This window comes from Epinephelus fuscoguttatus, linkage group LG4 (assembly GCF_011397635.1).
Source record: "Epinephelus fuscoguttatus linkage group LG4, E.fuscoguttatus.final_Chr_v1".
Classification (NCBI taxonomy): Eukaryota; Metazoa; Chordata; class Actinopteri; order Perciformes; family Serranidae; genus Epinephelus; species Epinephelus fuscoguttatus.
Window position 1 is genome coordinate 42,385,118 of NC_064755.1, and position 72,089 is coordinate 42,457,206.

The 72,089-nt window shown below is 41.2% G+C and overlaps 1 protein-coding gene across 1 annotated transcript; it reads right to left on the reverse strand.

Moving 5' to 3' along the window:
- Nucleotides 1-9,238: 9,238 nt before the first annotated feature.
- Nucleotides 9,239-57,388, reverse strand: kitlga (kit ligand a). Its single transcript, XM_049573071.1, has 10 exons — nucleotides 56,953-57,388; nucleotides 25,955-26,065; nucleotides 24,077-24,133; nucleotides 23,105-23,257; nucleotides 22,303-22,483; nucleotides 18,513-18,557; nucleotides 14,932-15,029; nucleotides 14,614-14,723; nucleotides 12,356-12,420; nucleotides 9,239-12,248 (listed from the first exon to the last, which is right to left on the reverse strand). The coding sequence occupies exons 1-9, from the start codon at nucleotides 56,965-56,967 to the stop codon at nucleotides 12,390-12,392; spliced, it is 801 nt and encodes a 266-aa protein (XP_049429028.1). The 5' UTR covers nucleotides 56,968-57,388; the 3' UTR covers nucleotides 9,239-12,248; nucleotides 12,356-12,389.
- Nucleotides 57,389-72,089: the final 14,701 nt, after the last annotated feature.

The window sequence follows — 72,089 nt, forward strand, 5'->3', positions numbered from 1 at the left end:
ACATCAGCTGATCTCAAGCAGCTGATTGATGGAAGGGAGTCAGCTGATAGATCACATGATTCCTTTCTATGCAACCCAACCAATCTCATTCAGGGCGCCATATTTAAACTGCTCTGGCCTGCCTACTGTTGCTGCTTCCTCCACCCCAGCTCCTCCTTTTCATGTTGTGTCTGACTTATCAATGTCATTTGTGTTTTTCACTGATGCTGCTCTGTTCTGTTCCCGGGGGGGTCTTTGCTGCTGCTCTCTGCTGCGCATGGAAGGGCAGGCAGGTGTGATGTCTGGGCCTCAGGTTTTCTGTATAGGTCCTGAGAAAGGCAGAGAGGCCCCAATACAGAGCCACACTGCCAATTATAATATTGCAAATGGAAATAAAGTTTTCTTTGACTAAAACCAGAGATATTGGATAAAGCGAGATACCCCACTCAGCTCACTTCCTGATTCAGTGACGTCAGCGCCACGCCCCCACAGGAGACTTGCGGCAGCTCTGAATGTATTGTCGTCAGTGAGGAAAATGAACATGATCACAATTTATGGTCAATTCTTTCGCCCTGTAGTCACTAAAGTAAATATTGGGTTCGTTTTCCACAAGCCACACATCTCACCAACATTCTGACACTAAAGCTGCATTTTTCATCCGCACAGATCAAGAGAAAGTTAACTTTGTTTGAGCCCTGTCCGTCTCAGAAAACATTTTCTCGCGAGATCTTGTGATCTTGATAAACAGGCGGTAAAATCAGTTAGCTTACAAACAGTTATTTACCGCTAGTAATAAATAAAAATGTCCAAGCTTTGTGCAGCAATAGGCTGCAATAATAGGAAGAATGTATTTTCATAGACAGGACGAGTAACCGTTTTCTTAACACTGGACACTGGTTTATCCAATATCTCTGCTAAAACTACTGGTAACAGGTTTTCAGACCATGGTGTTACTGTGCTTGACTGGCCAGCCAACTCTCCTGACCTGAACCCCAGAGAGAATCTATGTGGTATTGTCATGAGGACTGGGGCGCCGAAAAGGGGGGGAAAAGGAGAAGGATTCTAGGGGCCCATGATTAAGAGGGGCCCAGAGAGGCCCTTAATAAAATTATAATACTGACAAAAAATAATATGACACTAAGTTATTAACTATCTTATAATCACAAATATATTTTATTTACAATGTACTGGTAACAATAACTTTGTTTTGGAAACATTAACACCCCCCCCCCCCCTATTTACATAAAATGGTTCAGTCCGACTGGATCAGTGCAGTGCTCCATAATTTGTCACAGACAGCGGGTAAGGAGGTGGAGAGGCAATATACCTCAAAAATTGGGTAGCCAAAAACGGAAAGAAAGGAAGGAAGCTAAGAGAGGAGAAAGAAGCAAAGGGTCGACAGTATGTCACCCAGTATTTCAAAAAGCAAGGTGGGTTTGTTAGTGGTTCATGTGGTGGAACGTTATGGAATATTAACTTTGTCCCTGGTCCATAAGCAGCTTATAGTCCAGGGACAAAGTTAATACTCAGAAGAAGGTGATTATTTTAGTTAGGGATGAGCAAGCAAACAACTTTTTTTTTTTTTTTTGCTGAGCGAAAACTAACTAATAACTGATAATAACTGACACCAGACTCAGAGCGCAGCGGACTGGTGGAAAATGTCACCATCAGCATATTATTTTACATCAATAAAATCTATTTTATCATTATTTTGAGTCACATTGTTGAAAGAATTTAGTCGTCTGTGTTCAAGCAGGATAACAGGTCTCCATTCACTGCATGTTGGGCTTTCTATTTACTTGTCGGAGATGGTGTTGCGTTCAAGGTCCCCCCAAAAAACGGGAGGAAAAAAAAAGGCCAAATATTCTATTTTTTTTTTCACAATTGAATCCCGTGCCATCGAACGAAGCTTCGAATGTTTTGGGTCAGCCCTATAACGTACACTCTACAGAGCCAGGTCCAGGATCCTCTTCAAGTTTGTCCGGGAGGAATGTGGAAGTGGAGGACGAGATTGTTCTTTTTTCACAAATGTGGGAATGATTGTCAAAAATACCATCAAAATGCATAGTTTTATGTAAAATAGCATCAAAAATTTTCAGTGGCCTCCCCGCCAGCTGTGTTTGGGGCCCAGTAAAAATTCTTTTCATGGGGCCCAAAATCCATGGCAGCGCCCCTGCACGAGGAAGACGAGAAACACCAGACACAACAATACAGATGAGCTGAAGGCTGCTATTAAAGCAACCTGAGCCTCCGTAACACCTCAGCAGTGCTGCAGGCTGATTGCCTCCATGACACGCTGCATCGATGCAGTAAATCGTGCAAATGGAGCCCCGACCAAGTATTGGGTGCATAGATATATTATGTCTGTATTATAAATCCTTTTTTGATTGGTCTTATGTAAGACTCTAATATATCAGATAATAGATTTTTGATTTCTATGAGCTGTAAGCCGTAATCATTAAGATTAAAACAAAAAAGCCCTGAAATATTTCACTAATGAATATAGAATATACTGTATGAAAGTTTCACTTTTGAATTAAATTATGAAATAAAACCCATGATATTCTGTTTCTTCGAGATGCATCTGTATTTTCACATCTTACTGGGTGATTAAATAAAGTTTGAATAAAGTCTAAATGGAGTCTGGTCTGTCAGCGGTGATTCTGGGCCCCGTTCTGTCTCTGACTAAACAAAAAGCATCTTACTCCTTAACATTAAAGTCCATCTCTGTCCGGATCCTTTTCATGATGTTGTCAGACAAATCCTAGAGACGTCCCTGCTGACCAGCAGAGCTGCTGAGACTGGATCTGCAATTTGGCGAAGATGAGTGAGGACAGCAAACATGGAAAGGTTGAAAACTGGCAGTTCCTTTTTTATATATACTGATAAATATTATTAACATTTGTTTATTACCCCTGCTCTGCTGTTACTTTGTAGAAGTGGCCTCCAGACAGAGCAGGGTGAATATCTTTGTACTAGAGTGATAACATTCTTCAAGTTTCCAGCCTCCACACAGGTGGCGTTGGTGTTGCATTCCGAACACGCTATAAGTTTCCTCATTACGGCCCTAAACGAGTTAATAATTGAGGGTTCAGTTATCAGAGACAAACTGATACAGAGCTGTTGACGAACATGAGGAAGGTGAGACCTGTTAGTGAGGATCACTTCTGAGAGCAGTTTGGTGAGTATGCTGTCAAAACATGACACAATGATAAACGACCTTTTATTACACACACACATGAGCTCTTTATGGGAGTTCTGTGTAAACTGGCTTCTGAGAGAACAGAGCTGTTGATGTCTTTAAGCGTTTCTAAGAACAGGGTTTAAAAACATTTCACTTTCAGCAGAGCAGCCTCACAGAGCCAGACGACAATTAACAAGCTCGTAAAATACTCAGAGATGGATCTGATGGGTTCAGACGGATTTATAAAGTTTAATTAAGCAAAACACTGAGCCGCAAACAGAAGACAGCTGACAGCTGTTTGACGGCTGTCAGAAGACGCAATTTCGGCTGACAGCACATTCAAGTAACTGATGACCAGTCCAAGTGAAAAATAAAAACATAATAACATAAATATAATATAAATAATAATATAAAAATAACAATGACAGAACTGCAGATGTAACTTCACTGTCGCAGATATAATCTGTTAGAATCTACAATCTGTTCAACTGCACACATCACAGCAGAGCTCTGCGGGTTGACCTCCATCTCTGGTGAACTCGGTAAGTGGCATTTGTTTTATCTCCACGGTAACGGATATAAAAGCAAGAGGGTCAAAGTTCAGGCCGTAATGTTATGAAACAGTGGTGTGTCCTTATTGGGTTTACTGCAATGTAACTGTACATACTTTTAAAGGAGCGGCTGCAGGACATATTAAACGTATGTGATTCAGAACGCTTCCTGAGAACTGGAGAGATGCCACCAAAAAAGGCTGCAAGAGGAAAAACTCGAGCAGCAGTAAAAATGACTTACTGTTAAAATATATGTGGTACATTCAGTAAAATGTATTTAAGTATTAAACATACTCAATTTAATAAATCAAAATAATTAAACAAATTAAAAGGAAAAGCAACAAGTTGTCGTATTTGAGAACCATGAAATATTTCTGCATGAAAAATAATCTAAACAGTCATCAGAATGGTTACCAGTTAATTTTCTAATCAATCGACTAATTGTTTCAGCTGCACTGTCTTTGGTTTGTGTGCAAAAATCTTTTTCTTTTTTCTTTTTTAATGCAACCAAAGTTATCAAATAATTGCAGTAAAAGGTACGAAAGTTCCCTCTAAAGTGTAGTGGAGTACAAGAATGAAGATACATGAGTTTAATATACTTCAGTGAAGTTAAAGTACAGTCAGTAGTTGAGTACTTGTACTTAGTTATGTTCCAGCACTGGTCAGCAGAGAGACGCTTAAAATAAAATGGTAAATGACTCACATAGCACTTTTCTAGTCCAATCACTCAAAGAGCTTTTACACTACGTCACATTCACACACTGGTGGCAATTTTGGGTTTCAGTATCTTGCCTGAGGATTCTTCAACATGCAGACTGGAGGAGCCGGGGATCGAACCACCGATCTTCCAATTAGTGGACGACCCGCTCTGAGTCAGGTGCTCCAGTACTTGGTATTAATGGACCAAGTATAGTTGTATTTCTTAATAATCTTGTCATTATAATTACTCTTAAATATAATAATCTGAATTAGGTGCTACAAATTTGATGTCATTTTTTCATGTTTCTCAAGTTTAAAACTTACTTTTTGGCAAAAGTGCGTTGAACCACTAATAAAATGTTCTTTTACCTCAGTGAAGAGCAGAAATAAGACAATGCTGGTGAATCCCAGATATCAATGGGCACTAATAAAGTAAGACAAATTGTGCATACAAACAAAAATAAGAGACAATTTGTTGGTGTACCTCTTGTTGCACGAGGCCCACTGATCATCAGAGAGCAGAACCTCTCAATGCTTCATTATTTGGTGACAGGAAATAAAAATGACTCATCAGCTGAATGTAATAGATGTTCCATAAAAGCAAAAACAGACTCAAGGCTGTACTACTCACTGCGATATCGGCCTTGTGAAGTCGCTGTGCACAAAACACTGAAGGCCAGACATTCATTTTATTAACACTTGCCCATGAAGGAACCAAAGCACTTTAGGTTTGAGGCAGCATATGTGATTTACAGGTTTGTAGGAGAGGACATTTTTTCTTTATTGTCAGCCTGTCACACGGCGCAGCACTCACAGCAGATTCTCTTTACAGCGGTCGAGTTGACAAAAAACCTTTAAAAACACATTTTTAAAGAGAACAAGCTTTTCTTTGACATGTTTTTCTGGAAGCTCTGACCTCTCATTACCTGATTTTAGACAAAGAAAATACCCCACCCAAAAAATCCCCACTTTGCATCTCTTTAAACATGTCATTTAAAAACCAACAGATGCGTTGGCTTTATCTCAAACACATGACAAAAATACTAAGCATGACTTTTCTTGTGAAATGGGGCCAACACTGGTTAAACTGGTTTTGCCTTTAAATTGTTACAAACATGCAGTTTGAAACTTGTAGATTTCTTTGCCGGGGGCCTGTGGGTAATTACAGTAAACATGCAAATCTGCAGCGAAGCAGCTAAGTTATTTTGCCCAGAGCAAATATTTAAAAAGTGAGTGTTCCCCTGACGGTGAGTCTCCGCTGATCGGCCCACTCTGAGGAAAAGACGCATGCAAGCACAAACCAAACGAGTCAGTAACAGTTGGATACGTGTACTTTATTCATATCTCATATATGTTTCTTTACATTTATACAAAAATACAGAAAACAGTAGAGTTTTCACCCAGAATACCAACCGGGCAATAATTACATTTGCTTTTTGGCACCCAGACTTATTTCCTGCCTAGAGCCATTAGATTCGCCCACTGAGGTGGGATGGGTTGGATCACTCGAGCCTGAAAGCACTGCTCAGGATGCAGCTCTGCTCGCTGTCAGACCCACACAGGGTCAGTATCTCAGGGCGGTCACTCTCTTGACTGATGCGTGAAGTTGCCCTGGACGTACAGACCGACTGTGGCTCTCACATAGACAGGAAAATGGGAGACCATGTTTTTTTTTCTTCTTTTTTTTTTTTTTTGTTCACAGCTTAGACCTGTTGCAGCTCATGATACTCAGACTACGTATAAAAAGCAACTTTTGACAGAGTATATCTTGTTTGTTAGTTTGGATGTGGCTAAACTAGCCTGTGTGAGAATACTGGGGACTGTACGAGATAGTCTTCATGTAGAAAAACCTAAAGATGATTGATGTCAAAGTCTCAGGTCTAGACTGTCAGAGATGATAATTCACTGCAGTGTTGTTCAAAAATGCATTTTTGAATAAAAATATTCAGCTAAAAGCTTTTAAATAACTTTACCACACCACTAATTTCAGATACTCAGCCCGTTTTTATTTGGAAGTCGTCAAATACTACCACCTTGTCAGTGATTTCAGCGTCAGCCAAAGCTGCCTTTCGTGTAGGGCTGCCACGATTAGTCGACTAATCGATGACTAATCGACTATTAAAATAATCAGTGACTATTTTAGTAGTCGACTAATCAGTTTGAGTCATAGAAAAGTACTATAAAGTACCCCAAAATACTCTTACTGCAGCTTCTTACGTTCAGATATTGGCAGCTTTACACACTCTCCCGTGACAGTGAACTAAAACCTTTGGTGTGAGTATGAAACAAGACATTAGATGACATAATTTTGGGATTTGGGTGAGACAGACCGACATTTTTCAACATTTTAACACATTTTTTGATGAAATGATTAGTCGACTAATCTAAGAAATAATCGACAGATTAGTCGACAATGAAAATAATGGTTAGTGGCAGCCCTACTTTCGTGGCTTTGTGATATGCTGTATGGCAGCGACGACTTGTAACGCAGCCAGACGTAACCGCTTGCGGTGTTACTATATTCCAGCTGTTGTCTGGATGGCACCTGTAGAGGCAGTATGATATGCGGACAGGTGGCGTCAGCTCGTAACGCAGCCCTACGGCACTGGTCCCAGTAGTATGATATGCAGCTGGATGGCATCAGCTTAAAACACTGCCAGTGACGATGTTATATAAGGAGCAGGAAAGTCCCCATGGGGCAGGTGGGAGGGGCGGTGGATGAGTTCAACAAACCTTGGACTTTCATCCAGGAGCCCGTTGTTTGCTTTATGTATGTAAAGCCAAACCAAGCCTTAACCTAACCACATGTTTTTGTTCCCTTAATGGAACCATGAGCGTTTTACATCCAGTGCTGGTTGAGGCGTCCCTGAACGTCACCAGTAGACGCAGGATGATACCTAGTGTGTAATACATACACGTGAAGGTCCACTGACAAAGCGGCAATATGTGACGACTTGTTTGAGACCAGTCAGATATTCCTGCTAACGCTGCTGCTGCGGCAGACGATATGGACACCAATGAGGTATATTGGTTCTAACACAGACTCTAAGGTGCCATAGACAAATGGCACAGATGATACGTTGCTAATTATTTTTGTCAAAAATGCATTTTTGAAAGACCAAAATGATCTGGCAGTTCAACATAAACAAGACCACACCAAAGAGTTCCAGCTAATGATGCTGAAAGGTACTGTTGCTCTGAACTATATGAACACCAATGTGGTATACTTTTTTTTTTTTCAAACACAGATTCAATTTTGCACAATATACTCCTCCTATAAGAAAAAATTCCCAACATATAAAATACACATGAAACAAGCAGAGTTCCCGGTCGAACTGTTTCCTAAAGGTTACAAAGGCTAACATGTAACGTGCGGACAGAAATGTCACAACCACTGCAGTTTATTTTCACATACTGAAGCACTGCTTTTCCAGAAAACTGTCCTCCGAATCATAACTAGGCACAGGTCAAGCCAACTAAACTGTCATGAGTTAATACAAAAACAAAAAACAGAGAGGGTCGGGGTCGTATCTGTTGGGTTATTATGGTGAGATTATTCTACTCTGCCCACTTTCTGCTACCACACAGAAACATAGACAGTCTGTTACACACACAGTCAATCACACTAATCAAACAAGGCACAGAACCAAGAATGGACATGGTACAATGTAAGACCACAGACATGATAGAAATACTCAGACTACATACAGAAACAGATGTTTGTGTCCTGCCACTTTGTCTCTGTCAGCTATCCGCAGCAGGGCGGCCTGATGGGAAAGGTCACAGCCAGCGTGCCCTGTTCACACTCCTACCTCTACACTGATTGTCTTTAATCATCGCCAACCTAACACCTAAATTAGGGCTGGGCAATATATCGTAGTGATGTCACATGAGACCAGATATCGTCTTAGATTTTGGATATCTTTTCCTGGTTTGAAAGGCTGCATGACAGTAACATGATGTAAGTTTCTAAAGTTTACAGACCGTTCAGTTACAGTATTTGCCGTTATCAGACAGGGCGTGTTTTTGCAGCTTGAGACGGCTTTTTGTGACTGTTTTTATGAGAATGAAGCTTTTTGTCGCTGCTTTTTTGTTGCCGAGTGTTTTTCGACTTTATGCGCCCTGTGTTATGCGTAAACAATCTGAATACCTCGAGCTCAAAAACAAAACAAAAAAATCACACCGGGAGTGGGAAACCATAGACGTATATCAACAACTAGATACTGGACACCAAATCGCCTGCTCGCCTGGTGCATTCACGAAAAAAGTTTCTAGTTTCTTTTTATTTCTGTGGTATGCAGCCCACTGAATATGCACAATAGCCCCGCCCAAAAGTTCCTGCTTGGCTCTTACAAATTTTTAAAACCCTTTTCTCGACCTGAGAAAAGTTTTACAAATATTAAACCACCATGGATCAAAAATTCACTCCATGAGAGTCCTAATTGACCTTGTCTGTGGGAAAATGCTTTTCTGGCCGTAGAGGATTTTTCACTGCAATACCACGAGTGGCCACTGGAAAAACTGGAAACAAGCCTGAGCTGCATTCCTGCCTTCGGCGGTTGCGTACGTTGTTAAGCTAACTTTAATTAATTTTCATTGATTCTTTATTAAGCAAGCCTCAAGACATAGGACAGAACAGACTGTAGCCTCTAACATTTGACCAACCATATTTAGATCCGACGACTGACAGCAGACTGTCAAAGCCGTGAACCAACCATCATCATCATGACGAAGCTCCTGGACCACCTGGTGGTACTCCCTGTAATTTCTTCTTTTTCTCAGGGTCTCATGTATCCAAACAGATTTCAGTTTCTCTCTGTCCAGTCCCCCCCCCCCCGCCTCTCAATTATTTAGTTTAATTCACAGCTAAACGGTGGATAAGCTAAAGCCGGCATCCACTGTTTTCCTACGGAGGGTAATGCACCAAAGTTTGTACATATCCCACGTAATGTTAAGCCAGTAATTTGTGCATAAGCATAACCCATGTATTTTGGAAGGCTGGGACCAATGAGCTGATGGGAGTAAAGGAGGAGGAAGTCCCGAGCAGTCCAGTTAGGAGACAGGTTGGGTTAGAAAATACAGGACTTTCTCCGAGGACACTGATGTTCAGAACCGAGTGTGAGTTATTTTAAGAATGTCCTCACTATGTTTTTCCTTAAACTAACAACAGTGACTTTACTTACCTAAACCTAACATCTGTAACTTTACATCAAGGACATAATGTCATTTGTGGGGTGCTAGTTCATAGGATATCAAACAAACCACTGTATGAGGACATGTTGGCTGCGGACAGGTGAGTCGGTGGTTGTCGAGCAACAATAAAAGAAACACAACAAGCTGCAAAAGCGCTTTGTCTGATTGAGGCCTTAGTCATGATATCCTCATTACTGATCAAAAATCTCATTGTGGAAATATTCTGTGACGGCACCGACAGTCTACTCTACAAAATGGCTGCATTATTGACATCAAGGTTTGTGGTCACAAATATGGTAACACCTGATTTTCTCGGTATTGCCCAGCCCTTTCTAGAATCCATCATGAACCTGCCGTACTTTGTGGGAGCCTCCCCTGTTTACTTTGCCTCTCTTCACACCCCTGATAAGATCTGCTATCACTGAGAGAAGGAGCAACCCCAGCTCCGAAACTTATCTGATGTGAGAATGCATAACAAGAGGCAGGGAGGGGCCCGCGGATTTAATATGTGAATGAGCCTGAGGGCTTCTGCAATTGCTGTTGCCAGATACATGTCAGTTTAACAATGTCATGTCAACTGATTGGGTTTGACTACCAGTTCAGTGATCTCCTGCCGTTCACATGGATCTATGTACACCCCAGAGAAACAACTCTAAACGTCAGCACGCTTCTTTGAAAAGAAAAAAAAAAAAACCTTTTAGAATTTACACCACTGTGACACAGTTCAGTATGTGAAGGAGATGACGGCGCACTTCCTCTGACAGTGTAATATGGTGCAACTTTAAGGCAAAATTGATATTTAGGTCTGCACGGCATTCCCATGTGGCGAGCTTTGAGGACTGTGACAATAACTAAGGTGCATGTCTGCAAATTTCATCAACAGTGGAGTAATCCTTCAGCATTTCATCATCAAATTTATGTCAAATTTATGGGTTTTATTATGCAAACACAACACTGATACTGGACAAAGGCAGAGTCAGTAAGAACAGATTAAACCATAAGCGTGAACAGTCCAAGCTAATGGGCTCGATTCATATTTAGTTGCTAAGTAAACAGGCAGAAATTGATTGCTCAAATTAAAATGTTAGATTATACAGCATTTGTATATCAACTTTATTTTCGTACAAACTGTGTTACTTGCTTTTTAAAAAAATTTAACGATATAGTTTCTCTTCCTTTTTTAGAGGAATGGCCGTCAAAAATCTCCCCTGTAACAGTTTTGCTTCACAAGCATAAAAGGTGAGATCAGTACAAAAAATAAAGGCATTGTCAAGCTAAAATTTACGATGGGAGGCCCATTTCACACGCGTCTAACACCGAGGGTGTGTTCGTAAGTCCAGTACACTAAAATGAGAGTGCTGTTGTTCAGAGTAACAGAGCATTCGGTTTCTATGTGAATTAACTAACGGTTAAATTAATCACATGCTCACTCCGCTCAGCGCTCTGCTGCTCCGAGAGTGTAGTGTTCTGAATATGCGAACGGTACTCTCCAACAGCGCTCCAAATTTCTGAGCAGTCCAGTTTGTGCCAGTGCGCCCTGGCACTCAGAGTCTTTCCGAACGCACCCCTAATTTCCAAATTTCAAATAAAATCCTGGATCCACAGGAGTCATCCCTGAAGCTCGTTAGCAGAATGTCATTGCAGATTTCAGTGGTCTAAATGAAAGTTAGTCAAAGCAGCATATTCTGTATATATCTATCTATCTATCTATCTATCTATCTATCTATACATATATATATATATATATATATATATATATATATATATATATGTTCTGTTCTCCATGTAATCCATTCACACAACCTAAATCACCCGACTCATAAACACCGACAACAACAACATCATACAAGGAATTGTAACTTGTTCAGGAGAGTGTGTTTTTGGGGTTTACGATGTGTTAGTATATACTGTAGACTGTTCTTTAAATGTGACCCATTAGTAGAGGTGCTCTTAAATGATTGCTTGAAACATTTCATCAACAGCAGCAGCTCAGTGCTGCTACCAATAAATAAATACATCACACACCCCCGCGGGTACACGCCTAAACCAGACACTGTGACTACACCTTGGCACTACAATGTTTAACATTATATTCTTTAGGAAAAACCCTGGACTAAGATCAAACTGCAGAGCTGTTGAAGATGTGGTTAACGTGAGGGTCACCGGAGGTAGTAATTCATGCCTCAGTTCATACAGGAGATACCAGTGTCAGTGTCACTCTCTGCTGTGCTGTCTGAAGATGAACTGGTGGGTCCAAAAAACGCAGGCAGACTGTAGCAATGTGCTGAGGGGGGGGGTGGGGGAGGGGAGGGGGGGGTCTCTCCCTGAAGAGTTCATGATGCAGCAGGTTCTGATGGAGCAAGAGAATCCAGTGGGGGTGTGGTACGGGGGGCTCTCTGCTAAAATGTCAGTCTTTTTCAAAAGCATGGGGTTAATGCAGTCTTACAAGAAAGGCAAGCTTATCCATACGGTAGCAGGCGTGGTTTATCCAGAGGAATGTTGGTCATGGCGATCGTGAATCTGCCGTCGTTTACGAGCGCAGTCAAAAACAGGCCTTTTACCTTTGAGATGTCGCTATGGAGTACAGCTTTGTGTTTGTTTTTCATCACCTTTGGACACCAAGAGGAGAAAAGAGTAGAGTCCTGTGAGAGAGGGTTTAGAGCGCAGTGTCAGGCAAGAGGTCAAACCAGACTTTGTTTTAGAGACTGTCATTTTGTTTTTGTTGCTCTAGTGACATTAAAAAACTCACCAATCACGCTGAAGAACATCGAAGGGTAGAGGCGTTACACTATTTCAATGACGTGCAACTTGTTTCTGTAATTGGACAGAAGGAGAATATTAGAGAGTGACCTTCACCTCACACTCTAAGAGGAGGAGGAGACTGGCTGATGTGTCGACGGCTCAGAAGCTGTCAGAAGCCTTTCTATGCTTTGCTTTTGAATTCATGTAAAATAAAAGTTCTCCTGGCAAGGACAGAATGAATGAATGAAAATTCAGTTATCAAATAAGTCTATAAAAACAGGCTAATTAACGTGAAATCTTAACAGTTATTTTTTTTGTTGCTTTGCTAGCCTCTGTTAAACCAAATGACAGGGAAGCTAAACAATGTGCTGCTGTGGATGGGACTGCAGTAAAATGTCCTTTAGCACCCTGAAAAGACACACCAATAAAACATAAAAAATTATTTATTTGTTTTTTTTAAAGATTATTTTTTGGGCTGTTTTGCCTTTAATGGACAGGACAGAGTGAAGATTGTGAAGTGGGGAGAGAGAGAGAGAGAGTGGGGGGATGCCATGCAGCAGAGGGTTGCAGGCCGGAGTCGAACTCGCGACCGCTGCAGAGAGGCATCACCTCCATACATGGAGCACCGGCACTATCCACTAAGTTTCCGACGCCCCATAAATGGAATATTTTTAGCGCCTTACCTTACACACTAACCAATTGAGGCCACGGTAGACCGGCAACTCCCGTGTTCTGCTACGTAAAATGTCAATGGACAGCCTCCCATCATTGAGGGCTGTCTGAAGGTAAAGCGGTAAAAATATTCTAAAAGTAACGGATATTTTTGCTCACATGTTTTCTACCCAGAAGTTGTTGTAAACAAACATAATGATTTGGTCTCTCTTCTTCTTAGAAAACAGATGTGCAGTGTTTGATTATCAGTGGTGGAGCCACGTTCAAAGCCACTGTAAAACATGACCACATTACAGTTTCATTACTACCACATGGGCCACAGAGCCCAAGAGGGCACCCGCCAACTAAAGCCCTGATCATTTATCATCTGCCAGGAGGAGACTGCTGAGAAGAACGCAACATTGTCATTCAGTACATGCACAGAAAACCACAAAGATGCCAGTAAAGAATAAGAGACAGCCTGCAGGGATAAAATGTTTGAGCAGCCTGGCTTCTGTCACTTTGTTGGAGAAATACCTGCTGTCACTGCCGCCAAGCAGCCTTTTATCTGCATTCAAGGGGGACAAATTACAGCAATCTACGGTAAGTTACCAATTTAACTTCAGCTAGTTTGCATGTTTTTATTTGTAGCTTATAAGGCTCACTTTTCTCTCGCAGTGTTGTCCGTTACTAATGATATAATTTTCATACAGTGTAGGTTAGCTTGTTTGACTACTCAGCAACTAACCATGCTGCTGACAAAGCCAACAGCTCGGGGACAGAAAGCATAATAATTGCCAATAAATACATGTGTGGTTTTACTGTAACTGCAACATGAAACTTTTTCTTTCTCTCTCCTGACGTTAGCTACACTGGAGCCCACGGAGGGGATTTTCTCTGACTCCATGTTGCCACATATTTGTAAAGCAGCCAGCTCTTTCCACTGTAACTGTATTTGCTTGGAAACCTTTCTGCCAAATGTCGCTGGGGAACTACGTTAATCGGAGAAAGAATGAATTATTGCATTGTTTTGTTGTTGTGTGTCTTTGGGTAAATGTACTCCTTCCTGCGTCGTGACAGACGATGCCCCTTAGCTGTTCAAAAATCACTGGAAACCATGGCGCCTTACTGTCTGATTCTGAAGCATCGGTGTCACAAAACCACGAAGAGGAAATACTCAAATATGTAAATAAATAAGATCAAATAATCTTTGTGGGACCAGTGAATTAAAGTGTAGCCTTTCCCAGTATCTGCAGCCACTTTGGTACCAAGCAACTCATCAGTTTGCGGTGTGAACAGGCAGCGAGTTATATAAAGGGAAATTGTTTGCTGCTGAAATGTTGCACTGAGCAGTTTACATTTTGACAGCTATTTTAAATTTAGTCTTAGTCTTGAGACAAAAATTCTTATTAGTTTTTAATCCGATTTTGTTCTTATTAGTTAGTCCCATTTTAACATATTAGTCAACAACAAAATCAAATCCAGTTAGGCTGATTTATGTAAGATGTTTTTTTTCATGGAAAAAAGCTTGTTGAAATATTTTTGTCACAGTTTTTGTCAATGAAATGAACACTGGCACCGACTGTTGAGTCAAAGAGAAAAAAAACAGCTCACTTTTCTGATATTTCAGCATCTAGTGGAGGTGCAGTCGCTTCTGTTCCTGTGAAGAGTCCACCTTCTCCAGGATTCTGTTGAAGATCCTCCTCGTTCCTCCGTGATCGGACCTGTTTCAGAGTGGGAAATAATTATTAATCCCACGGCTCTCAGTTCCAGCTGCACAGCATCTGAAGACAGTTGAAAGGCTTTTGCCGGCTGCCATAAATCCCACGGAACAAAGCGGCAATAAAATAGGCCAGCCACAAACAGTCCAATCTCCAGAGCGTCTCAGGACATGAATACGCTTATAGTGTTAGGGGTCAAAGGTCGGCTCACCTTCCACACAAGCAGGAATACGAGAGCTATGAGGGGGATGAACAGTAAGGAGAGAAGGCTTCGCTCCACCACCTCAGTCAGGGCGCTCTGTTCATATTCTGGGACAGAAACAGAGACACAAACTCTTTTAGTAACAAATCATAACATTTGCTCCATCTCTTACTCTTGATTTTAAAGGCTTTGACACAGAAATGTTGGTTTGGTGATTTACAGATTGTTTTAACCTAATTCTAGACTTGCTTTCATTGTTCATCTAACTTTTAATTTCTATTTTTCATTAATAAACTTATTCTCGGAGTTTAAAGTGTTTATCCGCGACAGTGGTGCAGGGCTGCTCCATTAAAGTCCAATCATTCAAATTTGTTTCACATCATCAGTCGGAGACCCTCAGTGACTGCGACTGCTTCAAGTCGAGCAGTCGCAGTCACTGAGCTGTGCAGTGTGCTTCTGGGGTCGCTTTGGTCCTTGGATTTATCTTTCACACTACTCTGTGGTACAGACAGCTGTGGATGCGACTTTGAAGTTTCCACTGTAAAGCTCCAAGATAACATTATCTTCTCTCTTCTGCTTAGAAGCGGTGAATCTACAGTTCACAGATACTTAATACGACACAGTCTCTGGTTTGTTTGTTATCTAGTGTTGGAAAAAAAAAGTTGCACATTTCAGATTGGGTGTTAGTGTCGTTAGCTTGTTGATTATATTGTGTGAAAACAACTGTCACACTGAACGTCCCACTGAGCCCGATTAAACTTTAAATCTTTACACAAAAACAAAACAAAACAAAACAAATATTCATACTAAACAGCCAAATCTGAATCGACTGATTCTGAGTGGGGTACAGCCCTACACTGGACATTAAAGACTATTATATACATTCATATTGCACCATGATTGGCTTCCATAATAGTTGTGATGTCACAAAATCATGCCGCTACATACACATGTAAAACTCAGATTTAACTGAAACACAGAAAACCATCAGCGGCCTTCTAAGTGTCAAACTATATCATTAAACGATCTGAGAGAAATAACAATGAGCAGAACATTTTTGAGTGAAGAGAAACTCAAGTTGGAACAGAAGACCATGTTCTCGTGTTCCACCCCTGCTGACAAATACATGACACCAGAAAAAAAACAAACCAATGAATGATATCTTTCATCAGTTATTTTCCATCTCATGAGCCAAAGTGCTCAGCTGAGCCAACAGGAAACTCACTTCAGTCTCTGAGCTGTCATTATTCAGTTTACAGTCTGAGGGAACTTTAAACATTTCATTAACATAATACTTCATCCACAAAATGATTATTTGTTCATCAATTAATCATCCTGTTACGCTGAATTTGTGAAGGAAACTTTATTTTATGTTTTACAGTGACCAAAGCAGAAAATGTGGTGAACAGTCTTGACAGGCACTGTGTAGAAACTGCATCAAAACATTTGTTTACAGACTTGCACACAACTCGTGCAGTTTAATCTATGTCTCATTTAATCAGTCGTACACTCAGTACGTCCCAAACACCTTCATTTTTGCTAAAAGCATAATACTTATAACATGTCTGCATACCAGTGGCACACCTGGGCAAGGTGTCACACCACTGTTGCAAAAAATGTCCCTCAGACAGCCCGTCGAACAGCGGTTCCTGCAAAAATACAAACTTCCTGCAGTTCGTTTTAGTTTCCCAGCGGCATTTGAGCCACTGATCTTGGGCGTCTGTGCTTTTCTAGAGACCAGCATGGTGTTTTAACCCAAAGCATGTTCTTTGCCTGACCATAACCACGTGAGTAACCACACCGTCACCACAGCACTTTTTGAGAAACGTAAAGTTTCAACGCATCTGCAAAATAGCATATAAATATAACTGATCTGTGGTTTGCAGAAATGTACGATACAAACTTTTTTTTTTTTTTTTTTTTTTTTTATTCCTGGGGCGTTGGTGCCTTAGTGGTTAGAGCAGGTGCCCCATGTACAAAGGCTCAGTCCTTGCTGCAGCAGCCGCAGGTTCGATTCTTGCCTGCAGCCCTTTGCTGCGTGTCATTCCCTCTCTCTCTCTCTCCCTTTCACACGACGCTGTCCTATCATCAAAATAACCCCAACAACATCTTTTTGTTTTCTGGCGAAAAGATAGAAATCAAATCGCCAGAAATAATGTTGGCACAGTACGTTTCTGTAAACTTCAGGTATGTTACAGCTGAACCCACATTCACCACAGTTGTTGACAAAAGGAATTTATCTGTGGTTTACACAAACCTAACTATGACTTTTTTTTTGTTTAGGTAATTGGGTGACTAATGCAGGGAGGGAGGATTTTCAGACAAACTGGGCTGCAGAGCACTGGGTGTGTTGAATGAATGGGCTTTTGTAGGGACGAGCGAGTACGCTATTATTTGTGTCTGCGTCTGTTCAACCCACAAAATTATGAATGTACCTGTATACGTGCTCTGAATAGGTGGAGTTAAAACCTAAAATGGGTGGGTTTTCAACCAAAATGGGTGGAGCCTAACTGGAAGTTGTTATTAAACCTGAAATTGATATGGCTTGATCAGAAGTTGCCATATTCATTTCATCACAAGAGTAACAGCTCTGCAGTTGAGGATTTTCCGTCATCACCACATATTGACTTCCCGGACTAACAGGTCTTCAGAATTTAGGACAGTCGCCCTGGCAAAGCACATGTGTTCAAACTCTGCTGGTGGATTCCATTGTGCAGAGTTCCAACACACGCGCTTGTCACTCCTCCGTGCATGAGACTGTTTATGCAAAAGTGTTTTAAACTGAAAGGTTTGAGCAAAAAAGCAGGTGTTAAGGAAGAACTGAGCATACAGCAAGATAAATGACTTTGTAAATGGATGTTTTCATAGAGTTTGTTTATTGCAGATCCCTGTTTGTTTTTGGTTTGATGGGCTGTTGGAGAAATTTTGTTCTGATGGGATATTTTTTGGACTTATGGGGCTTTAGAATTTTGGGCTGTTGGAACAATGGTATGACACCTTGCCCAGGTGCGCTACTCGTACGCTCAGTGTTATAAATAGTCAGGTTTTAGCATAAATGCATGCGTTGGGAAGTGCTGAGAGACTTGTCTAAATGAGACTTGGATTTTACTGCACGAGTTGTGGGAGAGTCAGTTTTTGGATTCTTCGTTCACCATGGAGGCGTGCAAGAAAAACATTTTTCTTCACAAAGTCTTTGTGACATGAGTAACTGATATGCAAATAATCATTCTGTGGGTGAGGTATTCCTTTAAGCGCTTACACAATATTACTGTGTAAGTTTCTCTACAAAAAATAATTAACTTTACATTCTTTTGAACATGTAGTTCACGGGAGGGTCTTTACGAGGTGGGTAGAGAAAAGCCAGACAAGATAAGACATGAGACATAAAACGTGATGTGGAATTTGCCCCGCAGTCCGTCATTAATCAAGTGACAGCAGCTCCAGGGAAATGGGCTGACTTGCTGTACAATGTGACAAAATACTGTAGCCGGCAAAAGCTGCCGCTCTGACACACCAGCTGGGCTGGTTTTGCAACCCCATCATTAACCTGACACTTGTTTTCTCAGAAATACTGAGAATTGCAAACTTACTTGGACTGCAACCTGTTGCACACTCCGAGCTGGACGGTTGTGATTCTGAGGAAAAAACAGAGAAGAAGATGAGTGGGTGAGCTTGGGGGTCACTGGAGGAGACGAGCACAAAATGAGGGGGAGTGAAAAAGGGGGAGAGGGTGGAGTGCTGGTGCCGTATGATGAAAACATGTCATTGTCAGGTGCTAAAAAGTCAACTCAACACTGTCTTTTTTTTTTTCACCCCCGCCCCACACATACACACACAAAGGACCTAATCCGACCACTCTGGCAGAGAAAAGCAAAGCGCTTGGGAAGATTGGAAGATTGCTCTGTAATCAACACGTACACAATCAGGTTTCGGCCCTTTTCTTCCTTTTCACATGCGCTACCTGGGGACACCTTCCCTCAGTCCTGTGACTCAGCCACGTCTCAATGGGCCGGCGAAGCACTGAGACCATTCTGAGTTTTTATCTTGCAAAGTTCTTGTGAAGAAATAATGGTTCCTGGATTAAAAGCTTCTCGACGCGGCCACCAGAGATCTGTCCTAAATAGAGCCTGTTCACAATAGTCCAAAGAGGGCGGCGGGGCTTTTACAAGCAGAAGTGAACTTGTGGCTGGAATGTTGCTGGTTTGAATCTGTAGGTTCAGAAAATGTGTGGGAAGTGTGACCTACATTATCAACTGTCGCTGATGTTGGTTTTTACAATAAAAGACTAAAAGAGTTGGTTAACCCAAATCAAAAACACATGTTCTCACTTATCACTGTCACTTTGGATTTATCTGTTGAGGTTTGGGGATATCCACATCTGACATGTGTCTCACCAGAAACAATGCTCTGGTTACTCTCAGACTGATGTAAACAAAGTTGTTGACACTACTTATTTATGAAGAAAGAAAAACTAAAAACCAAGCAGGAACGTCCAGGGCTGGAAAATGAAGCCAAAAACTGCAGTTCCTCTGATGCCCACTTGGGCCTGGCTGCAAAACAGAGTATATGTAGTTGGTCACAACTAGTTTCATTTTTCAACGTTAAACATGAGTTTCCAGCTTCAAGAATCATTTTTACACTTTTTCACTGTTTCATTCTACAAAGATACTTTTTACTGTAAAGAATATATTCATATGAAACCCCTTTGTAAAAACCAAAATCTTGATTAGTAACTGTAATTTAATTAAGTTACTCCGTTACTTGTGACTAGTTACTCCCCAACATCGACCATAGCTGTAGATGATCTTTAGATAGATCTTTTTTTTCTTGAGCATCACAACCCCTGCAAATGACTCATTTTACTCTCAGCGTGTTATCCATTAGGTCTGATAGCATTTGGAAAGTCTGAGAGAGAGCTGCACAATTGACTCTTCGATCCCCATTCAAATTAGCGGAGTGCTAAACAGGACGTAGCTACACTCAGCAGCTTTCATAGTGACAAATGGAGTCCTGCCTTCAATGCTGTATCCAGGTCTGTTGACACATCCATGGGCGAGACACAACTAGGAGTGACAAATATGTGATTCTGTGACCCTTTGAAAGTTTGACTCGAGGCTCTTGAAGCTCCAAATGTTGGACTTCTGCTGAAATAATTGTGACAAAATGTTGAGCGAATGTTCTCAGGATTGTCAAAGGACAAAACCCAATAATCACACATAGAAAGACTTGTTGGCAGCCGTTCAGGTGATTTAATCTTTCTCCTGACAAGATCGTTCATCATTCCAAACCCATCTGAACTGTGAAACTGAAACTCTCCGACTTTGTGGACTGTTACTGCTCTGAGCAGTGAGATCCTTATTTATGTGGGAAAAATGCAGCAGATCTACCACAAAACCGGGCTTCATCCCATCCTACTGATCAATAACATGTAAATGCACACTGCTGAACAAAATGTATTGAGTCTGTGCCCGTCTTAAACCACATGAAGAGACAAAACCAGTGAAATCCAAACAGTCTTCGTCCAAAGAAAGCTGGACCGACTGTTAGGATGTTCTGCCAGTGTTGTTATTTTATTGTAGTACCCTGGAGCTTAAAGCATCAGGGCACCATGAGAGCTCACCCTACAGTTCACCGTGGGAATGTTACACCACAACCGTTTCAAATCACGCCTGAGATATGTCAGTTTACGTCAGAGCTTATCTCAACACGACGCAGAAATCACAGCTGTGTCTTATTTTTATTTTAAACCACGTGTGTTTTTTTGTTTCTGAGTCCATTTGTTTGTCTCTGCCGACGATGTCACCGCAGGAAAGTGTTATATCAAACGTGCCCCCTTCCTCAAAGAAAACAAAGTTCTCAGTTTACCTCTGATTTGATAGGAATTTGAACCGATGGTGATCGAATGTACAAGCAACCAAACATCTATAAATCACAACAGGTAGGCGTGATATTAAAGTTTAAAAAGGTGATAAAAGTTGTGCAGTATGCAGAGTAAAGCCTGCCAAACATCAGGGAAAATATTTAGGCAGTGAAAATAATCTGCAGGTGACTCTGAAGGAGGCCGTGGACTCAATTCTCTTTCTTCTATCTGGAGTTAATGATGGTGCCGGTAACAGACGTGCTTTCCCAGGCTGCAGTCTCTGCATCACAACACATCCATCCAGAAACCTTGTATCAAGACACAGCAGGGCTGAAACTAATGACTGTTGTCATGATCTGTCATTATCAAAGGCAGGAAGCTGCTGGCTCTGTCCAACCAGCAGTCCAGAGACTGTTCTGATATGGATTTAAAACACAAAGAAGATCGTACAATTCAGAAGCTGGGATCTGCCTTTCAGCTCTAATGTACCAATTTCTTTTAGCAGGTTCTTTGAGTCAACTGATTTGTAACTTTTAAAAATGAGGATTCTCAAAGAACTGTCTCATAGTCTTAAAAAATATAAAAATATGACATGTTGTTTGTCATGCGTCCAGTGGCCATGTGGTAGAAAGAGACAACGACCATAATCATTAACAGTCACTGACACTGTAATAAGGCTGGGTATCACTTAACAAATGACAATACTAGCACCCTGAAAGTGATACCAATGTAACTGGAGTGGTGTGTAGAACAGCCATACTTTCAAAGGTTTTGGTGGCATGTTAAACTGCCAACTCTGTCAACACACTGCATTTCGAGAGTCTGTCTGGCTGCACCAGGCATGCAGGAAGTGAGCCAGGTTTTGAAACCCATTTTTGTCGCGGAACAAAGGTTACTGTTATTTCATCTCTACTTAAGTTAGTGGAGTTCTAAACTATGGGCCTAATGACGGGGAAGCAGTGCCGATCAACTGGGTAATTTTGATACCGTGGACATGGAGCCTTTTGTTAGTGTCCAGGTCTCTTAATACATCCATGGGCTGCACATGCACAGTGACGGGGCTAACTGTTAGCATCACAGAGCTAACGTTATCGAACGCCTTTTCACCGTTGGTTTGAGTTTGTTGGGATTAGCTGCTCGGTGTCGGATGTTAACTACTACTGTGCTAGCTCATGCTAGCTGTGCAGACACTGAACAGACCTTTAGCAAGGAAGAGAGCAGCTCCAGAGACAGCAACAACAAAAGGTCTGCTGATCTGGTGGGGAGTTGAGACGGTCTGGGATCAGAACCTCGGCGCATTAAGGATCAAATGCAGGTATCGTTCCACTGGAGATGTTCCACTAGAGACGGTAGCTAAAAAGGTATCCAGTACCCATACCCAGATTTAATAAGCAGATACACACAAAGTGAAACACAAACTCACTGCAGTTCATCGATGTCACACTTCAAATTATGATTGTCTAAATTGCCAAAATAATTACTCAAGCACACTGAGCAGGCCACATATAATAAGTGATTACCTTCTAAATATTTTTCTGTTGTTACTGAGTATGGTGTGGTGGGACAGGGAGGAGGGTCACAGTCATCTGAATCTTCTTTATTCTGTGCAGCTATAAGGAAGTCTTTGACAAAGTCAAAGTATCGCGCTGTCTGCCACCTTTCTTCCCTGTAGTGGCACTCAAAGTCATACATGATGGGCTCCTGAGAAGAGACAAAAACACAGTTCAAAGAAATTCATGTTTGTCTGGTCACAGTTCATTTCAAAGGACGTCGTTAAAGATTAACTTGGCTATAAAGATAAAATACATAAATAAATGTCATTGATTTTACTAAGTTAATAATAAAAGTTATGGGCAGTTGGTTGGATAAATGAACCTCATTTGTCTTGGCCAGGTCTCCCTTGAAAAAATAAATGTTTGATCTCAGTGGGATTTACATGGTTAAATATGGCTTAAATAAAATAAAAGACACTGCAAATAATATTCTAGTCATGTGCGTACTGTAGTAAAGGTTTGTATAATGTTATTGTTTGGCGGTCCTGCTAGCTGTCTGGCCTCATACAGTCTGTATATCTGCCCTGTAGGGGATCTAGTCCACATGTGAAGACGTTATGAGTCCAACTCTAGATATTCTGTCAACTATTTTGTGGTTTGAACGTAATAAAGAACGATTTCCAGGATGTCAGCTTAAATATTTACATCAAGGCTGCAAAACTGTGACGCTCCCAACTTTTAAACCTAAACTTAGAAGCAACAATGAACATGTTATCTCTGTTTTCCACACATTCAGGTAGCTAATGGTGAAACCACAGCAGGAACTTACCAGAGACCCCATGTTGAGCCGCAGTTCTTGGAGCATTTGGATGAATATGCTAATATCTTTTCTGTTGGATGAAATGTTTCCAAACTTATGTGCTAAATCTTGTAAACTCTCCTCCAAGTAGAAGATGTTTAATTTTACCCAACACATCCCTCCCTGGAGAGGAAAAAGAACAGACATGTGGCATTAAATAAGCAACAGCACGCACTGTGAGATAATCAGATACATAATACTCCATTTATCAAAACGTCAATAAGAAGCTCTGAATAGAGTGAATGTCCACCAAAGGCGAATAATCCACCCAGTCAGATGATACTTTCACAGTTAAAGGGAAACTCTACGACAGGCTAAAAATATTAGTAAAAATGAATGGCTCTACCAAATGCAAAAACTAGAGTGCTAAAACTCAAATTTGTGATGTCATTAAGTATCTGAAGCTGCTCCATTGACAATGAACAACATTTTCTGACTCACAAATGAACTCTATATCACAGAAAAAATCTCCTTTTGGCTTGAAAGAGAAAACAAACAAAATCAGGCTCCAATTCATCAGCGATGGAGCAGCTTCAGACTTTATACCCTATGACATCACATGTTTGAGACTTCCTTCTCTGGTTTCTGGCTTTGAGAGTATAACTCATGTTCACTAATACTAATTGAACTTTCCTCAACTGTAAAGATAACATACTGGAACTCTTAATTTAGGTGGCGTTCCGCTTTAACTCTGCACTTGGCACATGACACAATATTTGCACGGTACAGCAGTTCTAAGGTCAGCCAAAGTTTGGCATGAAGGTGTAGCTGAGGAAAACATAGCCAAAGGTTTTCTTGCTCTTTGGAGCATGAATGTGATCATGTTTTAAAGTGTGTGTCAGTGTGAATAATGGTGAGGAACTCTGCTCAGTTTCTACTGAAAATTAGAAGTCAAAATATGCAAATGTCACACAGATCTCTTCAGACTGACTGATATCTTACCTCTTCTTTAGGAACGTAGTGTACAGGAATTTTGTAATCTTTAGGAATATTTTGTCTCTGTTAAGAGAGAGAGAAAAAAACCCCACATAAGATTCCAGACAAATTTTATTTGGATCCTAAAATGTAGCAACACAGCTCATAAACTTGTATTTAAAAAAGTGCAAACAGACAATAACCTAATGTTAATATATGCAGCATGTCCTCATACAATGACTGGTATATATTAGGACCCCCATCGTTTCGGTTAGGTTTAGGAAAAGAATCGTGGTTGGGTGTCTTCACGTTACGTACTTAATGTCACGTCACAATGTCGTGTTACGAACACATGTTTTACAACACAAACCCCCATGTCCTGGGTCAAAGTCCTGTGTCTGTTTGACCCGTCCATCCAACCCAACCGCCTCCCTTCACGAACTTTGTCTCCCTTTATACTAAGTCACCCGACTTTCTCTGGACAGCCTGAAACTCAGAGGTCATGTGATCCCAGCTTCCTGTCTCATGATCACATGGGTTGTATACATATCATAGTGCATTACCTTTCATAGGTATAAGAAAGAACAGTGAGTGGGGACACTCTGATAAGGCTGCAGGAGGTTAGCTGTGTAGCACATGAACAAAAGTCAATACAGGACAAACACTTCTTGTGGTGAGTCAGATGCTTCCCACTCCTTCTATCAGTTTACATGTTTTTTTTTTTAATGACCTCAAATTTTGACCTTTATACATCTTAACTTTGCTAATAAAGCAGGTGGCACCAGGCTGCCGAAAAGAATATGAATTATAACATCACACATCCTTCCAGACACAGAACTGGTTTAGCAGTGGCAGCAAAGATTCTGACCTTATTGTTAAGGTATGAGAGTTACTCAACAGAAGCTTTAAACTGTCTGTTCAAGATGAGAACATCTCAAGCCACTATTCTGCTTTGATGTTCTGTAGAAAGTACAGTCACAGCTTGGGGGGACAGAGCTGTCTCGCCTTTAACCTGGCAACAGAGGTCGTAACAGGACCAAATTGACATCCGTGCAAAAGGGACAACCAGCCCGACGGGACGGGTGTGACGTTATGGCAACCTGTTACGCTTGTGACCCTGTCAGGGAATTTAAAAAGTAGCTGCTACCAGTTAGCAGCTAACTCAAAGAAGAACAACAGCGGCTGCAAATCAGGAGAAAATGAGGACCGGGAGCTCCTTACCCTCGGAACTGAAGACGGGATCAGCCACCATATAAGAGACGGTGAATGATTGTGATTGACATGTTATGTAATTGTTATTGTTTAGAAAGTGCGACCCGACGCTTATATTATATGTCACACTAGAGGCCATTTAGGGGCCGGCTTTTCTCTACTGGGATGCCAGCATGCTGTCTAAAATCACACACCGGAGCAACATGATGCAGCCGTTGTTTGGTTCTGTGCAAAAATGCAAAGGCAGTGTAAGGAAGGGACTTTGTAGCGGCTCTATAGCACTACCTCTGTGTAAAAAGGGGGCCGTAGTACAGTAGTCTAGTACAGTTTTTCCCAACTGGTGGGTCTTGGGTCCATTCTGAATCATAAGTGACTCATAAATGTGTCAAGTTTGTAAAAAACACGCTATCTTTAAGTATCGTGAATTTCCAGCACAGAGCTTTTATTTTGAAGTGCTGTTTCCTGTTGTAGAGTGAGTGACTAGCCAACAGCTACTCAACAGAGACAGCAAACTAGCTCGACCACACGGCCAAACGCAAGTATGATGCTGAATATATTAAACTGTGTGGACCATGAACTAATGACTGAGGAGAAATCTGGACCCTGTGTTGGGAACCACTGGTCAAGCATAAACATGATGCCCTGATTTAGCCTGAGGCTTTAGCTTAAAATGTTTGACAGTGTTGTTCTTACCAAAATAGAGAGACTAGCGATGTCATCTGTCACTGGGTTGACGTCAAATTTACTTGAATGTACCCCAAGCGTGATGAACAGCAGTAAATGGACACAGACGCGTATCCAAATCTGTAGGTCAAAAGAGACAGAGCGTTAGGACAGTCAGTCAGATCTTACACATATTATACATACCACCACAAACAACATATTATATAGTTATTCAATTTATAGTAATACTAAACTCAATGTGACCAGTATGTCACTGGTTTCTCTGCACACAGCAGTGACACAGTTTGTTGGTGATGCTGAAACTCCAGATTCATCAGTGTGACCACACATAACAGCGATTAGCCTCCACAAACCGCCGGCCACATTTACTGGCTGACATTATCTGGACAAAGCAGCTCTTTCTGTCACCCAGGTCAACAATAAACAATGAGACACAGTGATTTAACTGCAGCTTAGAGGTGCAGCCGACTATAAAAGAAAGAAGTGAGTAGACTCTTGTGTTCATTGGATCATTGTTTCCAGTGAAGACACACCACATTCACACCCCCCTGCAGTACTGGAAAGAGTAGGCGAGTGAATCCTAAGTATTGTCTTGGTTTTGGAGCGACCCTCAGATCCAGGTCATGTCTGTCCTTCATTACTATATGGAGTCAGAAGTCCGTAAAAATCTTATTGGATCTGATGGGACCAATCAGAGATGATATAAACAGCACATACACAGTGCTGCAACTGGTGCCAGATTCTTTTCAGAGACGCAGGTCAATATGTGGGTTTCTGAATATTTAAGTACACTGATACCAAAGGACAAGAGATGCCACTTTTCCAAGACAGAAACTTCAAGATTTTATAACGCTGAAGTCGACCAGTGGAAGTTTTGAATAAACCAGCTTATATTCATAACAGCTGGTTTCCACTGGGCACAGCTGTGGCACGTTCCCGCTTTGACTTGGATTCGTTCCGTCTGCCACAAGGTGTTGTAGCACACCAGGAGCATTTTGCCTGCCTGATGTTGTTGACTTTGTTGACCTGGTCATTTTTCTTTTATTTGTGCATCTACCACTAATAAGTGAGGAGGCTATGTAGTTTTGATTTCTTTTTTTGTCTGTTTAAAATGTATTTTTTGTTGTTATTTTTGACTTTATTTTTGACAAGGTTAGTACTGGTGAATATCCAGTTAGGAGCAACATGAATCAAAAAATTGTCACTGTGTTGTATGTGTTAAAAATGCATTCATCCACATAATTATTTCATATCTATATTTACATTTAGATTTGCAGGATGTTTATTTTAAAAATTGACCAGATGCTGCTGTTCCACTTCCTGCCCAGCTTGCTCTGTCAAAAATAGACTAGGAGTGTACATCTAGTAGTGAAACCACAAGCATCATCTAGAGTGAATGTGTTCAGCTCTGGCGGCCTTGTCGCAGCTGGAGCGTTAGTAAAAACATTAGCAATGGCTTCATTCTGGGTAGGGAATCACTGATTGCAAACATTTGGGACTTTTCTTTGAAGCCACTGGAAACTTTTTGAGGACGGGTTGTGGCGGCTCTGACATTAGCCAAATACTGTCTGTGCTGCTGTTTAAGACGTGAACCACTGCATGAATGTAAATTTGGTCGTCACAGGATTGGCTCTGAGGCTGACCGGCGATTCAGGTCATCGGCTGATGGTTCGGCGCATCTCTAATTCTGGGTAACAAAGACTGCTAACTGATTTTCTAGACTCGGGTTTGTTCAGGCTCTAATTTTGTAAAGTTTGTTTTAATGATGGAAGAACAGAACAAATCGGTAATATGTAATAATATATAGAGAAAAGAATTCTACGTCCATTTTGGGATAAATGTAATGACCTCACAGAGTACCACCGTCTACAACGCTGCCTCCATTTAAAGGTTCAATATTATGACCTCCTCCACCATTGCCTTGTCTCTTATTGTGTTAAACTTTTGACTCTGCCCTCTGGTACCATCTATTGGCTGTTTCTATGCCAACATACAGGACCCGTGGAAGTATGAGGGCAGGGACGTTTACAAAGTTTGCAACAGACTACTTCAGTATGTAAAGGATAAATGAGCCATTAGATGAAGACAAACTGAGTAAATAAGACAGTAAATGAATGAAAATGCAAATCAAATACTTAAGTTTAATGCGAATGTGATACTTGAGAACACAAATTAAAGAACAAAATAGTAGAAGAATAAATTAATTAATTCAACTAGTTTTCAAAACAAATGTGTAAAATAAACTTTCCACCAGGTAACATTTCTCTTGAAGTAAACACAGACACCTTTCATACATAAACTGATAAACTTGCAGCTTTCCTTCTGTTTTACACACCCAAACCACCATTTTTCAGACCACCAGTGACCCATCTGCAGCTGCTGCCGTGCAGCTGACTCTCAGCCAACCTCTGAGCCGTGTAACAGGCAGAGTTATCAATTACTGTCATGTTGCAGCACTCTGTATTGTTGTGACACGCAGGTAAGTGATCTCAAGCTATCAAATCTGATCATACACGCTGACACTGAGTGAAGCTGGAGAGCAAATTTTTCTGACAGTCTGATTTCATTTCCAAATCTGCACATGCACTGTTGAGTTACACATTCGGATATTGGATACATTGTGTTGCACCATCGCCCAGGGACAGAAGATGTAGTGATTTGTCTGCAACTCATCAGACTGACGGCTCAGTCATGTTGTGTTTTGTACAGCCTGTTGAGCTCTTATTAAGTTACGAGGTGTGGTGGTTGGTAACATTTAATTTACAGCAGCATCACCAGAATGTTTCAGTCAGAGGAACGAGACAAAAACAGACTGGGAGGTGAGTCCTGCTTGTTCAGACAGCCTCACACTGCAGATTCTGACTGTGTCAAAGTAATTACTGAAACCATGGAGTGTATATCACTGCATACATGTGACCGTACTCACATGTACAGTAAAGATTGCTGAATTTAAGAACATGGTCACCCTGCTACGATCTGTGCCGTCACATGTACCTTTCAGTCAGTCCGTTGTTCTGCTCTGTATAAAGAGCAGAGTGAACAGGTCAGTGAGTTACGATGGAGCCAACCTGGTCTCACAGAAATATGTGAAGAGATCACAACCTCTTAACACTACATGACGAGGTGAGAGCATGTCATGTGTTGAGATTTCGTGCCAGAACAGCAGAAACAAAAAGTCATTTAGGATCCTTTGTCATGGTGGACACACAAAGCCCCAGGTTCAATGACATCACGCAGTGGACGTGGTTAAAGTTACCACTCCAAAGGCCAAAGACTGTAAAGGGCGAGAAACTCCGTGTCGAGAGGAGGTCAGTAGATGGGCCCCCAAAGAAGACTTTAACCCAGCAGACCGATCACTGCTCGTGTCCCCCCTCTGGAACAAAGTCAGTGTTGACTTCTTTTAACTTTGGGTACTTACAGGATGTAATTATGTGACTAGGCTGTGTTACAGCGTTCGACAGGACGTAATTAACAAATACAGTTATTTCAACCAATAAACATACTTTTTCTGAACCTATCCAGGAAGTTCTGGTGATTGACCAGATGTGTTTTTTAGGATTTAAGGATATCATTAATGTGATCCTCTGCACAGGGGTACGGGCAGAATCTCCACTGGGAATATATTTTCGCTGAATATGCTCTACATTTATGCTTTTTTTTCGATGCACTCACACATCTTATTAACCCATCTTTTATTAAATTAAAAAATGTTTTTTAATTTTCATTTATTTTCTCGATTAATAAGAAATTGTGATGAAATATTTGTAGTTGTTAGGATTTAGTTTGAAGTAGAAACAGACAGCTTTGCAAATCTACAGAATTCTGTGGGACCCAAAACGTGATTTTTGATTTTATGTTATTTTGTTCTTATTAGATCACAGTTTTTTTGGTATATATATATATATATATATATATATACACACACACACATATATTCATATATTCGGACGCTCAGGTCTAATAACGCCACTGGCCTAAACTCAACCATGACACCAACATGTGATTTAACACATTACATGTCACCACCACACAACACAGTGTTAGGAGCTTGGCTCACAAAGTGCTGTGAGAGCCTGTTGGATTGAGCATCACTAACATTTGTGTTATTTATTTCCGTTATTAATTTTTTTCTTATTGACATTATGATTGCCTTAATTGTTAAAGTATGAATTATTGCAAATGAGACTGATGAATTTTTACATGTCTTGAAATTAATGAAAAAAAAGTTTTATTTTCATTTTCGTGTTTTTGTTTTGTTTTCTCTGCTGTACCAAACGTGTACTGAACTGTGACACCAACACTGAGCCACATTCTGAACAGGGAGTTCTCTCTGCTGTTACACCCCTCATACTTTGATCAGCTTTGCAAATGTTGTTTGAGGAACAAAAAGCACTTGACGGGTTCGTTCAACCTACAGGATGCGCACAATGTCTTTTTGTATGGAACACTAAAAGTAAACAAAGCTTTTGTTTGTTTACAAGGAAACTCAGACATTGAGATCCGGTAGGAGCTGCGCAGGCTTACTGCACATTAACGGTTCATGTATCTGACCTCTTCCCTCTGCTCTGTGCCAATCTGCCCACATTACGCAATGAACCTGCCATTCTCCTCTTAACAGAGATTAGGGCCAGCCAGAGCCTAACCCAAAAACTATTCAGCAACCTTGAAAGCGAACCTCGTCTTTGGAGAATAAAGCTTTAGTGTTTTACAAATGGGACCCAGTGAGCAGGATAAAACGATCATGGTGAGCTGAGCCACATCTAATCTTCAGGCACTTCAACCAGGATTTCGTCGTGTAGTTTATTTAAGCAGGAGTTTGATGAACATACTTGCTCTTTTGCAGCAGCTTGTTGCTTGTCATTCACTGTTACATTCATACTTTCGTTGCTACACTCTCTCTGCCAGTTTGGCCAATTAGATCGGCCATTTTCAAAGCTTCAAGGCAGAGTCCGCCACCCACGTTCCTCCTGTTACTATATATTTGTCAAACGGAGCCACGACAGGAAGACAGTGGAACAATGATCCATCAGCAGCAGGAAAGGCGGCATGTTAAGCACAGATGGGATGTAATTCAATTCAGCCAAGCTCCTAACTGCTCACCAAAGCTAATCTTCTCTCAATGGCAGACAGGGCCGATAAGCGAGCAATGCTTCAGGAGAGATTAGCACAAGATAAATGTGTGGGACATCTTGTAATTCAGCAGTTATGCCTCAGCCTTTGCATGTCATGAACCACATTTGTACAGGATACAGGGGATGAAATCAGAGACGCCCCAGAAACAACCAGAGTACATAAGGTCAGGTATTTTGCAAGTACGGCAGTCATGTTTCAAGTTGTTCAGCAAAGCAAAACCTAATCTCAGAAATCTTTAACAAATCATAGATTCCACTACTTTCTCTGTTTCTTAAGAAGGGAATGATGCACATAATGCAAATATCAGTTTCTTCCTCACAATATGTGACTAGTTCTTATGAAACTGCTCACAACCATAGACTGGATAAAATAACGGGCGTAGGTACCATCACCAATTGCTTTGTGGACTCCCATTCTTAAGTCTCAAGTTTGGCATTTCAGCCATCGCCATCTTGGTTTTGTGGACCATATCTGGATGGAAGTTGGAGCTGTAGAGAAGCGAGGGATATCTGATTCATAAGCCACTTTCACACTGCCTCTTCAAGGTGGGAATTTCATGCCGTTATGCTGCCTTGCCGTTCTGTATAAAAGGATCAATCGTGGAATGGGGGGGCAGAGTTGTCTTGCCTCTGCGCCGGGATCAGAGGTAGTAACAGCGCCAATGCGATGTCTGTATAAACAGAACAGCTGGCTGTTATGTGTCTGACCCACTGCAGGAGATTTAAAAAGTAGCAGTGAGTGGCTAACTCAGAGAAGAAGAACAGTGAGAGAAGATGTTCGCAAATTGGGAAGCAATGAGGTCCAGGAGCTCCTCACCCTCCGAGCAGAGGACAAGACCAGCCGCCATGTCATGTCATTGTTTTTGTTCATAAAGCGCTGCAGACACATATGTTTTATGTCACACTAGAAAATTGTGGTAAATGTCACGACCGCCGGCATGCGCTGCCGGTGTTCGGTTCTGTGTAAAAATACAAAGGAGTCATGAAGAAGGGACTTTGTAGTGACTCTATAGCGCCGTCTCTGTGTAACAAGGTTGATCACCTTTTACTCAAAGTGAGCCCCCCTTAAATGTGCATAACTTAAAACCTATAAGAAACTGAAATGGGTGAGTTGCATAAAATTTCACTCCCTGTGCAGTTGTCATGAATGTTGAAATTAGCTACAGAAACCAAACCAAGCTGTAAACATGTTTATTTCTGCTGTTAAGTTTTAACATGGGGGTCTATGGGGAATGACTGACTCCTGGAGCCAGCCTCAAGTGGACAAAACTGCAGTTTTCGGCGCTTCCATGTTGCCACTTGCTCACAACAAGGTCTTTGGATTATGTTGGGCATCATGATTTCTCAAAAGAGACATTGCTGTTGAGCTTTTAGAAGTTACTTTTTGGCGTTCTGAGCACCACAAGCTGAGTTCCATAATCTTGGAGAGAAGGCAGACATCTCTATGGCTGATGTTTCTAACACTCTGCAACTCACGCTAAAACTATCTAGACTGCTAGACAGAAGTAGAAGTAAGAGGAGTAATATGTATTTTTGATTTGGGGGTAAACTGTTCTTTTAAGACCAGTAAAAACAAAAACACAAAACCTCCAAACTCCTGTACGTACCTTTGATATGACATTAGTGTTACACCTGTGCACTGACTGAGTGAGACGCAACTGGCTGACTTGTTTTTGTGTAGTCGGAGCTGACGTGGAAGCCTGGCAGCCTCTTTACTGCGTCAGTGGGAGCTGTGCTACATGAAAATAAATCCTATAGGGAACCTTGTTACAAACGTATGGAAGTCTTACGAACAGAATTAATCCATGTGACCTGACACTCCTAACACATACCCTGGCTCTGAGTTTAGTGTCTCAGTTTGACATGTTCTTCTTTTATTCTTCAGGTGAAGGGCTACATAAACGCCTTCTCTTTAAAGCTCACGTCAAGTTGCAACAAAGCACCAGAGCTGACTGCTTAGATGAACTTCATAACTTGATGACACTTTCACTGTATCTGGTTTCAGTGGATGGGTATTTCACTCAACACTTCCTCTGGCACTACCCTGTTTCACCCCCGCAAAGTTTGTTTAAAGGATGATACAGAAGGTGGTGGCTTCTGATGCCTTCGTGTCAAACAAACATAAGACGGCAAATGATATGGTATCTTTTCAAGATGGGCCGGAAAAATCATGTCAAAATCAAATCAGTTAAACAATAAATAATAAACGACCCTGCCAATTGAGTTTGGACAGAATCCAGTGCAGAGAGGCTCCCGTCATCTTGAAACACGGCTGAAAACCACCAAGGAAGAGCTGTCACTCAGAGAGCCTGGTGTATGTTGTGAGCGCTGCCACTCCCAAACTAGATTCACATAGCACGTGTGCTGCTGTGACTCTAAACATGGTGCTCCTATACGATCACACATTTGTCTTCTTTCACTTTAAAGAAAAATGTTTAACAAAACCACATGCAAACATTTACAGAAAACCAACCACGTTTCTCTCAACATGTGTCGAGTGCATGCAGAGCGGAGCCAGTCAGGGGGAAATGTTCTGCACACATGTGCGCTCATCATGCTGAGAGCGGAGCAGCTCAGGTGGCGAGCAGAGCTCATAGTGGCCACTCGCTGTTTTGTGTCTTTTAAACCTTCTCCTCATTCCTGTGGGGCTTTTTGTGAGAGCGAGCAGAGCCCAGTAAACACAATGGTTTCCACAGCAGGATGTGATGCATGAATGATGATACCGATATCAGCCGGCATTCTCCGGGTCTTTATGAGACACATTCACAGCCCATGAAACACGCCTGCTGAAAGCTAGTAATTTTAAATGAACTGCAAGTTCTGACGGCGAGTTGGAGGGTCAAATTTCACTGGAGCTTTTGGTGCTGAGAAGTTGGGAAGTGGCTGTTGTGAAACACTTGAGCCTTGGAGAACAGAACAACCGGTTAGTTTTTACGGTTGTTCAGATCTGACATGTCGGCCTTTAGACCAGGGATACTCTATTGGCTTTGCCCGGGGGTCACTTTTCCAAAATGACAGGAGGCCAGATGCCAGTGGCCTCGCACAGGTCAAGTTGGAACAAGGATGTTTCTACTATTTTAAGGGGACTTAGTCCAGAAATCTGTTGGGGGGCTTCAGACAATCCTACCCAGTTTATTTTGATGCTTTTATACATTTTGGCACCTCATTTTAGGGCCATTCACTGAAAGCTGAGGATATGAATTATCGGTTGGAGACCCCTCTGTCGACTGAGATTTCCTCAAGTTGAGCTTCAATGTATTCAGTGTATTTCCGGCAATGTTTTGGTCCGCAGAGTGAGCGCTTTTGACTTTCTCGTTACTCTCTGGTATAGTCACTGTGCACGTGATGCAGCGGCACAGAGGAGGAGAAACTTTACACCGTAAGGCTCCGAGATAACATTATCCTCTCTCTAATGTGTCTAAGTGATCAATTTACAGATCACAGATACTCAATACGATACAGTCTCTGGCTTTTGTTTGATAGCGAGTATCAGCAAAAATGTTGCTGCACATTTCAGATCCATCGTTAGCGCCGTTAGCTTGTTTACTAAAAATAAAATTTGTAATTATTTGCTAAAATAAGTTTTTGCGTCTTCGACTCCCAAGTTTCGACCCCCATATTTTGCATGCTGCAATTACTCATTTTTTGGACAACTGTGCAGTTTTGTGTGCAAACAAAATTATCTTTGGTATCATTTTTTCCAGCTGGTGCTCGTAAGGAAACATTAGTTCCTGCAACTTGACTGGATGCTGTCAGATTGGTTCAAATAAAGTGGATCTCTGGAATTAAGTGTCAACTTTCTGGGAATGAAAAAGTTTAATGAGTGTTGATTCAGAGAATGAATTGACTTGTGGTGCACTTTTTTTATTTTATAGAATATAGGTTTTAATCTTTGGGCTCGGGTGAAGGTATTAAATATTTTCAAGTCAAAAGGCTCAAGTCCCAGTGAAGTCATGAGTCATTTGTGTAAAAGTCAAGTTGCAAGTCCTTTCTGATTTTGTCAAGTCAACAGGGATCCAACAAACTTTCATGGACAAAATTTTCAAACCTTTCCAGGACTTTCCAAGGACCTAAAATAAACATTTCAGATTCAAACTCTCTTCAAACACAGTTTCAGCTAACAGGCATGTGTGGATGGAGAGGCGGAACACAAGGAGAAACGTATGCAATCATAAACAAATATTAGACCTTCATTACGTCGACAGCTACAGAAAATTAATTTGCTGTTATCCGGAGGTTATCCACGGAAGATAATTCATCATATACAACAAAATTCCATGACTTTTCATGGCCTGGGAAATGTGACTGTGACTCTTCTGGGTTTTCCATGACTGTGGGAACCCTGTTTAATGTCAACAAATTTATATTCGAGTCTGACTTGAATCCAAGACATGTGACTCGAGATCTTAACTCTGCCTTCTGGTTTTTAATCATGTGATATTATTAAAGGCCCGACCTAAAGTAGATGAAAGCAAATGTTGTTAACAGTCATTCTGTTGTTGCATAATTAAATGGTTCTCTCCATTGTTCAACGATAAAAGCATGACAGGATCAATCATCCTGTTTTACTGACTGCGTCAATCAAGATTCATTATATAATTGATGCTGACTGAAGGTAGCAAAGTAACGTCTAATGGCAGAATTCCCAGATCTGGATTGCCAACAGATGATTAATTTTTTCTTGCTTCTGAGGCCGATCTGTTCTCTGGATTTTATGCAAATTCATTCACTTGTTTCTTCAGTTCAAAACGCCACTGCCAGACTCTTCACTACTTCTAACAAAAGAAAACATCTAACACCATATTTAGCTTTATTACACTTTACACACACATTACCTGTTTTAAGATTGACTGCTAGATTTTAATTAGCACTTTTAAGGCCTCGGTTGCACTGGAGTATTTCAATTAATGTTTCATCCCATATGTGCCTCAGCGGAGCTTGAGAACCCTTTTAGAGATTCCAAGATCTTGATTGAAAACCAGGGGCAACTGGGTCTTTGCTATCAGGCCCCGTTGCTCTGGAATGATCTGCCCGAGGGGATGAGACAAGCCACAACTTTGTCCTCTTTGAAAAAAAGGTACACATTTAAATGCACTTTTACTGAACTCCATGCTGTCTAATCATCAAACCATCAATTCTAATGTTTCTGCATCCTTTATTTTAGTTTCCTCTTACTGTAATGTTCTTTGTATTATTCTCTTATTTCGTCATTTTATTAGATTCTGTTTTTATCCTGCTGTTGTGACACACTTTGTGTTTTGAAAGGCGCTGCAGTAATAAACATGTTTATGAGATGCAGACAGATGAACTGAAAGACTTTTGTCGTCAGTCTTCTTTGATGTTATTCCCGAGAGATAGACAGGAGATAGGAGGCTCAGGAGTAGACCTACCAGCAAAGATTTCTGCCAACTCTGCACTTCTTCACAAAGCTTTGGTTATCACAGTATTGATGTGTCTAGACGGCTCCTGCTGGACTTTGTAAAACTTTCTCCTGTCATGCTCTCTGCTCCCTCATCATCGTGCAGTCATCTGAAGCACTACTGATGTGTTCTCAAGTTTGATACTGTTATATCACTTGATGCTATTGCTGATTCTCATTCAAGGTTAAAGATGGTATCAGACTGAGAGTGAAGCAAACTCTACTGTCAGTGTGACAAAGTCAACGGAAAGACGAGTGAATGTGAAGTACACTCTGGGCAGTGAGACCTACGGCAGATGGGTAACCTCCAAAGAAACTCCCAATGAACTTCCACAGAGGAAAATAGAAGACTGAAGGTGATCCATGCAAGTCAGAGCTGTCACACCTTGAGCAGTTGGGGGTTCTCCAGCTGACAGTCCACACTTCATACTTGGTATGTACGGGGACTTGATCCGGTGACCCTCCGGTTCCCAATCCAAGTCCCTATGAACTGTTGCCCTGGGCTTCAAAGCCTGTGGCCTTTATCAAGGTAAGCAGCACCTGTTATTATGCTTTTCCTGATGCTTTTCCTGAAGTGTTGAAAACCCTTTAAATCAAACCAACAGTGTGGGCTCTAACACATTTGTCTTTTGTTCTTCTGGTTTAGCACGTGCTGCATGATGGTTGTAAACAATGAATTCAGGAACATTCTGCATCACTTTATAGTGTCTCTTCGTATAGATGGCACCACTATGACGAGTCAAAGGCAAAGTCTCCTGATACAATTATTAGCAGGACTTAATGGGCTGAACGTCCACATGATCACCTGACATAACTTTTCTGTGTCGTGTAGGAAATCCCAATTTCCTAGCCATAGGAATCCGGGGTTATGCTCCTGATGTGGCCCCGTACAGCTAACTGTTAGCCTGTTTCCAAACAGTAACACCAAGCACCTCACTAGCATTAGCTAGTCTCTGCAACGCCATCATAATCATCATCATCATCATCACCATCATCTTCATTCACTTTCAACGCTAACATTTCTTGCTGACAGTAAAAACCCTTCGACATGCTTTTGTGACGATTCGCCAACCTGCTGGTGTCACACAGCCAGAAGCCCCAAAAACGTCAGTGCTAATTTCCAAATACACATTATCTGGATAAACTGTTCACATCTGGGAATCTAAATGGTTAGTTTGTCGCCTTAATATCAGCTTTTTTGGGCAAGTACTTGATGATAAAGCTAAAGAAGCAGAGTGATCGCACTTCAGCTTTAAAACTGAACTAAGAGCACACAATCATGTGACATGGAAGCACCCTAATTCAGGTTAATACAAACCAGATGGAAGCTCAACATATAAAGAGCACAGTAATATGCATACAATTGCTAATACGGCAGTTCCTCTAATGTCCACTAGAGGCTGGCTCCAAGATCAAGTCAATCTCCACAGACCCCCATGTTAAAATGTCCAACTTTACAGCAGCAATACACATATTCACTGGCACAACACACAGTTTCGGTCTCTGTAGCTAATGTCTGTACCGGCGGTGAATTTTATTTATTTGTAACCCACCTGTTTGAATTTTATTAAGGCTTAAGGTTTAGGCATATTTAAGGGCGGGGCTGCTTGAGAGACAGACTGTGAGGCGTCACTACATTTGAGGCCTCCACATCGATACCCTCTCGACCAGATATGGTAATCTCTAGGACCAAAAAACTGAGATGGCAACAGCTTAAATGCCAAACACAAGGCTTCAAAACTGCAGTCCACGAACCAATTGCTAGCTATGTCCATTATTTTTACAGTCTATGAATAAGACGAGACTGAGGTAATTAATTAGAGGTGCAGCTACAGTTTGCTTTTACTAAGTTACAGTTACGGTGTGTGGAGAAATCATTTCACCTGAAATGTCTCCTATTCTAAATCTTTAAAAAGTTGAGTACACAAGTAAGTAACACTGTTATCACCGTGAGAAATGCACTCCTCAGGGATTAAACCACATTCACAGCATTTTTCACACCATCATTATGTTTTGAAATTCAGCACATTAAACCGAGATGCAAAACACAACGACAGATCCCATCTTATCGTGAGACGTCTTATTTCAACAAGGAAACAGAAAAAAAACATCTCAGTTAAATGATCCCATGTTAAAACAAACACTTCTTGTTTCTACAAGTTCCAAAAATTGCAAATGGACTCCAAACACACAGCTCGGGCCAAACACATCAATAAACAGCAAGGCTTCAGTGAGATGACTTCAGCTCACTCATCTGAATGTTTCCCTGACACCCTCTGAGTGACCTCATGAGACTCACTCACAGGGAATACAAATATTTCCCAAGCTGGAACTGGAACACTGAAAGTCCCAGCAGCAGAACCAGCTGATATCAAACCAACAGAGTTAAACAGGCAGGTGCAGCCCTCCAAAATAAAACCCTCTTGTCTGTCATTGTCGGTACATTACGGCTCTCGAGGCCTGCTCACCCTCATCGTATCAGAGCTGAGGTTGATTACCCCGCTCTCATTTTCCACCACCACTTTGAACCTCTCCAGACCGCCAGCCTCATGGCCCTCTTAGCCACATAATCTCATAAGAGCAGAACACAGGGCCTTACATGGTATTAGTCCACCATAGCAACATGCAGCCTGTTTTGTCAGAGAGATGGACATTTTATCCTTATCTTTTGCCTAGATCATGGTTTCGAATTTTGCAACACCATATTCTCATGTTTCATAACGTAGATTAAAGCGTAGCAGATGATAAAGGCTGCTGTTGTTGTCCAGATGTTCCAGAGTTGATCCATGCTAAGGTTAACCAGGGTCTCAAACTAATGCATCATCCCGAGGTTTGTTTTTGCCCCTGTGATGAGGTTTTGTTGTTTTTGTGGAGATTTTTCTGAAATCAAATAATATCAAACTTTACATTGTGTATATAAGATAAACCTTCAGTGTTTCCACCCACGTTGTTCATATCCTTCGGTACTTTGTACATGGTGCCAAAATTTACTCCTGCTTCATGCTGTTTACTGGGCTGTTTGAAATCCTGTTTTTCTCCCACGCCGCACTGTAAAGGATCGTCAGGTCACAGGCTGCCAGGTATTGACCTCAGTCACATTCACATGTCAATATTTAACATCTTTAAGTGTAAAGCTGTGCAGAAAAGAGGTCACCATATTCAGGAATCTGTTTTGCCTCATAAATTCCGTAAAGATAAGAAAATACAGACAGATGCATGAGTATATCTTATCAAAACATTCTTCTACGACTTTTGTGTAGAGCCTGCAATGAGTCAAATATTACCAGGAGGAAGACTTCAGTTATCCTCAAAACCATTACCTTGATTGCGTATGAAAGTATGTCTTGTTACGTATTTTTTAAGGCTGTACCTGACTCAGGAATATGCAAGTCGAATCAGATTAGGCTGTTCCAAACTATTTGATACTTTTTTCCCCATAAACAGGTGGAGAGTTTGAACGGGGCTCAGTGTGACAGTGACATTCACGTAATGTAGTAAACAAGCTAACTGTGCCAACGACTGGTCAAAAATTTGCAACATTTGATAACACTCGGTATCAAACCAATAACGAAAGACTGTGTCATATTAAGGTGCCTCGAGCTGTAAATTCACTGCTTCTGGGAAGAAAGCAGAAAATAATGAGATTTCAGAGCCTGACAAGACGAAGCCTCTCATCCTCTGAGCAGCTGCCTCTGTGTCTGCAGCTGTCTGTGCCAAAGAGCAGCGCGAAAGTGAAGAGCGCTCACTGCCCACTGACTCACAAAAAAAGACTTCCTGACTTGAAGCTATCTCAGTCGACTGATGAGTCAAATGATGAGTCAAATCTCTGACAGAAGCTCCACATAAAAGTCTAAAACAACATTATTGGGAGTAAAGGTTCAGTTATCACCAAATCCATTACCTTTATTAAAATGAGTTGTTGAATGTATTTTCAGATGACGGAGGAGAACAACAAAGCCTTGACACAGAGAACTGCAATCTTTTCCCCTGAAGTGTCTGACTCATTGCAGCTCTATATAAAAGTCTAAAACATTGCCAGGACCAAGATTGCAGTTATCATTAAATCCATTACCGTGTTTAAAATGTGACTTGTTGAGTGATATGCAGTCAGAGGAGGCTAAAATAACAAGGCTTTGATACAAAAACTCAACGTACACTAGATTTTCAAGCGACTAGAGCTCACTTACTTTCCTTGTAAATCAAATTAGCATCTGAGAATGAGCAGTCTGCTGCCGCTCCGTCTGCTGGCACTAACAAAATGCACTTCAAGGTAACAGAGCGGAGCCAGACATGTTGTGTAGAATCAAAGTGGTTGTGCAGAAGCTTAAGAGGCACTTGTCTGACCGGTGTAGGGTAGTTAGTAAAGACTGTTGCATACGGTCGTGATAACTCTGAACGCACAGTGATGCACAGTGGTTATTGTGTCATTGTCTAAGATTTCAAATTGATCAGTGAAAGCTTCCCACGCAGACGGAAGGAAGTGTCTGTTATCATTAGCAGCAACCTGAAGCAACAACCACTATTTCGCTGGTGCTAAGGGTTTGGGGGAATATTTCACCTTGGCAGCCACGAGCAAACAGGGATATAATAAACAGTTTCTTGATACCTGAACTCTGGGTACTGATTTAATACTTTTGCTTACTTGTTTAGCGACTACCTCACTGCATGGAACTCACTGGGATAAATTAGACTATACGATTGAGACAACAGTGAGCATGGATCAGTGTATCTTGTAGCAGAAATAGTGAACTTTTGATGACACTGATGAAGAAACTGTGTTTCATTTGGATCTAGGAGATACCTCATGTAGTTAATGAGAGGCTACCGAACTCATTGGGATATCAATAAGGTAATATTTTGCAACAGGGTTTTCTGTGGTGCTAAAAACTGAGTTGATGACCTGTCATGACAGACTGAATGAAATTTAGAGTGAATTTTATAATAATTTTAATCACTAAACTGTATATGATCTGGCCGATACCCAGTCCACTAAGTGAGGTAAGTATGTGGCTGAATCTGATCCGGTAGATTGGATCGGTGCATCACGACTTGCAAAGGACTAAATGTTTGAAGGGCTGATGAGCAAAAAGTGAGCAAATATAATGTGATATTAATGAATGCCTCACAACATTATAAATTTGTCATGGCTGTACCCCACCAGATTTTGCTGTTCGATACGAATATTCGACAATTTATTTATTTTTTCCCATATAAAGTTTAAACGTTCAGTGCGACAGCAGCATTTACGCAGTATAGTCACTATAACGCCACATATAACGGCTCTAAGGACGGATGAGAAATGTGCAATGCCATTTTTTGCTGACACTAGGTATAAAACAAAATGTGTTGTATTAAGTATATGTGAGCTGTAAATTCACCACTTCTAAGCAGAAGAGAGACACTAATGTTATCTCAGAGCCTTACGGTGCAAAGTTTCTCCTCCTCTGTGTCTGCAGCTGCTTTTACTACCTCTCGCTTAAATTTTTTTGCAACTCCCTGTACGTCGGCATTGAGCAGTCAGAGCCTAACCGTCTGCAGCTTGTTCAAAATGCAGCTGCTCGTCCCCTAAATGGGACAAAGAAACGTGAGCATATAACGCCAAAGCTCTCTTCACTTCACTGGCTTCCGGTTAGGTACATTTTTTAAGTCTCCGAATGGGCTGGCTCCAGAATACCTATCTGACCTTATTAAGTTGCATCAGCCCTCCAGAGCCCTCAGATCAGTGAATCAGATGGTCTTGGATGTCCCTTGGATGGCCTTTGGTTGAGTACAGTCACCTCTATTGGGTCTTTTACCTTTGTTATATTTCACTGTATAAATGTTTTTTGTGTGTCATTGTTTTTGCTTATTTTAACTGTAAAGCACTTTGGTTGGCCGCTGGCTGTTTTAAAGGTGACAGGTACATTGACATTGTACCAAAGAATAGTGTGAAATTCAAGAGCGCTCACTCTGCAGCAAAATCTGGGGACCAAAACATCCCCAGAAGTTCACAGCACACTGACAAGCAAAAAACAAAAGATGATTTGAATCTCCGACCCTCGGGGGGCAGCCGTAGCATTTATAATAAAGACATTACTGAGCGTCCATGTGGGTTTTTTTCTGAGCGCCAGCATCTTTTTTTCAGTTGTGCTCAATGAGGAGAGAGCGTATGCTGCTAGTTAAAAGTCTCGGAGCTTTTCAAAAGGCCCTGTTTACTCTGAGCTGTATATGTCAGTCAGAAATGATCACAACTAAGACAGAAAAGTCCATTTTGTGGGAGCAGATCATTGGACATTGCCTGTGAGTGTTGTGCTTGTTGTTATCTGGGTAGTCGACCCTTTGTTGACGTAGCATTACATTAGGTTCCAAGCTAACATTACTGTCAAGATACTGTTGTCATAGAAACAAAACCCAATGCAAAGCCAGGATGAAGCACTCACCAGCGCCCTGCCAGCACTTTTAGAAAAGAAAAATGCTATGTGGACAAGTCAATGCTTCACATGGAAAGATGGCCACCACTGGTGTCTTGAACCTACACCTGCTGGATTATGGCAAAAATCATTAGCACAAATACTTTGGTCAATATTGAGATCATGATTGTTCAGTCAGAGGATCATGGATGAATCACCCCGCCTTACTCTGATCTCTGAGTAAAGCTACGCAGGTCTGGAGAAAATCTGCTACCAACAGCTGGACAGACAGAGAGACAGAGAAAAAGACCCTGTGGGCTGAGACAGATTAAACGGCTCTAATGCTCACGATAATGAGCAAGACACACGTAGCTATGGCGAGTTGTGAGCGAAGCCTGTGAAATGGACAGTTTGATACAACATGAAAACAATTTGTTTTGTGGTTTGTTGTGGCGCAGCAAACGCTGTGGAGGAAAACAGGAAACAGACAAACCTTCTCCAACGTGTAATGAGACCAGACGTCATCGTGGCTTTCATGGAATTAGAGGACACCCGTTGTGTTAAACAATGGGTTTTAGAGATCTGTGTGTGGACCAAATGTTGCTGCCTTTCAACCAAAAAACATCAAAGTTTCAGTGAGCTTGAGCTGATTACAAGTTTTAATGGCAAAAACACAAATAGGAAAACAATTGTGAGGAGATATTTTCTCGTGATTCCCATCTCCAACTTGGAAGCACTAACAGTCCTTTGGCTCTGTGACATCTTGTTATTCCACATTTCCCCAGAAAGAATTCCTCCTGGTATTTCTAGTTGGAGACGGTGCCACGGCTTCATTAGAGGCTGTCTCCGAGACTCGTCCTGAGATTAAAGTTTTAAAACCATCATTATGTCAATTTAATCAACAGACGATCTCTTTTTTAATGTGAAAATTGACATCTGTCATTGGTATGAACATCGTGAGCCACAGTTTACCCAAATAAATTGCCACCTCTTGACAGGACATGTTGACTTAAACTACTGATGCTGACTGCAATCTAGTCTTCCCGCTGGTGTCAAGCAGGAAATCAGATCTCGCTACTGAAAGCAGATTTGAAAGGTGGGAGGATGAAGATTAAGTGAATTTAATGACTGTATGCCCTCTGTTGTTTTCCTTGGAAAGGAGAAGCGATATTTTACAATCCCTTTAAACTCCCTTTATTTAGCCACATCACTTATTATGTCAACCAATGACTGGGAGGACGGATATGGCTAATATGCACTAACTGCAGGAGGGGAATTTGGCTCGGGCAACAAGGAAGAAAGTTGAGTTGTGTAACTGCTTCTTTATCAGATTCCTTCACAGATTTCCTGCCAACCCTTTACCTTCATTACCCACAGCTCAGATAGAGTTTCACTGTAACACCTTTTACTCCTGAATCATTCTTCTGCAGAGAAACTACTGAACTGTAAAAAAGAATGGTAATAACCATTTAAGTTTTGATCTTATGATTCACCCCGGATATTTGTGACTGTGGTAGGTAATGGCGGCTGATGTTAACCAACTCACTGTGGACCAATTACTGAAAAATAATAGTCTACGGTTTAATGCTTTGATCACACAAGGAGCAACAAGAGTGCTGCTGATCAGCAACATGTGCCCGACGCTGTTAGACAACAGGACGTATAGCTTTTAGGGTTTCCTGGTAATGAATGCAACCATGACTGAGATGGGGGTAAAGGAAGGAGGAAAATAATGTGCCACCCCCTTAAAAAATAATAAACTCATCCTTCCTGCTGTGAGATGCAGTTAGAAGATACCATCAACAAAAAGTATTTGCAGCAAAGTGAAGGGTTGAAAACTGTCAAAATAATGAACATAGCTATAGTGAGGTCACCCGAGTTTGGCTATCTCAATATCTTTTTTTAATGGAGCCAGATGTGTCTTTGGGTGAAAGGCTGGTGACAGGTGGAGCGAGAAGTGGATCCATAGATGTACTGAGAGACCTGGATACGGGCTCTGTTCATTCCTTTGAAAGTTGCTCAGTGGCGCATGACGCCAAAATTGCTCCATTTCAGCTACATGAAATTACCCAAATGACTGGCGCTGATTTCACATCACTGGGCCCATAAGCAAGCGCATTAGAGACTTATGGCTGCCGCACTTTGCCTTGCGTGGATGAGCGGGACCGAGTGACCAACCTCTGCTGGCCAAGCAGCTGACTTCCAGTAAAATCATTTAATCTTACAGCTCTTTTAGACTTTCCAAATGTTGCTGGACTGAATGACTCAGATCCTGATAGTGGAACAAGTCATTTCCTGAGGGGGTTGTGACACTCAAAATAATGTATCCGCTCATTTACAGATGTCTATTTCCCAATGTAAGACTATGGGAAAATGTCTCTTGGGCCCGATGACATCTCGAGACAGACCCCAGAAACTGCAGCACCACTGGTTGGTCAAGCATTGGCTTCAAAGACCGACTCACTTCCTGAGGGTATGGGTGGATCTGACTGAGCAGCAAAACATTGGAGAACACATAACATGAAGCCTTGAAAGTCCATCATGTGATGCCTTTGAGCACAAAAAGACATTTTCCGTAGACTTCCGTTGTAAAAAAGATGCCTGTAAATCACTGGACACATTTTTTGAGCATCACAAGCCAAATGGCAAAATGACTCGTTTTACTATTGGGATTTGATCCCTTTGGTCTGCTAACATCGGGAAAGTCTAGAAGATAAAAAAAATAAGATGAAATCATTTTATTACCAGTGAAGTTAGCAGAGAGCTGGACTCGAAGTCATCTGCCCTGTGGTCCCAGTGATGCAGAAGCAGAGGTACTTTTATACGGGACAATTGAAATGTTTTGGCTTCCACCTTTGACGCTGTATCCAGTTCTCCTTATACATTCATGGGACCGACTCACTTTTGGAGCCAGTCTCAAGTACCATTCAAGGAACTGCAGTTTTTTGCACTGGCCTGTTGGCCTTATTTTTCAGTCCCAGAGGCTGCAGCTTGAATCAAATTTGTTTTGTTCTGAGAAATAAATAGGATCCATAATGTGCTGAAAAACAGTATTTTTATGATTAGCATCAAGGGTAAAATCCAGTTTATTAAAACAACAAAGGGATGAGCAGAAGCACAAGTCACACTAGTAGTGTCAAGATCAGCATTTGATAGTGAACATTTTTAGTTGACTGCACATCAATGTCAAGCTCAAAGCAATGTGGTTATGTCAAAAGCCACGTGCACCCATGTGAACAACAGCCGAGATGACTAACGAAGTGTCTAATTCCTGTATCACTTGCCCTCCGTGGCCTCTCATCCTGGCTCGAGGAAAATCTAATCATGTGGAAACTGCAGTATCTGAGCGAACAGATGAAGGTTTATAAGAACATGAGACAAATCAAACCCATCTAAACGCCCTGCGGCAGCGACTGCTCTGAGTCAGATGCACACTGGGATAGCTCATCGCTTAGAATGACTTCACGCTTGTAAAAATATCCGGGGGTCCCGCGAGCACGAGGGACTTCGAGCTTCTGTTAATTATGTGAGTTTAGGGCAACATGCCAATCACACAGACCTGAGGCATTTCAGAGACATAGCCACAACATATGCTAATGAAATTTGATGCTTTTTAGCAGACAGGACGGAACGATCAGCCAAACGTGTCAGAATTTCCTTCAGATGTGATCAACTTCACCAAGAGATGCGTCTTCACATATTCTGTGACAGCAGGCTGAACTTAAAAGCCCCAAAGCATCATATAAATACAGTAAATCCAATTTAAAGTAAATGCAACCAGCCTCTGGGGAGACATTAGATTCAGATGTGTCGGGTCTCAGCTTGTAGTGCAACATTACATCCAGATGTTTCGATCCACTGTGGCCTCGCACGGCCAAAATGACTTGCAGTAGGAGAGTTCCGATTCCCACTCCATCAACATTTCTAGTATTTTTTTTTGAGAAAGAGTGTGAAGGTTAAACCCACAGCTCTCTTTCAATACTCAAAAAGATGTGGTTACTCTGTGAAATCCCTAAAACCCTGAATGTCATTTTTTCCAGGCATCAACATAAACAGACTTGTCTGACTTTGCTCAGCTGCTACGAAGAGTTTATCGAGTGGATTTCTAGAAATTTTCCCAACCCACAGCAGAACAATGAAACCTCTTACTAGATTTAAAATCACTCACAATGTGACTCGATGTTTTGGAAATATTCTGAGAAGTTTATTTTAAAGACGGTCAGTGGGTGCAAAGCTGGTTCACACTATGCCCTAATGTCTCTTGGCAAAACCACAAAATGCAACACTTTCATATTCTGTTTGGTGCCACCTGAGAATACTGCAGAGGAGAATATTTAAATGAACCCTCGATGCACCCCCTGGAGTGGTTGCCAGGTTTCTGCACTCTGAGTGAGTCAATCATATAACCTTTTAGAGAAGCACTTACTTTTTGTTGAAAGAAACTCAAAAAAAAGAGAAATTAAAAATATATAGATCATGCAAGTGCAACAACTTGGATGTGGTTTCTTAGAAAAGCTGCAGAAAAGTGTCATTTTGGACACAGCTCCTTCGTTGATGTTACTTGTCCTGCAGAGCAGCTGCAGCCAACGGGGAAAGAATCAACATTTCAGCTCAGCATTACAGAGAGACGGTGGTGACTGCAGGGGAAGCAACAAACAATAATTCTTTATTACTCTTACTACAAATTCATGTAAGGTTTAGTCATGTCAGAAAAATACTGGGAAAAGCGCATCAGACCAACGTGGTAAAACCCGAGGCTGTTTAATTAACAAAGACACAAAACAGAGAAAACCAGAGAATCTCGTCTGAGAAGCTGCAACCAACAAATATCCAATGTTGGTCATTTAAATTAGGTATGTTCACATGCACACTAATAATCCACTATTATGTTGAATATGACAATAATCCAAATTTGGTAGGGGTATACGTAAACAGTATATTCTGTTTGGATCTTCCGAATTAGGCCTTTGTCCCTAATCTTCCAATTTAGACATGTGGGATATGCCGGTACTATTTGGGTTTTATTTGCATTCTTTGGACATGTATGCAGCACATTCATAAGTGTGTCACCATGGGGGTTTTACCGCAGTTTGTAACACGTCTTTCCTGTTCACGGTCAGCTCTGAATGCTGAATACAAACAGTTTTAAGGTTGGAGTAGAGCTGGATGCCCAAAAGAAAAACCCATGGTTGTAATTCAAAGAGGAAACACATCCACTTTTTAACATCATGAAAGACTTGGATATCAGCAGGGTTTTAGATTGCACCGATATCTCAATGACGACCTCTTAAAGAAGGTGGTTGAAGTAATGAACGATGGAGATTGTGTTCGCACGGTCCAACAAGTCCACCACCAGAGAAAACTATGAAAAGTCCTGGCACATAAGACACATATTCTTCCGTATTTTGACAACAAAAACGACATGTTAGGGCAGGTTAATCAGAGTATGCACGGCTGCATAAGAACGGGAAAATTAGTGGGATGTTCATTTTCATTTGCCACGTAAACAGCTTAGTAGAAGTATTGTATTTTTTCGGAATAGGCCCAAAATGGGAAATATTTTGTGCATGTAAACATTAGGGGTGGGAATCACCCGAGGCCCCACGATTTTAAATTTATCAGGGAACTTAAGTCACAATATGATATCAAGATTTTAATGTTTTATGTTGCGATACATTGGCATTTATAAGCTTTTTTTTAAACCGCAAATTATTTCAAACTTTGTCAACACTGTTTTTTTATAGTGTAAAGTTTTCAGTCTGTTCATCCATCTCTATTGCAGCAAAATATATTGAATGGAAGGATTAACAATTGATTTCATTATTCTAGTGGTCTGTATTATTATGCTATATAGTAACTGAATTAGTAAAAATCATTTTAAGTTTTGGAAAACTTATGGAATTTTGTTGTTTGTAATGAAATGAATTGTGACAGTAATCTTCCGGGGATAACTTTCCACCTAATGTCACATAACAGCAAATTCTTTTTCCATATGTTTGCCTTTGACATAACGTTGCTCTAATATACTTTAACTTAGGGCTGCATGATATATCGTTTCAGCATCAACACTGCAACGTGCAACAGTCACAGTGAAGGATGTGTATGTCTTGTAAGGCAAATCAACTCAACTTATTTGATGCTTGATACAAATGGAAAACTTGCACGGCTTATATCGGCCAAGCCTTCTGATTTAAGACGCTGCGTGTAGGTGTGATGTTGTGTGGCAGCGTTTGCTCTGAGAAGTGAGACTCTCCTGCGTGCGTGTGTGTGTGTGTGTGTGTGTGTGTGTGTGTGTGTGTGTGGAGAAGTGCTGTAATCAGGCTGGTGAGAGCAGCAGACACAGAGAAGTGCATGCTTTTTCCAGAATGAACATTTTATTAGGGGTCCTTGAAAAGTCATGGAGAAGTTTTGACATTTTGTCCATGAAAACATGTGAGAACTCTGATCCTTGCTTGTGAACAACTGAACCTTTTGAGGACGTCCCCTTCATACCCAATCATGATAAGATCATCTTAGTTAACCTGTTTACCTGTGGAAGGTTCCAAACAGGTGTTTTTTGAGCAATCCTCAACTTTCCAGGTCTTTTGTTGCCCCTTTACTTTATCCGAACATGTTGCAGCCATCAGATTCAGAATGAATGTATTTTTTTTTTTAAAAACAAATCAGGTTTATTAGTTTGATCATTAAATATCTCGTCTCTGGACTGGATTCAATTGAATAAAGTTCAAAGAAAAGGATTTACAAATCACTGCGTTCTGTTTTCACTGACGTTTTACAAGGCGTACCACCTTTTTATGAATCAGAGTTGCTCTAAAACAGCAATTAAAACTATAAAGGGAAACCCATGGTTACAAATTAATTAGTTAAGAAATTTAAGACACTTATGAATCAGTCAGTCAGAGCTTGAAGTTCAGCGGAGAGAAAATGAAAGGTTGCCGAGTAAAGTGCTGGTAATTGCCCCTGATAAATGTATCACTGCGGCTTCTGCTTCACACTTCCTGCCAACCCACAGACCAGACCCATCAGCCTGGCTCCGATCGTGTACTGCAACCATGTGACTGTGATCTCCCCACTAATGTCTGCATTCACATGACAGCCGCTCACTGCTCCGTTTGTGCACAGACAAGCCCAAACCAAAGTCTAATAAATCTTTGAACCGATCAAACCGGTCATTTAAAGCTTGCATGTCACGTTGAAAAGGCCTCCAGGAATTCCTAACTGACACAGCTCGCCATGTAGTGGTTAATAATTCAGAGAACTATAAACATTGTTTTTAAATGTTCACAGAGTGTTTTTTGCCTCCTGACTGTTTTTTTTTTAGTATATTTTGAAACCTCTGCCACTGACTCTGATAGATAAATATGAACTTCGCCTCATCTGACACATTTCAGAGGATGAGTTCGTAGTGGTCTTATCTTTCAAACATCACAGACGTCTACCACAGCCAGGAGTCTGCAGCAGGCGTGTCTGCAGATTTCCTGCTAAATACACTGACCCAAAGAGACGCCTCCTTTAAGGTTGGTTAAGGTCAAACTGGGCATGTAGTGCAGTGACTGCAGACATGTTTCTCTCTGGATCTGGGACATCACAGTGAACATCTTGCTGCTGCAGAAATAAGAAATAAATTGCTCGGGCACGAGGCCTGGGCTCCGTGACAGAAGAAATTCCTGTAACTCAAACCATGCTTGCTTTGTTGCTTTTATGGATTCTGCATGGTTTTAGGTTTGGGTTAGCACAGCGGCTGGTGAGACTGCACTAAGTTTGAGAACAAATTTGGCAATTTTCCACAAAACTTCGTGGGAAAACACGAGAGACTGTATTTTTTCCATCAGAGACCACCTAGCAAACTGCATCTGCTTAACCACATGGCAACGGCACACGATACCCAACTGAGGTGGGAAAATTCATTTTAAAGAGTGAATATCATTAAGACTTACATAATCAGTTCCTTTTCACTTTAATAAAACACACTGCTGCACTGTTCCGGCTCTGGCAGTTTACAGTATGGAAAAAAACGCCTCATGTTCTTCCACAAGTATTGAGTTTCTCCTGTTTGGACCTTGACGGTGCAGATGAGGCCCGAGCCCTGCATCTGACATCAAACATGAGCTGTGTGTGCAAAGAACACGCAGGTTCTGTATTTGCTTTTCCCTAACAGGGCTGACTGGTGCAGGCGAAATCTCGGATGTCAGATTTTAGTATTTGGTCAAGATCAGAAACTTATTCTGCAATCACAAGAAAAAATGTTGCCATTGAACATGTCTGAAAACCACAGATAACATCAGTGTTTGCTTCAGTTCAGGTACAAAAACCACTTGGTTATGGTGAGGAGAAGGTGAAAGGTCATGTTTTGTCTTAAAATACCCAGTTTTGAGGACACAATTCTTGCTGGAAACACACTCACTAAAAGACAACCAGTTTTGTTGTTTGCTGGTCTTGAACAGTTGTCCGCACCTTGGCATCCACCCTCCCCTCCACCTCCTGATGACAAGCTCATAAACTCCATCACTTTAGAAAGACTGAAATGAAACGTGCAAACGTAACATATTCATGATTTGCAGAGATGTACAATGCCAACATTTTCTTCTGGGGACTGGGCTAGATTCCAAACTTAAATCTTAATATTCCAGTGCACTATGAATTATTATGAAACTGTTGTATGAATACTTCAAGTAATAAAACTTCACAAAATGCATGAAAACAGATCACATAACCAAACCAGATGAATGTAGTTGTAACAAAAGCATGTGACCCTGCAGATTAATGTGCATGAAACCTGTTCAGCCCCACACAACCTCCAGCAGACAACACGCACTGTTCAAACCCACACTATAAAGACCCCCCCACCCCCCCCACCCCTCCCACCTACTATTTTGAAAGGCTGCGATCACGTGACCAATGCGCTGACAGGAGTAAATGAATAACAGTCTCGAGGGGTCTTGTAAGGAGGCAGGTTTGGGTGGTGGACAGGTCACGAAACACACAGGACTTTCCTCTGTTGTCGCATGTTCAGAACTGTGAGAACTCTGAGTCATTTTAAGGTACGTCCTTACCATGTTTCTCTTCCTAAACCTGACCTCCGTAACTTTACGCTACAGGTCAACGAATGGAGGGATGAGGGTTGAGGGAAGCAGGGAAGAGGATCGAAGGATGAAGCAGTGAGGGTCATGGGATGGATGGATGAGGGGAGGGAAGGATGAGGAAGGAAGGAAGGCCAGGTGGGTTACAGACAGGTGGAGAGTGGAGTGCAATGGCGGTCCGGTGTTGGCTAAAGGGGGGAAGGGGGGATGGAGTCAAAGTGGAAGGAAATGGATCAAGTGTACTTAAATACTTTTGGTGCAGAAATGGTTGAGATGGAGGCGTGGACTTTGTTCCCGAACTTAGTAGAAAACTTTATTTATTTATGTAACTGTACGTTAAAGACGTAAGGTCAAACGTGGGCCGCTAATTCTTGGGGTATCATACAAACCGTTGTCTGAGAATGTGTTGCATTTTAAGTCCTAAATCATGCGTTGCCGTGCCAACATACTGGTTTTGCCAAGGTTTTAAGAGTGAAGCAGAGAGAGGAAAAATAAAAACCTACAGTGTTGGGCAGTACTGAGAACGCAGGTCAATTTAACTTCGATAGCAGTATACATCTTGTCTATAGCGCTGATGTGATTACTCCTCATTTGTGTTGGTGCGCTGCTTGACAACAGTTTAAGAACGGCATCAGTCCACCTGCAGCACTCACTGGAGCATTTGTTAATTAAATCGAGAAACTGCTGTCTGATTTTAAAATGCCAAACGTATTAGTCAGCTCTGTGGAGAGGGCGGATCAAAGGTCAGGATCCAGGCAGGAGCAAAACAATATCCAACATTTGTTGTTTGAGTTAACACTGCAGCCATGAAAAAAAAAAACAGAAAAAAAAACACACTGACAAAATGACAACACCTTGGATATGAAAACAAATTTAAGTGGAATGTTTGGAACATGAAGGGATCATTAAGTACTTTAGATGACACACAATAATGTGGCAGTGATGGCTGTCATTCAACAAAGCGGGTAACGATAAAAATGTGCAGCCCGGCCCGAGCTGTCATTAAAACATGAGTCATAGGGTCAGTTTGATATTCAGTATTGACAAATGAGCATTAATCATAACCACTGATACACGCTGCTGATTCATCTGATGACTGCGTGAGAGAATAAGGGATGGAAGACTCATTAAAGGGATAGTTCGAATTTTTCTAGTAGTGTTGTATGAGGTACGTATCCACAGTAAATTATATACAGTAGATGTCAGGCTACTGACATCCAGTTTGGAGAATTTTGGAGTGATGTACTGCTGTGGACGATTGCAACAACAAAACATATTTTTAGACACCTAAAAAAAGTCCCATCTAAAAACATTAATATCTATTTAGTGTACATTATATTTACAGTATTTTCACTGATGTTCCTTTCAACTCTGCTCTCATCAAAAGACACCAGACCCAATGGACAAAAACAGTAATTTTAGCTTGCTGATCACAGGAGCTGCTGGTCTACTGCGCCTTGATGATCATGGAGATAGTTTGTGTTACTGTGCGAGTTTGGTGAATGTGAACTATTCTTTTCAAATGCCGAAGTCACACAATAACACAAACTAAGTTAATGATCAAAGCAGCAGTGGAACACCAGCTTCTGTGCCCAGTGATATTAAATCTTTTTCTCATTGGAGTTTGGCTTTGCAGGGAGCGATATAACGGCTTCATTTTACTGTTGGAAACACTGAGACATTATGATAAATCTGTGAAAGTACTCTTAAATAACATGCACTTAAACTGACATAGATATTCTTAAATGGGACTTCTTTTTTAGGTGGCTAAAATACATTTTGTTGCTGACCCCTCCACAGCAGTAGACTTCCTAGTTTCCATGTCAGACTCCAGCCTGTTTCTCGTAACTCAGGGCCAGCTGACATCTACTGTACATAACATATTGTCTTTGGATAAGTACCCATACAACCCCAATTAAAAAATTCTGATCTCTCTTTAAGGATCACAAGCTCCCAGAAAACATTCCTGTCTCCCTGTTGAGGTCATGAATAAAGTGCAGGATACATGAGGCCAGTCCGGAGAGGCTCAGGAGGAGCTTCTACCCACAGGCTGTGCGGATCCTAAATGAGGTCACTGCCTGAGACTGCCCGCTCAGATCACACACACATATTTATTACTACTCTTATTCTATTTAAACGCTCTTAAATGCACAAATTAGAGGAACTTCCTGGATTACATTTCAATGAAAATGTACCTTATGTGATTACATGTGACAAATAAAATTGATTGATTGGAGCTTTAGTAACTGCCGACATTTAGGCGGAATTTACCGGCGGTGCATTTGGCTCCATCAGGTATCATAAATCACCTCTGGACGCTGCGGTTCACAGACGTTGACAGAGATCGTTCACGGCAGAACAGAGCGTGCAGCAAACAGTGTTTTAATGTGGCCTTTAAAACTACAAAATCCACTGAAGAGGAAGTCATTATTTGATTCTGCATCGTCCTCACTGTTTGTTGTCTTTACTGCTGCTGATGCCATCATTAAACTATTAAAACCGATCATTAACCTGACTCGATCTGCAGATTTATGTCTGTTTTAAATGTGCTTTTGAGAATCGAATTTGCCCTGACTGATCCACTCAGCTGTGACTACTGAGGTGTGTAATTCTGAGGCATCAACACCCTCCTTGCCACGACGCCCACCTCCTGTATGAGACATAATCAATCTAAGGAGGCAGAGCGGTCTGTCATTTCTTTCCATGCTCTGCCTTCCGCTCTGCACCTTCCTGCATCTTTCAAAACCTGAAACAATGAAGCTTTCCTGCACTTAAAAAATTAAATAAAAGATGGACTGTCCTCAGGGGATTCTCATGTTGCATGCTGCTCCTAAGCAGGCCACAATAAAGCAAATCATGTGAGCAGTTGGCCTGTGGATTTACAGCCTGCGTTGGAGGATGGCTCCTCCGGCTGGACCCTGTGTGAATAAATCATCCTGCTGCTTAAACGCTCCAGCTGCTCTTCACCTGTCTTTTGTCACCTCTCACGGATGGAAAAGTGTGACTTAGAGAAAACAGCTCCGCAAATCAACACACAGCGAGCTGTATATCATGATGTCCATATATCTGTTAGAGGAGAGCAGAGGGAGGCTGCCTGAGTGACTGGTCTCTGTAACACTGTGCAGGCGTCAGGAAACTATAGCGCTCCCTACTGGTGTCAAATGTTCTGTGAAGGTGTGAAGGTCTAGACGTGCTCTCCCACTTTCTCTCTCACACACACACACACACACACACACACACACACACACACACGCTTTCATCTCATGTGCTTATCCAAGAGACTGTTGAGGAATAATGACAGCAAATCTAAACCATTTGATTTCTGGTTATAACTTACTACAAACACCAAACACAGCGCCCTCGTCGCTTCAATATGAATGCAGGATTTCACACTCAAAGCCTGTGTGGCTTTACGAGAGGACAAAATAGATCATCCTTGAGACGTACTCCCTACATGTGAATACGTGACAGTGAAGAGCACCAGGAGCTGTGGCAAGGGCGGTAAATAAAAGATGAAAGGTGTCGGTCGATGCAGCCAGGCACAACTTACTGTATAACGTCATTAAAAAAGCATAAAGGAAACTCTGCTCAGAGTCATTAACACGGAGCAGGGATGCAGAAATGCCCACCCTTCCTCCAGGAAACTTCAAAGACTCCTACTCCCTGACGCACACACACATATCAGTATTAATATGATTCACGTCTTTCATTTTTTAAAATCTGATTTAGTCATCAAAAGGAGCTTAAGTTTCCATCCAGAGTGAGACAGAGATTAGTCAAAAACCTGATGATTGCAGGGTTCAAACAGCCTGGGGATGCAATGCAAGTTAAACCTGCCTAAATTTAGTCTATGCACCTTTCAAAGAGCACAACTGACACATAATAAATATATGCAAGCCAGTTTTTACATTTCAAACACGTGCACCAACATGTTCTTACTGTAAAGACATTGGAAGCTGATTAATAACTGTTTGGAGGATCAAACCTCACAGTGACAGAAATGACAGCTGCTGTCAGAGAGCAGAAATATTCCTTTCTTTGACTCTCTGCTAGAAAAATGTAAGAGCGGCCTTAAAGAAGCCTTTGGTTTTCACTTTGTACATTTTTGGGTCAGCCATGTCACAGGCCACAGATTATGGTGTCAGGACTTGGAGTCACAGAGCCTAAGCTGGCACTGCAGCGCTCTTAAAACTGACAGACAGCGGCTGCAAAGTAGGCTGCCTGCGCCGGCGGACAGGCGGGGGATGGAAACGTACTTCAGTTCTCCTAATGCGTAACGATCAGCTCCAACAATGCAAACAGAAATACAGTCAGAGCCTGACACCCTGACCTCACCTCAGGCTCAGACACTCAATTTACGCGTCAGCCTGGAAAGGTGGATAAATGTGGATAAACCATGTCTGTGCTCCGCCGGTAAAACAAAAGGTTTACAGTGAGTTGATCTTCCTGCGCCGCCTCCCCGATTACACGTGCAATCACGTTAAGAATAAATACTTAAGAGTGTCCACTTCTAAGAACAGTTTGCACCTTGCGTAACAGCCACTACTTAAGTGCCAGACTGGCGCCGCTGATACAAACTTATCGATCAGGCAGCGCTGCTCTTCCACAGAAACAAGGAAGACGCGGACATGCTGCAGAAACTCTGGACAGGTGGAGCATTTTGAAAAAGCAGGTTAAACACCTTGCCACCACAAACACAGTTACGCCACATCACAGGAAGGGAAGCGCTGCCGACCAGCTTTCATCCAGCTGGCGCTTCTATCCAATTAATCAGCCTCTTTCCAGCCACTTTGTGTCTCTTCATTAATTCACAGAGAACAAAAAACAAATGTGAAAAGCTGCAGTTTGACTGGTTTAGTTTGGCTGCTGGGAAACAGCACGGTTTGCCCTGCGTCACGCCGCCGCCGCCGCAGCAGCAGCAGCAGCAGCAGGAGCGCAAACCGTGCATTTCCTCAAGTGAGAAAAGAAACAGAAAACAATCACTTACTTTTGGCTTCTTCATATGGAACGACAGGAGTAAATCCAGTGTGTGCGAAAGCCTATTTTATTTTACTTCTACGGGGAGGAAAGGGGTTGTCATCATCCTGTGTGCACATGTCCAATGCCTAAGTCAGTGGTATCCAAGCAGAGGAGAAAAAAAGAAGAAGCCCCGAGAAGAAGAAGAAGAAGAACAGGAAGGAGAACAACGGCAAAAAACGTGAAATCAAACGTTGAATCTTTGCAGCCTGTAGGCTAATGGCGTGTGGCATGTAGCCCATCTATCTACCACGTAGATCCAGACACTGAGGGCTCGCAGCTGCGGAGCGGGACAGCGCGCAGAGGGAGGGCGCTAAGCCTTTATAATGATGCGTAAAGAGCAGTCAAAGAGCCGCCCTCTGACGAGCCGCGGTGTCAAGAGGATCACTCCAAAACCACTACTGCCAGTATCAACACATCCCCATCACACATGAAGCGGATTCCACGCTGCTTCCTGATAGTGACTTTACTATTTGCCTGTTTGTGGTGGTTTAGCCAGACGTTTAACCCGTACATATCCATAAAGTTTGGCATTTATTTCTGCTGTGTGCTTTTCCCTCGGCTTAAAAGAATCTCTTGTTCTCTCTCACACAGGAGACATAACTCCATCCAGATGCATCACTGCTAACTGCAGAGTCCTCATCTTTGCTTCAAGAATATATTTCAAACCATCTATGCCAAATAAAATATGAAACATGGGTGTTTTTACGAGGAAGTTACATTTCAAAGTGCATTTCCAAGTAAAAGAAACTATTTTACGAGGTTGCACTCACACAGATAAAATACGTCAATTCACAATTCCACATGAAAAACCTTTGAACTGTGATAGTGCGCCCCCTTCCCTCCCCCCTCCTGCGTGTGCAGCTTGGTGAATGAGTGACTCAGTGAGTGAATGAGTCAAAGTGAGTCACTGCATCGAGGAGGCCAATAAATATCAAGATTCTGCAAAACATTTAACAGTGAGAAATCAAAACGTCATAACCTTCAGTGAGTTTTGTCATGACTGCTGCCACTCAGTTTATATTTAACCTTAATAAACATAAATGTTTCAATAATGAAGTGTGTTTGATGTGGTTTGTCTTTTAGATTTTTAAACTAAATCTGGCACAGAAATGGAGACTCTGAGTGTTGAAAGTTTTGGGAGCTGGTAAGTTGACCAGGGGCAGAAATAGAGACGGTGCAGGCAGGGTGGATGGCCCCGGGGCATGAGGGGTGGGGTGGCCCTCCAACAATGTGTTGGGTGGAGAACAGCCACTTGCAAGTGAGTGGGAGGTGGGTTGTCTTAAAAATGTAAATCCATGTCATGCCTCCCCCCCTTTTTGTAAATTGTCAGCAGCATTCTAAAGCAAAATAATTATTGTTCTTAATCTACATATATTTGATATCTGATATTTAACATGTAAAAAAGACACAAACATACAAACAAGCAAACACACAGAAAGTAATATTCACAAATAATGAAAAGCATCATGTAAAAGCAAATTGTCAAAATAGAGTTACTGTGATTTACACATCTGAAACAGATGGAGGAAGTATTAACTTATTAAACCCAACCCCTTCTCCAGAAGCCATGGAGTGAAAATAAACTTCTTTATAAAGATAAGCCTTTGACTTTTCTAAATATACAGTTTTTATAACCATTTCACTTTGTCACAAAAAATACCTCATGTAAATATTTATTAATTACCAAATATCCATCTTACAAACTATAAACCTGTCTTAGTATACAATATAAATTACCTCTTATCTGACTTATAAATATAAATTTATGATATATATATAAATTACCAATTATTTTTGCCTTATATAAAATAAATCTAAATGTTAATATTACATGTCTTAATCAACTTGTTCTGCTATCTTTTTGTTTTAATAAATGAATACATAAAATATGATTATATATAATTTTACCACTATATAAATATATGTGTGTGTACATCCACATACCTATGGATAAATACCTAGGCTACTTGTTTACGTAAACTATAAAAACTATACACTATAAAAAATTCTATATTTGTGGACATTCTCTGAAAGCTTTCAGATATGAAAACAACAAAGTATCCTCCTACAGTGTTTCGTGGGATATCCTACGAATTAGTGCCCCAAGAATGAGGTTACATATTTAACGTGAAGTTATGTAATAACAAAAAGTTAATAGGATAGGTTTAGGAAAAGAAACATGTTTGGGTGTCTTTAGGTTTAAGCAGCAGTCACTGTGGTTAGGTTTAGAGAAAGAAAGATGTTGATGACACAGAGTTTAAATATTTCAAAACACCAGTCTGCTGGGGAAAGTCCTGTGTTTTGTGACCCATCCATCGTCCTAATCTGTCGCCTAACTGAACCGCTCAGAGCTGCTTCCTTGTTCACTGCTGTCAGCAAAATGGCCTACTAAAATTTGTGGGTTATACACGAATTTTTAGCTCATGCTCACTGAGGATATATATTAATTTTGGTGCATGATTTTCAAAGGAAAATGTACAATTAGTGCATGACAACAGCCTGGACGAGACAATACTAAAGTATTTTTTTTTTAATTTTTGCAACTGGTGAAAATATGTCACTAATAGAAAAAGACAGAGACGACTGGTTGATCTACGTATACAAATGTAGATCAAAACCTTGTGTCGAGTGCACATGGAGAGCGTGGAGAGACAAATGACAGGAAGGCAATCCAGGCACTCTGAAAAAATGTAGAAAAACATCCTTAACAGTTGTGCTAACAGTTTGCTAACTGGGGAGGCAGCTTCCGTGTCAACTTGGTTCGTAGTAAAATACAACTGACAACAGAAATCAAGTGACATGAACATGGTGAACATTTGTAACGTCACACAACAGTTCACAATATCCTAGGAATTAGTGCCTTACGAATTTTTGATGAATTACTTTTCATAGGAAAACATACAATCCGTGCATAAGAACAGCCTGGACGAGACAACACCATATGTTGTAACCTAATGGTATGTTTGCACCAAATTTTTACCTGCATTACTCCTGAGAATACGGCCGCTGGAGTATTGTTTGGAGCATTTTGCAACTGGACAAAATTTGCCTTTAACAGCTGTGCTAACGGTTTTGCTAACTAACTATGGGAGGCAGCTAATACTGTAACGTGGTCTGTAGTAAAGTGCAACTGATATAAAATCAAGTGAAGGCTCTGTGCGTCTAAAGATCTCTACAGTAACAGGCGTCATTCAAATCAATGTATCCTACAAAAACAGTCGATATATCCTACAAAAATGCACACACAACATTTTTTATGTTATCCTATGAATAAGCGCCCCATGAAAGACACTACGTCCTCAATGCAAAGTTATGTAACTAACATAAAGTGACGGATGTTGGGTGTAGGAGTATTAACATGGTGAGGACATAACTTAAAATGACTCTAAGTTCACACAGTTCTGAACACGCAACTCCAGAAGAAAGTCCTGTGTGTTTTTTTTGTGACCTGTCCACCACTCAAATCTGCCTCCTTACAGGACTGATTTAGGCTGCTCTTTTGTTTACTCCTGTCAGTGCATTGGTCACATGATCGCAGTCTTTCAAAATGTGTAGGATATATATTTGTTTTGGGTGCATTAATCTCGGTAGGAAAACATATAAACATACAAGGGGAAAGAAACATGGTGAGGACGAACCTGAAAATGACTCAGTGTTCACTCAAAGTTGACACAGTTCCAGACACGTGTCCTCTGGTGAAAGTCCTGTGTTTTGTGACCCATCAATTCTCATGCTTGTTGAAATTTTTCAGCCACGCAAATTTTGCATGTTTGCGTCATTTGTCATCTTGGTGTCTATTTTCATCTTTGATTTGACTTTGTATGTAATCGAGCCACGCAAAAAACTTACTGTTTCTGCTTTAAAATCCAACACATTGTTGGTAAAGTACACAGAATTTACCCCCAATGGTGTGTGTGTTTCTAAGCTGTTCTTATGCACTGTTTTTTAGTTTTCCTATGAAAAGTAATACCTCAAAATTTGCACATGTCCCACGTAGTCACCAGTGTGTTGATGGGAGTAAAGTAGAAAGTGGTCCCGACTGGTCCGTAGGTTGGGATGGTGGATGGGTCAAACAACACAGGAGTCTCCCTCAGGAGATCAGTGTTTGGAAGCATGTGAACTTTGAGTTATCATAAGGCATCTTGTCTCAGTGTCTCTTTTCCTAAAACTAACCACAGTAACTTTATGAGTACATGACATCACTCGTGGGGCGCTCAGTCACAGGATATTACCTGAACCTTTGATTGAAGATACAATGTTGTTTTATAACTGGGTCTCCTAGTTAAATGAAACATTTTGTGGAAGGAACAACTGTGTCTGTGATGTTCACTATGATGATATAAAGGGCTTCTGTGTTATTTGTTGTGACTGATTAATGTTGATTTTACAGCGACCCAGTTTTATTTTATGGCATTTCCTGCTGCTGTGCTCTGTGGTCATTTGTTTGATAATGTCAACCCGTGGTAACGTTCCTGTGTTGCATGAGACAGTGGTGCCTTTTGAAGTCACACCACTGAGGAACAAATTTTGATTTCAGCATACTTCCATGTGCGGTGACACAACAACTATCTTCTGTTTGTAGCTTGGGACAATAAAAAAAAAAACACAACAGCAACTCTCAATTCCACGAAACCTGAATGAATCAAAGCTTCTCCCCAGGGCCATGGACACAAATGAAAAAGAAGCAACACATTTCTAGTTTGTCTGAGGTCAAGCTCTCGCTGTAGGGGCTGGAGGGAAACCTGGAAGCTCGCTGGCAAAAGAAAACTGGCAAAATATGCTTCAACAAGTTTTTTAAGTGTTTAGCACATGCTGACTCTATCAGCATCCTGTGGTTTGAATGCAACCTGCATGCTGACACATGACATCCATTGACAGAGGTCATTAAAATATTTAATTCAAGGCTCTCAGAAAAGTTGGAAGCTGTTTCAGTACAAATTGCAGCTCAACATTACGTGCTAATGGGATTATTCTGCCAATAGACTGCTTTCAGAGGTTTGGGGACAGGTGGAGACATGGTCTAATCACCTCTGTCATCCTTCTTCTTGAAGTTCCTCCTCATCATACATTGTTTTATCTGTCTCCTACAAATTTTTAATTTTACAAGTTTTGTGCAGCTAGCCTGCAGCAACAGTAAATGTTCTCTGGCAACTTTTCCTTCCAATTTGTAGGGAGGATAAACGCAAAAGGTGTCTCAGTAAGTCTTGATTTTATCTCGCCTTTTTAAATATGCCAACTTGTTAATTCCAAACATGTATTTTTTTTTCATGCAAAATAGAAACTGCTCACAATTACAGGTGAATAAAAATGCACCTAGTGTTTCTCAAACATTTCAGAAACAGTACAAACACTTTGGACACCTATCCATCCTGGCCAGAAAAACTAAAATGTTGGTACTAAAACAACCCAAAATTACATTTTTAATTCTTAAACACACAACAGAACATATCTAACAATTAAAGTCCGCAAACTTAATCTAACCAATGATGTGGCATTCATATATTGTGCATTTTAACCACAGACACATTGATGTATCCACCCTAATGTCCCCCTAAAACCTTACAAAGACTGGAGTAATGCAAATCAAATTTCTATTTAAATCCCGCGCTGTAGCGTTCTCATGACTCATTTTACTCCCTTTACGTATGAAACCAGATACGCAAATGAGGCAGCGGTGGAAGAGGTTGTAATATTGTACCTTTAAATGGAGGCAGTGTTGTAGATCCTGGTGGGTGGTGAAGCCATTGAATACATAGCAACATTAGGACAGGGATTTTTTTCACTTAATTACAGATTTGTTCTGTTCTGCCTTTTTTTTATTTATTTTTTTTTCAAAAATATGTTTTTGGCCATTTTGCCTTTAATGGATAGGACAGGTAAGCGTGAAAGGGGGAGAGAGAGGGGGGATGGCATGCAGCAAAGGGCCACAGGCTGGATTTGAACCCGGGCTGCTGCGGCAACAGCCTTGTACATGGGGCGCCTGCTCTACCACTAAGCCACCGACACCCCTGTTCTGCCATTTTTTAAATGTCTCTATTGCCCCCTAAGGTCGCATCTCATTTGAACTACATGACATGGCCTATACAATATCCAGTGGTTCTGCTCTGTTTATCTGTATTCATAATCTTTCAGAGAACAAGCACAAAGAGTTTGGACAGAAGGATCCCTCCATGTCCATATACATACCTAACTTTAAGCATAGACGAGCCCTGAGGCTGTTCCGCAGTTACACCGAAACACAGGCCTTCACTTTTACAATCAAGGGTTCTTCCTTAAAGGCTGAGGTTCTACCCAGAAATATTTGCTTTAAGGACTCTTTGTATATGTATCTATGGGTAATGTAGTCAATTACTGGGTGGGCTCTAGATGAAACCTTTGGAATAAGGGTTGCGACTGTATGAGATTTTCATGGTACTATAGCTCTCACTGTATTATTATCATTATGAGTTAGACAGACCCTCACAGGAATGAAAAAGGAAGAGTTTTTTTTTTTTTTGTTTTGGTTGAACAAATATTTTATAACTATTACTGAAACTTGAAAACATTTTGCGAATGGGTGTCCAAGTGAAGAAGTCCAAGAATGTTCCAAGGTTCCAAGAATCCTGAACAGAGTCAGTTCACGAGCCAGAGCTAATTTGGTGGAGGAGGGGTATCATAAGTAGGGATGCGCGCACGGTTTGGCAGCACTGTGATCTAGAAAATGAATTCAGCAGCAATGAATCTTTTTTGAGACGTTATATTATTTGTTAACTTTAAGTGATTTGTTGTCAGATAATGTGCAGGTTTACATTCATACTGCATGGAGCAACATGCCTCTCATTTCTGCTGAAATTTAATTATAATTCAGATTTGATTAACTTTAGAGTGAACTGCATCATTTCTGTCAGATGATCTGCAAGGTTCAATGTGCCCCACATTTCAGAGGCAATTTATTTATTTTAGTGGTTAACTTTTGACTGAGTTGCCGTCATGTTTACATTCATACCACACGGCGCAAAGTGTCTCGTACTTCAGCAGCATTTAAAATCTAACATGGTTGTTGAAGATTGTGATTAAAGGCTTCAAAGGGCTCTTCATGCACACAATATTTTTTGGGACAGCGTTTCAAATACTTAACAATAAATTGTGCTAAATTTTGACTGTTTTCTGAGTGTTTCCCCTTTTTTAGACTCGTCCACTAGTCTTAATTAAAATTTTTGTTTAGTCGACAAGGAAATCAGTCGCCAGGAACATCCCTAATCGTAAGCTGTTTGGGTTTGAACCTTTCACAGATGGTTCTAGGTATAACCCTATATGTTGGGTTTTAGGTGGTTCCAGGTGGAAACTTTATAAAAAAGTTCTGTCAGGAAACAAAAGCGTTCTCTAATGGGGACCCTGTATGGTTTCTAGTTAGCACCTTTGTGTGGCATTATTATGTTGCTACTAAATACCAAAAAAATAAAATACAGGCCTACTTTTTCAACAATCTATTCCAAATGAACAAATATTTTAATCAGATTATATTTCTCACAAATTTCTTAAGTAAGTTTCTTACCTTACATGTTCGGCACTCGAGGCAAACTTTCCCCACCCCTGAAAAAACAATATTTCTCTTATCGTAATGTTTCAGATTTATTTATGCAGGGCTCCCACACGACTTTTCAAGAACCTGTAACTCTTCTTCTTGCCCCACATGCCCTGTGTTTTTCAAACAAATCAGATTCAAACCAAACAAACTTCAGCCAGCGGGCATACATGAAGAGAGAGACGAAACACCAGGTGAACATGAAGAAACTTTTGTGATGGTGAACAAAACTTTGTCACACAACCACGCTGACAGCTACAGAAAATAAATTTGTCGTTATGTTACATTTCCTGTGAGGTAATCCATGAAAGATTACTGTAACAATTTCATTACATGACTTGATTGTGATGTTCCAGGACTTACCCAGGTCTTCCATGACTGTGAGAACCCTGTTAGTACGATCAAGACCAAGAGCCAATGAGATATCAACACAAATAAACAACCAATAGTTAAAAAACAAGCAAAAAGACTAAGGTGTTTACAAATTTGAAACTTCTGTTGCCTCCTTTTTTTTTGGACTGTGCCCTGGATGGGTTTTGCTTTCTCAGTGTCTATAGCTCTGCTTCTCTCCACATACCCTCCTGTAAGTCTGATGCATTACATCCATACAAGAGAAGCTGCAGTCAGTTTTATAAACGATCATAAAAACAAAAACCAAAGTTATGATTATGTTATTGTTTTTTACGGACTCGACTTGTTCTCTTTTATTTTTTTTAATCTGTTTAGGCTTTTGGGAGGCAGATTTTATTTACCGTGCCCGAGGAAAAACTTCTAATGATAGGATTTCCAACACAAGCATTTGGCAGAGGAGCGCTCAGCGCCTGTAGGGGAAAGCAAACTGGTTTGTGGTAAGTTGCTATTCAATTTAAAGCATGTAAGTGCTGCGAGCACAGTCCTGTCAACACCTGCTTCTGAGGGGCTCATCAGAGAAGAATGAGGTGTGTATGTGTGTGTGTGGCAACTGTTTCAGTGCAGATCATTTGCATCTATTTCATGCCCGGCTTTCAAAGCTTTTGTGGAGTGGGTGCAGAGTTTGCACCTTGGACTGATTGCAGTGAAGCAATAGGATTAACAATCAGAGGCAGAGCTGTTTGCTGCGTGAGCACCGCCTAAATTAAGGAAGGAAACTCAGCCCACCTTGCCCCCACATAGAGCCGCTGTCTGAGAGGCATGATTGCTTAATGTGCTTATTTTGCAAATCTGTCTGTAAAATACTATGCCTCCGCCCGACTTTATCAATGAATGTAATCCAGACTTGCAAGAAACAGGATTTCCTGTACTTACAGTGTGAGTCCCCCGTGGAATGTCTGCAGAATCTGGCCACTGTGGAGCTGCATTAATTGATTTTTGGCCGGTAGGACCAGACAGAGAACTCTAAAACATGCAGCTGAACACACTGCCCTGACATATTATCATGATGTAAAGCTGATAGGACTGATTTTTTAGCAAACAGTAGCTTACTCATGCATCCAGCAGACACAGAGCAACATTATCACCATGTCACCACAGTGGCCAGGTAATCTGAAACACATACCTCATAGCTGTGATCTGACCGTAGACTTCTGCTGCACATCATCCCCCTCTCTTTCCCCACATGTCCCGTCTGACTCCTGATCGTATCCTGTCAAACAAAACAGACATTCCAAATTTCACCTTAAAAACAAACGAGACATTAAAGGCACAGCGTGTAGGACTTAGCGGCATGGGGCGGTGAGGTTGGGGTAGACCTTTAAGTAGTCTGAGTGGGCGGAAGTTCGCTGCATAGATCAGGCTCTCATTGGGCGGAACGAGCCACCCGCTGAAGTTGTGTAGCAGTTTTCAACTGTTTTCAACACGACCTTTACTAACTTTTGCGGTGTTTGGTCTTGCGGGGATGTAGCCATTTTTCTGCCATGGTTCGCGTCCTGTAGGTGATATTTTTGTGGGCGTGTTACACCAAAACCTGTTTCCCCCCGGCAATATTTTTGCAAGCTCACCGTTGCTGTGGCACCGCCCAGAACGATTGTGATTGGTTGAAATCTCCAATCTTGAAGTGAGAGTCGGCCCAGCCAGACCTTTCTTTTCTTGAGAAAGGTCCAGTGAGCGAGACTAACCTGTAAGTAAAGTTTTAGACTGCTATCAGCACCTTCACACTTCATTGCTTTTCATCACCATTACTTCCATCAATATGTAATCAAATACACAACTGGAGACAATGTCAGTGTCTACAGTTTTCAGTCATATTTGGGCCCCCAAGGTGCTCACATTCCTTCAAATTATATGCTTGTTGAAAACACAACATTTAAAGTGTCAGCATTAATAGTAAGCTTCAGTGCACAATGACTGCTCACATAGTGCAGTATGTATCTGTCAAGTGACACCATTTTGTTTATCTTTTAAACTCCACAGCTCTTTGTCTGAATCTTTAGAAATTTATTGATCCCAGAAATTATTAGATTCTTCCTATGAGTAAAAAATGAGGTTCAATTGAGGTTGATTTGAAGAAAGCTGACCCTGACCTCAAAGATTTTGCATCTTCTTTAAAAACAAAAAAAAGGTAGTGTGTGAGGTTTTCAGCTCATCTGATTACAACCTCAATTCATCAAAAGCTGGGATGTTGTGAAAATCAGAAGTAAAAACAGAATGCAATGATTTACAAATCTTTATGATCTTTATTCAATTAAATACAGTACAGACATGAGATAATTAAAGTTCAAACTAATAAACTCTGATTCTGCAACATTTTCCATAAAACGGGGAAATTTGTTGGATCCTCAAACCTGATGCTGTCCAACAGCAAATCATACCGCTGTGACAGCTGCCACGTGGCCGTGCTATGACCTGATGTCAACTGTGTAACATACTGCTGGGATAGGTAGCGTCCAGCCCACTGGTGGTGTATCATAACAGCGCTTAGGGTCCCGTCTGGCAATGGTACAAACTGGCGCTGCTCAGCGGTGCGTCATACTGTTGGGCCAGCTGCCGTGTGGCCGTGCTATGAACTGACGGCGATTGCTCACATATCGTACTGCTGCGACAGGTGCCATCAGGCTGATTGGTGGCGTATCATGACATTGCGAAAGGTTCTGTCCAGCCGTGCTATGAACTGACGCCGGCCATTGGTGTACCATACTGCTGGGACAGGTGCCGTCCTGCCGACTGGTGGCATGTCATGACACTTCGAAAGGTTCCGTTCAGCCGTGCTATGAACTGACGCCGGCCATTGGTGTACCATACTGCTGGGACAGGTGCCGTCCTGCCGACTGGTGGCATGTCATGACACTTCGAAAGGTTCTGTTCAGCCGTGCTATGAACTGACGGCGACAGTTCACGCATCATATTGCCGTGACAGGTTTTGTCAAGTCGACAGGGGACCTAGCATAAGACTGCTACAGGTCCCACCCAGCCGTGCTATGAACCTATGACAACCATTCACGTATCATACTGCTGGGACAGGTGCTGTCGGACTGACTGATGGCGTATCATGACACTGGCCATGCTATGAACTGATGTCACCCAGCGGTGCATCACACTGCTGCACAAGGTGGCTTTCATCTGTGTCTGACGTGGAAATCACTGACAGAGTGGCAGTATTTGTCGACTTGAATGAGAACAGACTGAACGTCACACGGTGGTAAACATGCTCCCGACCCAACTTCTTTGAAACGTGTTTAAAAGCATCAAATTCAGAATGACTGTGAACTTACAAAAAACAATAAAGTTTATCAGTTTGAATATTAATATCTTGTCTCTGTATTCAGAAGAATAAAAGTCAGGAACAGTTCACAAGTCGTGTTCTGTTTTCAGTCATGTTTTAAACAGTGTTCCAGGTTTTTTTGGAACTGAGGTTGTGCATCCATAAATTGTAGTGTTTGAGATTCAGCACTGTGTTGTCACCGCTCTGAGACCGTCTGAAGCTTTTGAAATTTTCAACTAAATTTAGTTTGCTATAACACAGATAACAGACGTTAATCACTGGCAGCTCGTCTCTGCTACACCCTGAGTGGTGTCTTTGGATAAAGATCATTATCTCATGTTTTGTGGAGCGGTAGGTCTGAGTTCTGTGTTTTGGCGTCCTGCTCCGACATTAAGAGCTTCACACAGACATACATTATCACACAGGATCACAGCCAGTCTGTGATAAAACACATCTGCAGGATTAAGCAAGATTCTTTGGATGCAAAGTGAGCATCTCTGTTCATTAGAGGGGCTCACTGATGACATTCCACAGCATGACATTTATCATACGCAACACTAGTTCCCACAGTCGAGTCAAAAAACAAGTTTCATTTGTGTTTTATTGATCTTTAATGTGAAAAAGGTGTGAAGTGTTTTATTCCCAGGAAACATTCACCTAATGAAATAAGACGCAGCCCTCAGAGCTGCAACACAGAGACTTTTACAAGCCGATACTGGAAATGCAGACTCGTGTAAAAGAATCTGGCCAATTAGAATTAAGTGATCTGTGACCGCAGCTGGCAGTGCCACACACACACACACACACACACACACACACACACACACACACACACGCAGACTGTTTGATGCTTCAGGTAAACAGTCTTTAAAAAAACTCTCCTACACTCCTACAGTGACGTTCACTCAGTCCTTCTTTCAAGCCTCCGACAAAAGTAGAAAATGTTTGATGGCTGACAAAGTTTTGGAGTCGAGGTGTAAACCTCATAGACTTTTTTTTTTTATTTTAACATTTTCTTATTTTAAGCCTTTATTTTAACAGGGAGGTCCATTGAGAGCAAGCTCTCTTTTTCAAGGACGCCCTGCATTGAGCACAATTCAAAATACAGGTCACAACACATCAATGCAGTACAAGAGTACATAAGTGTAAAGTGCCAAATATAATAGTAAACCAGACTAAAAATTAGTCTATGATTAAGAAATTAAAAAGTTCAGAATACATATCACAACACATAATGCAGTAAACGAGTACAGTAATATAAAATGCCGAACAAAATAGACAGCCAGACTAGGAATAACAAGAACATGACTGAGTGCTCGGGACCACGACATTAAGTAGAGCTTTGAAAGCCTCTATTGAAATGAGTTTGTTAAGTTTCAGTGACTCCTGTAGATTATTCCAGCGGTATGGAGCATACAAGGTGAAAGCTGTCTTTCCAAGATTGGTGTTTACATGGGGAATGTTTAGACTGATATGGGATTGTGAGCGTGTATGGAGTCCAGTGGCGCGGAGTTTTAAAAGTGAGGTTAAATATGTTGGTAGCTTCCCAAGTAGGGCCTTATAGATAAATAAAAAACAGTGCTGTTCTCTGCGGGTAGCAAGAGAGGACCAGCCAACTTTACTATATAAAGTACAGTGGTGAGTATAAAATGAATCCCCTGTGATGAAGAGTAAGACACTATGATAAATAGCGTCTAAAGGTTTCAGAGTTGAGGATGTGGTATTCATATATATGACATCACCAAAATCGAGGACAGACATTACAGAGGATTGTACAATGACTTTTTTTACAATGTGAGGAAAAGCAATTCTTATTTCTGTATAAAAAAAACAATTCTGGCTCTAAGTTTCTTAGTGAGGTGCTCCACATGGATGCGAAAGGAGAGCTTGGAATCCAGCCAGATGCCCAGGTATTTGTAGGAGTCGACAGTTTCAATTACTTCGCCATGCAATGAGAGGATACCTGTCGAGGAGTCACTTTTGTGGGATCTTGTGAATAGCATACATTTAGTTTTACTTGAATTCAATACCAGTTTGTGAGCAATGAGAGATGATTGAAAATTATTAAAGGCAGATTGTAGGTTCTCGACAGCTGAATTATGGGTGGGTGCAATACTGTACAAGATCGTGTCGTCTGCATAGTAATGGACGTCACAAACTGGAGAGGGAGGCATAATATTATTAATATACAGAGAAAATAAAAGAGGGCCGAGAACGGACCCTTGTGGGACACCCTTATGTAACAGTATTGATTTGGATCTAACTCCATCTGCAGTGACGACTTGAGCTCTCCCAGATAGATAATTGGAGAACCAACTGACAGAGAGGCTATCCAGGCCGGTGGATGAGAGTTTACTGAGTAAAATATTGTGATCTACAGTATCGAAAGCTTTTGACAAGTCAATGAAAAGAGCTGCGCAGTGCTGGTGGGCGTCAAGGCCATTTATAATGTTGTTAACAACAAGCGTTGTGGCTGACGTTGTGCTATGGCCAGGCCTGAACCCAGATTGTTGCAGTTGGAGGATATTATTTGACTCTAAGATAGCCTGTAACTGAGAGTTTACTAGGGATTCTAGCACTTTAGCCAAACAGCAGAGTTTTGAAATTGGCCGATAGTTATCTAAGATGTCAGGATTACCACCTTTGAAAAGGGGAACGACCTGCGCTGCTTTCCACACAGTAGGGATTTTACCAGAGGAAAAAGACAGATTAAAAAAAAAAAAACATTTTCAATATTCAGGAAAAAAAGAGTATTTTTGAAAATATCTTAAAAAATTTGATTTGATGTGCAAAGGCCTTTACAACTCAAACAGCACCTACTCCTCGTTCACTGAGACTTCAGCATCACTGATATTCGCGGTGGCCTCGTAGGTTCCTGTTTGTGTTTTGTTTGTTGTTTGTCAGACTGAGGATGTATGCCAGGAGGAGACGCACAGGCCAGACGGAGCTCTGCAGCAGCCGCAAACTCAGGTAGAAGGAAAAGCCAGGCAGGGATTAGACTGTTAACTGATCCAATTATCTTTGTGATCGTCAATCCTGATTTACTGTTACTGTCATTATTATTAGCAGCATAAAAATAATTATGGCAGGCTATCACTTTATAACAACCGTAATTAATAAATGGTAAAACAATTATTAATTAAACCTTGTAAAGGATATTGAACAGTTAACAAACAATAATATGAGAATCAATATGGCTGTCAGCGTTAACGTGTTCATCGTGATGTGATTAAGGTCCAAACATGATGCGCTGTTTTTTCTTTTTGTTTCTTTTTTTTATTGCATTAGTAGTGTGCTGCTATTTTGTGCATCGCTAATTAGAAATACTGTATTGATCCTCAGGGAGAGGGACTGATGTAAAGCGTGGAGAATTACAGAAGCAGCATACTTTAAATTAAAATATGTAAAAATATAAAAAGCATGATGCTGCAATGTTAACACCAGTATATCAATTATTTAAAAACATAATGCCTGATGACACATTAAGCTAGTATGTAAAGTTAGAAATATAAAAGTATATGTATTTAACTTTGGGACAACGTGCAGTATTTATTCTGTGCCACCTGCTTTTTATGCTGTTTTTAACTATTTATTTTAAATGTTTTGTGTGTTTTAGACACTGCACAGCAAATTTTGTTGTAAAAGTGAGTTAACTAACAATAAAGCTATTCTATAATGCCACAATGTAAAACACAATATTTAAACAGTAGCAATAAGAAAAAAAAATATATCATGTGCTACATATGTTAAATATTCATTCAGGAGTTGGAGGAATATGACTGCAGGTAAATTATTGCACCAGTTATTGCTCAGTTCAGAAGCAGTTATAAAGAATTATTGAGTCCCGATTGCTCGGTTGAAATAT

Bases quoted from the DNA above. Each gene is read 5' to 3' on its own strand.
- kitlga (XM_049573071.1), bottom strand. The intron at 24,134-25,954 runs GTAAGAACAACA...CTCTCTTAACAG, and splicing joins TCGCTAGTCTCTCTATTTTG to AGACAAAATATTCCTAAAGA. The intron at 15,030-18,512 runs GTAAGTTTGCAA...TTTCTGTCCCAG, and splicing joins TGCAACAGGTTGCAGTCCAA to AATATGAACAGAGCGCCCTG.